At 38.9% G+C, this 72,089-nt stretch overlaps 1 protein-coding gene across 1 annotated transcript; it reads right to left on the bottom strand.

Annotated features, from left to right (window-relative positions):
- Positions 1 to 14,512: 14,512 nt before the first annotated feature.
- Positions 14,513 to 36,247, bottom strand: ZNF330 (zinc finger protein 330). Its single transcript, XM_035023018.1, has 10 exons — positions 36,064 to 36,247; positions 33,845 to 33,977; positions 31,935 to 31,954; positions 31,760 to 31,830; positions 28,644 to 28,723; positions 22,856 to 22,982; positions 22,463 to 22,567; positions 18,013 to 18,059; positions 16,833 to 16,950; positions 14,513 to 15,480 (listed from the first exon to the last, which is right to left on the bottom strand). Exons 2-10 carry the CDS (start codon positions 33,962 to 33,964, stop codon positions 15,209 to 15,211), a joined length of 960 nt encoding a protein of 319 aa, XP_034878909.1. The 5' UTR covers positions 33,965 to 33,977; positions 36,064 to 36,247; the 3' UTR covers positions 14,513 to 15,208.
- Positions 36,248 to 72,089: the final 35,842 nt, after the last annotated feature.

The following is a 72,089-nucleotide window of genomic DNA, read 5'->3' on the forward strand; positions in this document are numbered from 1 at the left end:
TCCAAAATTGCTAGCTGTGTTTCTTCAAATACACCATCCTCCATTTTTTTTTAAGTAAGCTCCACACCCATCATGAAACCCAATGCGGGGCTTGAATTCATGACCCTGAGATCAAGTCAGATGCTTAACGAACTGAGCCACCCAGGTGCCCCTCCATTTCCTAATCCATAAAAGGGAGAAATGAGTACGTATATTTCAGGGTTCCTGTGAGAATAATAGAAACAAACCAACACAAAACAAAACATGTATAAAATAGGCAGCACTTAGTAGAGACTTAATAAATCATGGCTGTTAGTATTCGTTCAACAACTAATCTCAACATCTAATTGAGAATCAACAGGACTCAAGTCAATGTACGGACTATTACCAAAAAAAAAAAAAAAAAAAGGATTCTCATTTGGATATTTATATTTGACTCAAGGACATAACAGTTGTGTAAGAAATGAGAAGTTAAGTTTCTTCCAAATGAGAAATTTGATTTCTTTAAAGCAGATTTATTTAGTAAAAACCATACTAATGGTGAAACAATTATGGCAAGAATTGTTCATTCTGTCATGTTTGCTTGTGTTCATGAAGCAATAAGCTAAACACTTGTTCCCCTTGCACTATATATGTTTGCTTAATTCAAATTTCTATTAGGGTTCTTGTTGAGGAAGCATTGCCCTGAGGCTTCCAGAAAAAATTTACTCAGGAGCACAGCTCTGCAAGTTATAAGATAGCCTCTGAGATAACCCTGGGCTATGGTATTCATTAAATTCACTCTCAACTTGATAGCTTCTGACCTGCACAGTTTGGTAATGATGGTGAAGATAGCTGTCTGGGACATGGTGTTACTAAGTGCATTCATATTTTAAAAGTAGACAAAAATGAGGTGCAGGGGTGCCTGGGTGGCTCAGTCATTAAGCGTCTGCCTTCAGCTTGGGTTATGATCCCAGGGTCCTGGGATCGAGTCCCGCATCTGGCTCCCTGCTCAGCGGGGAGCCTGCTTCTCCCTCTCCCACTCCCCCTGCTTGTGTTCCCTCTCTTGCTGTGTCTCTCTCTGTCAAATAAATAAAATCTTTAAAAAAAAAAAATGAGGTGCAAATTTCCAACCAATTCTCAGTTAGCTAAAGTAATTTAGGGTAGAGGAAAGCAGTTTATCCCAATCCTTCTAACCCTATCCACTTGGGATAACAAACTGAGTACTCTTAGAACTTGGCTCTTTTTGGCCAGAAACAGTGACCATTCCAGTAGCAATAAGCATCTCTAGCACCTAAATTGTGGTTCCGAAATATCACTTCTCACCAGAAGGAGGTATTTTAGATGCAAGGCAGGAAATGTGCTAGAGAAGTCTGGAACATTCTATCATTCCACATAGCAAGAAAGCTATCAAAGAAAATGAGGGTCATATCCAAACAACTTGGGAGCCAAACTGAAGTGGTCCCTGCTGGCCAAAGATTGGTTACTTTGAGCTTCAACAAGAGTAAGTAATGCATAGATTAAAACCTGTAACATGTTTAAATCCAAAAGTTCACAATGATATTTTTTTTAAAAAAATTAATTGGTCGGTTTCAAAGCTTAATAGGAAATCAACTATTTGTTTTGAAAACTAGAAAATGAAGGGAAAGAATCAAGCATTTATTATGTATTTCTTACATGAACTGGATAGCCTATTGTAAAGGAGGGAAATGTCTCTTCATGAAACTATTACAGTAAGTTAAAAAAAGAAAAAAAAAGAATTGCAACATCTAATGAATTAATGGATCTAGGCCATGTGTATCAATCGTTGCTGACATGTCCAAAAGAAAGGCCACCAAAAATATGTGTTTCTTGGTGAGAGAACATAAAGCCACTTACAGTCTTGCCAAAGAGATCAAATATGAGTCTGATCAAGCCTTTGGATCCAGCTGCCAATTTCAGGAAACATCAAAGACACAAAAATACACAGAGCCTCACCAAGAATATGAAATCAGAAAAACCCAGATGGTATGAGACTCTACATGTCACATGGCCTTACTTCTTCAACAGATAAGTTACCAGCAAATAAAAAGGGTAGAAGAGGAGCCTAGAGATGAAAAGACGTTTAAAAGATATAACAAAGTTAAAAAAAAATGGCCAAAGCTAAAATACAGTATCTAGGTATGCATGCTGGGATAATAAAATTACTTCTTAAAACATAAGTGATTACCTAAATGATTAACCTCCTTTTGCGGGTGGGAGCAAATTGTGATTAGGATGGAATACATGGAAGGGTTTTCGGGGGTGACTAGAAAAATTGTACTTCTTGACGTGGTTGTTTGGTTTACAATAATCCATCAATCCACATATTTGATTTTTGTGGTTTTCTGAATCCATGTTGTGTTTTTTTAAAGTTTCTTTTTAAGGCCTTTTGAATGCATATGAATGATAAAGAAGAAAGTAGCTCCTACCTTTGGTCCTTGTGTTAAATGCTCTCAAGAAATACAAGTTTTCGGGTGCCTGGCTGCTTCCGTCGGTGGAGCGTGTGACTCTTGATCTCAGGGTTGTGAGTTCCAGCTGCACATTGGGTGTAGAGATTACTTAAAGTCTTAAAAAAAAAAAAAGAGGGGTGTGCCTGGGTGGCTCAGTCGTTAAGCGTCTGCCTTCGGCTCAGCTCATGATCCCGGGTTCCTGGGATCAAGCCCTGCATCGGACTCCAGCCCGGCATCTGGCTCCCTACTTGGCAGGGAGCCTGCTTCTCCCTCTCCCACTCCCCCTGCTTGTGTTCCCTCTCTCGCTGTCAAATAAATAAATAAATAAATAAATAAATAAATAAATAAATAAATAAATCTTAAAAAAAAAAAGAAAGAAAGAAAGAAAAGAAATACAAGTTTTCCCTCAGGATTTTGCAGACTATACATTGCTTGTTCAAATGAGAGATTAAGACCCAACTTGACACCGTAGCTGAAGATGAACTTTTTGAACTGTCAAGCAACAGTTAAAAATAATCCCTGGAAGAGGCTTGGTGACCAAACATAATCAACTTGAAAGATGGGCATCTTTTATTCTCTCACTCACTTATTTATTTATTTATTCACCTATTTTAAAAGTTTTTAGAATGCCTAATTTGTTCTATGCACTAGAGATGTAGAGATAAAAACTCAGTGAATTTGAAGAGACAACAAAACCATGAATTACAACACTGTAATTAATGCTAATATATATGTATATGCATAAGGGTACATGGAAGCTTAGAAAAATTGTAACTAATCCCAAATAAGGAATCAAGTCATGGAAGACATCTTAGAGAAAGTGTTGCTTGAGTTAAACTTTGAGAAATGAGTCCAATGTAGTGCAGTGGCTGAGGAAGGAGAGGAATTCTGGACGGAAGGAGAGGAATTCTGGACAGAAGGAACTTCTGGAGGAAAACCAAGATATGAGAGATCGTAGCATATTTGAGGAATTGGACATAGGTCAATCTACCCGAAGATAGGATGGTAGGGAGAGTAGGGGAATGAAAAAATTTAAGGATAAACAAGGTTTTACAGATAGAAATAGGAGAGAGAAAATGGAACACCCAGCAGCAAGTAGGAACTATCAGTTTGATGGATAGAGAATGGGTGGAAAATAAATGGATAGATGAAAATGCCATGCTAAGAAGTTTAAACTTCATCCTGAAGGTTACCTACAACTATGAAAAGATTTTAAGCATATGATATGAGCAGATTTGCATTTAAGAAAAATCACTTCGATAAATGTGTAGAATGCTAAGTGGGACTGAATAGTTGTGGAGAAGAACAAGAGTCCAAGTGAGAATGAGAAGGAGGGAATAAATTTGAGACCAATGATAAAATCAAGAGAGGTGATATGGGGAAGGTGGATGAAAAGGTAGGCTTATTTTCATGTTTCTACCTTGGGGTGATATTAACGTGACCTTGAAATTGTAGAAGGAGAGCGAGAAAAAAAAATATTTAAAACAGACGCAGGATCCAATCAGATGACAATTAAATACTTTAGAAGGCAAAGAAAGAAACAATCCGATTTATTCAGAAAGGAAAATGAGCTGCAAATGTTGTGAGGGGGTTGCAAATTCATCACATGTGAGAACTACGTAATGTGTAAGTGAGTCCAAGGAAGAGACGTCAAGCCTGCCCCATCTGGAAGGCATTAACATCACCCCTCGAAGGCTTGGACTGACAGGTGGTGGCATAAAAAACCAAAAGTTCACCTTGCACATTTGCAGTGTCAGACCTCACTTCCAGCCCAGACTGCTTATTGGTATGCAACCTCAGCCGGCTAAGAAGTGAACCCTGAAAATCGCTTGGGGTGGAAATCTCAAAACTGTATGACATTACATAATTATATTCTCAACCCTGGGAAGAATTGACTTAAGTATCAAAATTATGAAGTAAATAAAATCTACATGTAATATTAACATTTTGGGGTGAAGGAAAACATCAGTGCATATTAGATATTTCAGGTTTAAGGGAATTTTTCTTCTTTGATTAATTTTGTAAGTCTAATAAAAATGTGTAAATGATAGTTGATGTAGATTTGGGGTTTTACATTACAATTTTACTAGTTTCATAAATAATACTGGAATGTTTACAAGAATGTGGAATCTTTTTTTTTTCTTTAAGATTTTATTTATTTATTTGACAAAGAAAGAGAGCAGAAGCAGGAGGAGCAGCAGAGGGAGAGGGAAAAGCAGGCTACCCAATGCAGGCTCAATCCCAGGACCCTGGGATCATGACCTGAGCCGAAAGCAGACGCTTAACCGACTGAGCCACCCCGGTGACCCAAGAATATGGAATCTTAATTAAGCTTATGTGTAAGTTTTATTTTGTAGACTTACAAGAATTTATTAAGTACCTGGGAAGGTTTTGTTTGTTAGTGAGTCAGATGAAGTACGTTTAAAAGAAATTTAATATAGATATTTAAATGTAGTTTGGAATACTTAAAGAAATGTAAGTAAATGGTTAAAATAAATGTAAGTGGTTAAAATTGCTATATTAATAAATATAATAATTAAATGTGTAGACTAGATCAAAAATAAAGTATTAAGAAAATGTAGCCTCTGAATAATCTTTTCTGGGCCCCCTAATCTATGAGGGCATCAAAAAAAAAATTGCATTGACAGGTGATTGATGGTCTTTATCACAGGGGCCACAGGAGAAAGCAGTTATGGGATTAAATGATGAAGTACCTAAGGGATACCCAACAGAGGTTGTCGATAGACATCTTGAGACCTGGATATATTCTGAATGTTTATTCTTTTAAAAATATGCACTGAAGGGCACCTGGGTGGCTCAGTCAGTTAAGCGTCTGCCTTCAGCTCAGGTCATGATCCAGGGTCCTGGGATCGAGCCTCTCAGTGGGCTCCCTGCTCCTCGGGGAGTCTGCTTCTCCCTCTGCCCCTCCCCCTCTGCTCATGTGTGCGCTCTCTCTTTCTCTCTGTAGGATAAATAAATAATTCTTAAAAAAAAAAACTGCATATGTGGTGATATAATGTGGTTGTAATGATTACGAAAATTTGAGCTATTTGAGTTGACAACTTAAAATCCATTAACTGAGTGATTTATATTTTGGGATTTGGAGTTTGCATTTTACTACATTATAGTATTAGAACATTTGAAACTTGAGTTTCATCATATGTATAAATTTGTTTTGTTAGATTTATGCAATTTTTTTAGTGCTTGGGAATGTTTGTCTTTTAAAGCCAGGTAATTAAAGTAGTACAAAATGAAATTAAATAGATTAAATTTATAAAGGCTGTTTAAAATATTTGAAGATGTTTTATTAACTATTAAGCTTATAAACAGAAACAAACATTTTTCAAAAACTCCTTAAAAGAAATTGTTAACATTTGCTATATTTATAAATAGAATGAAGAGATTTAAAAGCTGAACTTTAAGGAACAAAAGGCATTATAATATGATAATGCAATATATTAAATATCATATTTTTAAGCCAGAAATCAACACAATTTCTGTGCAAAATGACAACTAACAAATCTCAAGGACACCAAAAACTCAGATTAGCAGATAACTCTACTTGAAAATCAAAGTAATATTTAGGAAAATTGATCTTATGTCCAGGCACAAAGGACTTCAATTAATTCTAGTTTTATGTGCTGATGGAAGCCACCTTGCATAAAATGCAGGCCTTAGAAATAAAATGCAGATGTAATTATTACAGAAGGTAGGATCTCACAATTACAAGTGTTAGATATCCTTATAGGCAAACCTACTGCAATTATTTAAAGAATGATAGTGATTACATTGTGGAGATCATGACTAGGCATCTACAAGACAAATGAAGAAATTGCTGTGCTGATGTTGTGCAAATAATGTTGTACCAATGTCCCCAGTGGGATAATAACACTTCCAGTGATAGTATCATGCAAAATTCCAAAAGGGCTAAATCTTAAATGGTTGTATTCAGGGAAACTATATGCAAGGACTTGAACGGCTCTACTGAAAACAGAGACCGACATTGAAGGACACAAGTGAAGATTTTGCATAGAATTGTTTCCTGAAATGTGAGAATGGAAAAATTAGTATCTCTCCATTCATATATTATGCTAGTAATGTGTAATTGTTAATATGGGCAATCAAATTAACAAGTAAGCATATATTTAGCTAGTTCATCTATATCCCTTGAAATGTGTAGTTTTCAGTTGCTAAAATAAATTTTCAATACTTTTTCTTTTGATCTTCTCACTGGGGAGCAATGGCCAGGAATGGGGAATGGGGAAGGGATGGTCAGGGAGGCAAGAGGTAAACTGGAGGAGTGTGATATGGTGGAAACCAAAGGACAAATGTTTGAAGAAAATGACAGTAGCCATCAGTGTAAAATACTGAAGATAGGCTAAGGACACAAACAGAGAGCTGGTCCTTGGGGGCAGCGTTGGTGATCACTGGTACACTCATTCAAAGGAGTCTCTGAGAATTGGGCACAAGGGAAGGGTAAACGCCAGACCGGCATTAAGAAGAAGGGATGAGGGGGGTGACAGCACAGACTCTAATATTCTCTTTGGAGTATTTGCTCCCACTGCTAAAAGCTGCGTGTGTGGCTGCCACTCCACCAACTATTTTCTGCCATAGGCTTTAAGGTTCCCCCAGCAGCCCCCTTACTGGACCAGGGAGCCCTGGGGGATCCAGTTCTTCCTCTTCTCGTGGGTAGCGGGTCTTTCTCACTGCCTGCCGCAGTCATGTTAGTTTTCCTTATTTTCCCATAGCCTTAAGAACAACTCTTCAGTTATCCTTAAAATGATGTCTCTATGATGGAGTCTGCTAACACAGCAGTGTGCTCTGATGTCTATTTCTAGATTTAGCTCATGGTTGAAATATAAATGAAGGTCATCGGCAGTGTTGCATTCTGGCATTAAAAGACATCAGCAAGCTGAGGAGTCAGAAATTCTCGGAAGAACAGCCAAAATAAGTGCCTTTTTTAAAATGAAAAGTGAGTAAATGCCAAATGCCAGGGAGAAAAAAAAAATCTCTGATTTTATCATTGAATGCCGTATTATTCAAGAGGTAGTCTAAAGTGTTATGCAAATGCATTTACTTAAACTACACATGATTATATCCTTACTTATTAATGGCTCTCTTAGCAGCTAATACATTCCTTCAAATGGTGAGTTTTCAGCTGGAATAGGTTTCCTGCCAAGGCAGAAAGCCGATGGACGAGTTGTTTGATCTAAAATCAGAACAGTCATACTTCTACTTTATTTCCAAAAAATGAAGGCAACATCAGAGGCTTCCTACTAAAAGTTAATCCTTTAGTTGGAGAAGATCATTTACAACAAGGACCGGGATATCCTTGTTATTCCATGTAGACTCATGGGACACATTTTAATAAACGATATTTCTTTCCTTTATTGTTCTCTATTATGACCATTTGGTCCTATTTTGACTTTTCTTCACCCGCCCCGCCCTGTCCACACACCCTACTTTCATGGAAATGAGACACTGAGTGGGCATCTCAGGCCAGTAGTGCTTAGGAAAGAATTTTTCATGGGGTTCAGCCTAGGTCACTAGGGTTCTGCACAGAATCAAAGCAAAATCCCCACCTGACTAATAAGGTATAACTTTGCTTTTTTACTCTGTATATTTGTTTCATTCAATGAGGGGTAGCTATTATAAGGCTAGAATCTGGTATGGCTTGGTCATTTCACCGAGTAACATCATTTGGCAACAAGTTAGGTTTCCTTGTCCCAGTAAGAGAATAATTTTTTTTTTAATCCATGAATCACTTTTTATGTTTCTTATGTATCAACCACACAACTTGATTATATTATAGGATATGTGAGTTCATCTTTCAAAGCACATTAATTATTGCCATGCAGAAGGGCCTCAAGAATATTTGTTGAAGGGAATGAAATGTTTTTGTTTTTAAATGCCTCTAAGTGAAGAAGCTAAATCCAACACCTACTATTTACTATCACTTCCAAACCACTGTAGGAAGAATGAGCATTTTAATGAGCAATATTTTTGAAATGCCAACCTAGTGGAGTAGGCACTTAGGAGGACGTTCAAAGGTTAAACAAAAAAAGATTCGTACCTTACCCCCAAGAGCTTTTCATTTCTAAAACACACGGACAAGCACACATAAAACAAAACGGGGATTTCAAAGAAGGACATTTTGTCAAGTTGAAAGACAAAGAAGATCAAACGTTTTCTTTAGACTCAAGTTAAAAGCTGGGTTGAGAGGCCTGGGCAGCATACTAGACTGAAATTCTAGAGGAAAAAAGAATCTTTTCTTTAAACTTTTCTCTTATCCAACAAAAAGAGTTTCCAGGACAATAAAGCTTCAATAACACTATTTTTTAGTGATTGTCTAGCGGCATTAAGTACAACATTTCTTTTTAAAAATACAGATCCCATCACCAAAGCAGTATTATTCTATGAGCTCATCCAGTACATTGTGCACCCACGGGCTTAGATGACAGTTACACCACATCCTTAAAGGCCAAAACTATACAGACTATGTGAACCCTGCTTTCCCTGTGTTTCTAAAACACTTTTCTTCTCCCAGAGGTGAAGAAAAACTTGATATCAAAGATTAGAATCAAGTAAACAAAGAACCCTTTATACTAACTTTGTATAATATGTAATATATGAACTTACAAAGTTATTACACTACACGGGTAACATGTAAATCTCACATTTTCAAATAGCAACATGTGTGTGTGCACTCAGCATAATTATAATTTTGATTCTACTATATGGTAGTCATTTCTGGCATTAACTATGTAAAACTATTTTTCTCTGTACAGTTGCATGAGCTATTTAAAGAGTCTGTTGCTATTTTTACTGTCTTTTATATCTGTGCTTAGCTCATAGGTTTTGGACAAAAAGAGCTATGTCCTCCAACTTGTAGATCCATGGACTCGTGGGAGTCCACAATTACATTCTCAGGGCTGTGCGCATCTCAAATATGAAAACCAGTCACAGAGCATTTCTTCTCTCTCTGCACACTGTCTTATATTCACTCAAGTGTGATTCTCACATTATCAGCCCAGGGAAATTCTTAAGTAATGAAATCTTACTTCTCCAATGTTTAGAACGAGTTCCTAAGATTTCATTAATGACTTAGTCCTTAGTCTACAAAAAGCTCTTGGCAGTACTGAATAAAGAACTCCAGAAACCAAATATAACAGCCATGCTGACTGCCAATAGCAACGCTTTAACATTTCTTTGTATCGTGGCCTGGTACAGAATTCCAAAGAGTAGAGCATTCCATGAGTCAGTTTTAAGTTTCATGAATGTAAACGCTTGCGGAAGATGTGCTAATGTTGTGGAGGACTTCCTGCTTTCCACCCTCTGCTTTTTCTTTCTTTTTTTTTTTTAAGATTTTATTTATTTGAGAGAGAGAGAGAGATCACGAGCAGGGGGGAAGAGTAGAGGGAGAGGGAGAAGCAGGCTTCCCGCGGAGCAGGGAGCCCAATGCAGGGCTTGATCCCAGGACCCTGGGATCATGACCTGAGCCGAAGGCACACGCTGAACCGCCTGAGCCACCCAAGCGCCCCATCCTCTACTTTTTCTTTTTGAGGCGTTGTATTGCTATAAAATAGCAATAGAAATAGAAAATAGCAATAGAATTATACAACCATCATCCACACCCCTGAAAACCCAGTTATCCAAACGAAGATCAAAATGAAAAAGGCTGCAAGGAACTAATATGTAACACATCACCATAAACCACAAAAGCATTTGAAGATGATGAAATTTACGAAACAACTCCCAGTGTAGTTGTCTTTTTTTTTTTTTTGAGTGTAATTTTAAGACAGCTAGCTTATCTTACGGTTTTTATATTTTCTTGACTGAATGGCCCCATCAAATCTAATGGCATTTCAGATATTTTCTAATAGTTTTGTGATGGATAATTACTCTATATGCTTTATTTAAGAAAATCAGGCTCATAGTAAAAAATTATTTAGGGGGATCTTGGTAATTGACAGATTCTAAACACAGTTTCCTAGTGTTAGCCTTAACAACATACATAGCTCTTAACAACTAAGTTCAGGGTATTCAGATCTTGAACTAGATCTGCAAGTATAAATGCCCACTGCGATACTTGGAAACCTTAGGTAAACATTTCTTGGTAATGTGTGTGTGAGTATGGGTGGATAGGGAATAAACTCACATTTAAAGCCTTGGGTAAAAGAGAATCCCATCAATTGTTTTGGTATGATGATACTCCAATGATGGAGCTACGTTGTAGAAAAATGTTCTTTGAAATTTTCACCGGAAGCATTGTCTCCAGGAAATTGAGAGATCTGACAATGACTTGATAATTGTATTTCCTAAAAAATAGTATAATTATTAATACGGAAGACTGTACATGTAACTTGATCTAATTGCTAATTATTACATATTTATCTACCTTATAAATTTGTATCTGGTTCCACGTGTTCACATGTGTGTGAAAGCCCAAAATAAAGTCCTGAAGGGATAATTTTTGTTCTCTTTGGCTCTAGGTGGCTTCTTGCTTCCTCTCCAGAATCTAATTAGGGATGTTTCTGTTATTAGTTCTGTTTATTAAAACTTAATTTAGGTTAACAATCTTTTTTTTTTTTAATTCAAAATCAGAGATCAGGAACTCTGGCTTTAAGATAAGGGTAGTATGAAGCGGGATCCTTGGGAGTAGGATCATTGGTCACATTGTGTGAAGCCTGTGTTCAAGAATCAACTCAAATTACAACCGGGGACCTGACTGCATACCGGTCATTTAACCACATAGTCTGTTTTTACTAGATGAGGCCAAAATATTTTCCCTTATGTATAAGGGAAAGATGCTGGAGGACTTATGTTAAATTATTTGTGAAGGTAAAATCTCTGCTGTCAGAGTTTTTCACATTAAAATGATCTCTGAGGAAAAAAAACAACAAAGATCACTCATTGCCACGATTTCTCCTGACAAAAACATGGTCTTACGTTAAACCTGCAATGAATGTAATTTTTATAACTGATACCTCCTAAATGTAAAGTTAGTAGTAAGAATTATTCTTATTTTACAGATGGAAGACCACTGACAAGATTTTTTTAAGGCAAGATTAGTAATATAACTAAGTCAAGAGAGTTAGGAATAGATACACTACTACAACTAGATTTTGGTCATCCCTTCTTTCCTTGGCAGATTAAAAATACTAAGAATATTAAGAATCCTTCTAAACAGGGATGGAAAATAATACGTCAAAGAAGAAACAGCTCTGCAGAATTAGTTTTCCAACTGGAGTAACAGAAACCAGACTTACTCTCACCTGGAAAAAAAAGGGGGGGGGGTGGCAGGGAGGATAAAATACGTGAAATAGTAGTTTTTAAGACACAGGGCACCGAGGAATGAAGTCACTGCACAGGGAAGGAGACCCAGAAGAAGCCCCGCAGATGTCCTGAGTGGAGGAGAAAGAATTCAGTGTGGACAGACTTGTGGCTCGGCTTCTCAATGCAATTCAGGAAAATTAGCATATTGCAGTTAGCATACTATTTTGCCTTCCCACAAAGATTATCAGAAACACTCTGTGTTTTAACTCTGATTCCTTATTTTAAAATGCTTCAATATGTCTAATTTACTGATTCCATAAAATATGATTAAGGATTTAATATATTGTTTCATCCTTTGAGTTGTCCCCATTAGGAAAATAAGTAACCAGGAGCATCCTGTAAAGCACAGGTGTGCATGCCATATGGGCTACTCGCGTTCTGAACTGGAGTAATACATTCTGCATGAGCAGAAGCTTGTAGGTGACTCATAAAGGTCGCCCTCACACGCATGGTTACAATATCCCAGCAAAGAGTTTGCCAAGCTGTGATCAAAACGAAGAGGAGAAAAATGTATTTGCCCCATGTTAAGTGTCAGCTCCTAGATTCTGTACAGAAATACTAGCTTAATAGCTCTTTGTCATAGTTGGGCCAGATTGAGCCAAAATAGCCAAACCGGTTGCTCAGGCAACAGATGCGTGCTTTGCTCTGGGGAGGGCTTGATCCAGCCAAAGCAGCTGTGCAGCGGAACAAACCCTACGGGCTGCCTGCCTACTATTACCTCTGCTTGTCTCAGTGGCTTAACCCAGACCCCCATCCCCCCAGGGATCTAGTCATCAGGCCCTTCATAGGCTGGGGTGGTTATGGTCACAAGTGGGCAAAGGAACACCTAGAAAACCCAATTCCACTCATATTCCTGTCACCATTATGTAAAAACAGCCCTACATCCTCCTGATGAAAAGTCACTTATCTCTGCCCAAGTAGATCTCTTCTCACCTCTTGGTCTCTGGACATAAAAGGCCAAAAATGGTATACTATCCAAACCCATCACGCATGGATCGTCTATTGGGAACACAGTGGAATAGAAGTACCTTTGATTCAGTGAGTATCTGTAACTTGAAGGATGATATAAAGTCCTTGCAGAGTATTGCCTCTGAGCTGCTGGCTCAGTGTGTCTTCAGCACACCATGACAACATATCCCCAGGGAAGAAGTTTCTAGGTGGCAGAGTATGTGATACCCTTGGTCCCATGGTTACAGGCCTATTCCTACCCCTCCTTTGCTTGAAAGATGATCCCCCGACCTGACATCATGTTAGGTGGTGTCTCATCTCAGTAAACTGAACACTCCATAAGCTCTCAGGTACTGATGATGTTGGATGAGGCCCTGCAGAAGGAAGGGCAAACCCATTCCCAGAATGTGTGTCTATTCCACGGAGAATGAACCACTGGTCTTTCTAGAACAGCTGGTTTGACCTGCCTCATAAAGCAAGGATGCATTCATCTGTTGCTCACAGTGACATTTTGTTGTCGTGGTAACTACACCCACTTTGGTATGTTGGAGCCCATCTATCCATTCCAGCATATCCACTTCCTTCAACTTTTAATCCTTTCTTCCACACTCTGCCACAGTAATATGCTTGCATTTCAACTTTGCTTTTGCTCAGAATCAGTCATTGCTTTTTCCATGCTTCTAGGAGCCATCCTGGTAGAGTGAGTTCATACCAACTCCCAGGATCTCAACGAGGGTGTTAAATCCTATTAATTTAAGATAGCTCTTATCCTGCAACCCAAGGACCCAATGTGGGTGCTATTAAGTTCTTCCCTAGTTTATGATCGGACTCTCTTGATCTTCACCCTGATTCTGGCCTCATGTACTCCTCCAGCTCCTCCCAGTCCACGCTGGCCAATTCTTGCAGCTCCTTGGGGTAGACTCTGGTCTTCTCTGCAGGCCCAGCACCTCTCCCGCTGAGTTTTCCTTAACCCAAATTATAGCTATTTAATCCTAATTCAAAACCTAGTAGCCTGGAGATAGGACAAGTCCTAAAGGGGGGACTTGTTGCCTGGGGAGAGAGCTCTGCATTGTCACCCAGCTTGGAGGCAGGGCAGGAGTGTCTGCCCTTACCAGAGAGGGGTGGGCTGCGACTGCAGGCCCAGAAAGTTCAGGAGTCTGTGGAGTAAACATCTTCGGCGGCATCCATTCAGATGCCTCCACCTCACTTGTCAGGGTCCTGGGTTTTCTCAACAAGTGCCCTGACCGCTACGTAACAGACCTGCCTTGATTGGCAACTGTCTTGAAGTCTATCCATACAGACTATTAAGTCCTGTGCTTGGGCCTCAGCTTTCTCAGCCATCCTGCTGCAAGAGATGAAAACTAGTTCCCGTGCATCCAGAGGCCCTCTGGCTTTCACACCTGGCTTCCCACGGCCCATTATTGCCCTCAGCTGTTCATTATGTTTCTATAGAGTAAGAATGGCCTAGCAATAGCCATCCAACCCTTTTATCCTTACAGCTACAATTTTCTCCATCCTTCTCAAATGCCAGCCGGGGCACTAACACATTCCTCTCTAGCACACCATCCCAAGCCATCGCCAGGGTAAGGTGTACAACTGGAACCTGCGCCCACAACTTCCTGTTCTCCACCTACCATGAGTGATGGACTCTAGCCGCAAAAGTCTGCATCTACCACACCACTAATCTCTGCTACCTATTTTGCGTAGTAGATGAAAAATGAAGCAGTTTATAAAAAATATTGGAAATGCTTTCCAAAGTAAGTTTAAAAAGTTAAGAACAAGAAATTCAATATCAAAAGTACGTAAGTGAAATACTAGATTTATTCAAAGACAAATGCATAATGCATCTGTATAATAATACTGTCTCCGTGTCTCTGAAAACGAGCTACGTGGTCACCTTTGTCTATACATTTAGGCATTCATAACAGGTGCTGTTCAGGGCACACACTGTGAAGAAAAAAAATCAATGAGTAATTGCTAAAACATACATATCATGACTACTTAAGATAACATGAATATTTAATGAAAATTCAGCATTTAACGTCTGACTCTCATCCTGTGGACCTACAAGGAAAAATACAATAATTCGTTTTACCCATTACCATCTTACAAAATCAGAATGAATATAAGCAGTGTTTTTTAATAAAAACAGCAATTTAATTTCAATCAAATATATTACCATCCTATTCTTTTATCCTGTGTATGTATCTAATTGGCATAACCTACTGATTACTGAAATCAGTAAAACTCCAATCCACGATGCTTCAGTTGTTTGGATCAATACACATCTTATATTTGGAACTCATTTTTCTTATGCTATAAGCCTGATTATCAGTTCCTATAAAAATGCCATGCCCTACTCCTTGCCCCCGTGAATGTGACTAGTCTTTTGCACAAGGCTAAGTGACAGTACTTCTGAACACCCACACCCAATTCATCAGGCACACATATTCCGGCTCCTCTCAGACACGGTCCCGCAGGGGCAAGCCGCTCTCCTAGTTGTCTTGTTCCTCATAGTGGGCATAGCCGCTGGCATAGGTCCTTCCTAAATTCAAATTGGTAAATAAATCGGATGACTCAGCATCTGAATCCTTTCCAACTTCATCTTCTTCCTCTTCATCATCCTCTGCTTCATCTTCATCTTCCTCTTCATCATGGTAGCTATCACCACACTTATCAGAAGAAAGGTTCTTCCAATAGGCGTCATAGCCAGAAGCTCCATCTCCCTCTTCACCCCCAGTCTGCCTGCCAAATTTCAGGGAGCGTGCTGCAAAAGACAGACATGTACATGGCACTTTGTTCCGATTCTTTATAGCTTCACTTTTCTCTACAATATGCAAAATTACATGAACTTGACTGGCTGCTTCTTACTCCCATTTTCCTAATTTCCTCACTTAACTGGAAAGAAAGGAGACCTGAGTAACAACAATCGGTTCTATCCTACTCAGAGTCTATACACATACCATATATAACAAATAATAAAGACAACAGTGTCATTTCACTAAATCTAGAAAAAGTTGGAAAACAAAATAAGGGGGCGCCTGGGTGGCTCAGCTGTTAAGCGTCTGCTTTCGGCTCAGGTCATGATCCCAGGGTCCTGGGATCGAGCCCCGCATCGGGCTCCCTGCTGCGCGGGAAGCCTGCTTCTCCCTCTCCCACTCCCCCTGCTTGTGTTCCCTCTCTCTCTATGTCTCTCTCTGTCAAAAAAATAAATAAAATCTTAAAAAAAAAAAAAAAGAACAATAGCACTCTCCAAACAGAATTCAAATAAGGCATGTTAAAAACTAAAATGCTCTTCATTTGACAGATTAAAATTTTATTTTCAAATCACAGAACTGTTGAATTCATGTCACTACACATTTTTCTTAAGAGAACTACTCTGTAATTCTGGTGTCCGACAAGACAAAGCCCTTCATTTCTTCTGCCTAAGTGGCAATACGGTTTAGTGCAAAAAATCAGCAAAATCATCAGTCTCACCTCATTGTACAACTACTTCTTTGATTAAACAAAAGTATTATCAGGGTCATTTAGAATTATGGTTCCATTCTGCTACGTTTGGTAAAGAGTCAAATTCTCTTTAACAAAATTGTAAGCTGCATTACTATAAGCATGTCTGTAGTAGTCTTACTCCTTCACAAAAAAGTTATGTAAAAACCACAAAACAATTTCCTATAGTAGTGATATATTACATAATAAGCATAGCTGCTCAAATACCACACAACTACAAAAAGCTTCAGAATGAATTCCAACTTCCAAGCACTGAAGATTACCAGCACTCGAATATTAAAGATTTATAGCTACTCAATTATTTAACAAGGAAAGCTTCAGCAAAGGCAGAAAAATCACTTTTTGGTCTTAAATTTCAGTATTCACTATGTCATTAACTGAGTCAAATGCCAAATATCAAAGTGAATGATGGTGTATTTCTTAAGTTAAATTGAGAAACTTCACCCACAAATTTTCCAAGGCTGTAAAATTCCATTTGCTTAAGAGAACACATTCATCTTTTCAAATACAAAGAAGAGGCAAAAACAAAAATAGAAAGAGAAAAAAAAGAGATAAATCTTATCTAAGCAAGAAAGCAAAATCACTCCATTGGTATTTTAAGAAGAGCCTTACTTGACATGCTGAGATCCTTAGTTTCCTGAGTTTCATGTCCACATTTGGGGCAGGGAGGCTGTTTTCCTTTTTCTTGCTTAAACACTTTGCTCCTTGTATGATCATCACAGAAACAAGCCTACATAGGAGAAGTAAAAATAAGCAAGTAAATAAATAATTCAAAAAAATATACAAAATTATCACTAAATATTTCCTGGAGATTTAAAGGCAGTTTTGTTAGGGTAGAGATTAAGACTTTTGTTGGGACTGGTCACACTCCTGATTTAAATTTCTTAAGGGAAATGGTCTTTGCCAGAACTCTTTGAACTATGACCTAACATAAAGCAGAAACTATACATAGGATATGAACAGTGTAGGCACACTGATTCATTCATAAATATATGAGCATTCACAAAGCCCCTGATGACATAATGGTGAATAGCCTATCCACCCTCACAGATACATAACCTAACTGGGGACACAAGACAAGTGGAAAGATAATTGTGAAACACTCTGCAATGAAAGGGAAGTGCAGCGGAGGGGCACTAAACAGGATATGGGATTCAGGAAAGGTTTACTGGAAAACATGATGTGTTGGCTGAGATCTGAAGGAGAACAAGGGTACAGTAGGATAAGCAAAATGGGAAGAGAGATCTAAGGCAGAGGAAACAGCATAGACAACACCTGAAAGCCATTTGGCCAAATTGGGGCAGATTTGAGAGAGAAACAAGAGACAGGGTTAGGACCAGAAGAACCGGAGAAATGTTTCTGATAGGAAGTGAATTCACTGCACCTGTTTAATGATTTTTGACAAACAGAAATGCTGGAGACAAGATCTAAGGAAATAGAACATTATGGAAATCTTCACTTTACTCAAACTCTCCTAAGCAAGTGAATTGTGATATTAATTAAAATATACTCTCAACATTTTGGTCAGAATATTCTCCATAAATGTAATGTGTAAAAACACTGAGCGAAGATTCAGGAGACATGTGCATTAGTGTCGACTCTAAGATAAGCCAACTGGATGACCTTTGGAAAGTCATTCAGCTTTCTCAATTCAATTTCACAATCTCCAAAATAAAAGAAGTAAACTACATAATGTTTAAAGACCCTTATAGATTAATAATAGCTATAAATAATTCAAGGTGGAGGAGTACTGGGATTAAAAACCAAATCTAAAAATAGCAAACAAGTATACCTTACAACGGAGACAGGAATGCTGACCAAGTCGATTGCATGAAACACCTATGGGCAAAAATACATAATGTCCAGATTCAAACTTCGAACGAAAACACTATTTTCCACAGATTTATACTTGATGTACTTAGATCAATTATTAACATTTTTTTTGGTCTCATAATATAACCTAGAGGGCACATAAAATGAGATGGAATCCCCAGCCAGAAGGAAGGAAACGAAGTGCACACACCCAGCATTCTTTCGCTAGTATGACACTAATTATTCTCCAATCTCCTTCCACTTCTCCCGTTCTAGGAGATGGCAAACTTCATTAATTATATTTAGAAAACTGAAATGGTGAGACATCCTTTTTTTCATGACACTGGCTGAAGTTCTTCCCTTTATCACATAATGCTTAAATCTCAAAAAGAGGAACACCTGGGTGACTCAGTTGGTTAAGCATCTGCCTTCAGCTCAGGTATGATCCCAGGGTCCTGGAATGGAGCCCCACATCAAGCTCCCTGCTCAGTAGGGAGTCTGCTTCTCCCTCTGCCCCTCGCCCTGCTCATGCTCTCTCTCTCACTCTCTCTCAAGTAAATAAATAAAATCTTTAAAAAATAAATAAATAAATCTTAAAAAGAATAATTTTCTCCATTAATATATAATCTCTCCTGATGACGCAGGCTATTGCCATTTTTTGCATAACTTCTGATAAGGGAATAGAATACTTCAGGTAGAAAGGGTAGTTATGAAGAGAAAATAATGTTTAAGTGGGCAGGAAAAGATGGGAAAAATCCCAAAATATTTTATTACTATTTTAGTCAGTAAGCCATGTTAATTTTGGTCATTACCTGTAATTACTGAGGAAAAACCTAAACTTAAGTGCAAATATATTAGAACAGCCAGAATGTCTGGCACATATTGACTGTGCCAGAAATGGAAGAAAAAAATAAGTACCAGAGGTATAGAAAGAGAAAATAAACTAAGCCTTACACTAATAAAGCCTGAATATAAACTATTAACTTTCAATTCACTTAAAGGTCTTGAAAAAATAAAAAGGAAAACAAGTAAAAGGAAGCCTGTCTTTGTAATGCAAATATTTGACCAGATGTTTCTAATTTGGGAATTCTTTTACTTAATTTTGCCTGGTTCATGGGTAGCCTTTTTTATGTGAACAGGCAAGTACTTTTTTTACACTCAGAAATGATGCTCTCAATTATATGTATTATTATTGCTTCTGTCCGAGTATCCTGCTTTCTTCCACCGTAATGCCAATAATTCAGTTGGATATGTATTATTTGTCCTATGTGTTAATAATAAAAGTTAAAAAATCAACTGAGTACTTACTATATACAGTTGACCCTTGAACAACATGGGTTTGAACTGTGCCAGTCTGCTTATGTGCAAATTTATTTCAATAAATACAGTGCAGTGCTTTAAATGTATCTTCTCTGCCTTATGATTTCCGTAGTAACGTTTTACTTTCTCTAGCTTACTTTATTGTAAGAATATATCATATAATACATACAAAATATGTGTTAATCAACCATTTATGTTATCAGTAAGGCTTCTGGTCAACAATAGGCTATTAGCAGTTAAGTTTTTGGGGAGTCAGAAGTTATATGCAGATTTTCAACTGTGCAGAGGGTTGGTGCCCCTAACCCTCATACTGTTCAAGGGTTAACTATATAAGGCATATATAAGTATACCAAAGTACTTCAGTAATAACCATATTATTTCATTCAGTCTGTGGGGACAAAAATCTGAAATCTCAATCATTTCCACCTGAAGATATGCCCAGGGAGTTTTTTGGTTCCTTCTTCATTCAGTCAAAAAAAAGAAAGAAAAAGAAAAAGGATATACTTAACCAAAATGTTATAAATCTCTTTCAAATACATAGCCAGAACACACACTGAAAGTACAAAGTTCCCAACCCAATCTCCCAGTGTACACCAGGCATCTTTTTTTTTTAATATTTTATTTATTTATTTTTGACAGAGAGAAAGAGCGATCACAAGTAGGCAAAGCAGCAGGCAGAGGGAGAAGCAGGCTTCCCGCTGAGCAGGGAGCCCCACCTGGAGCTCAATACCAGGACCCTGGGATCATGACATGAGCAGAAGGCAGATGCTTAACTGACTGAGCCACCAAGGAGCCCCAGGAATTTCTGATATAGAATCTTTTCCCATCCCCACTACTTGAGTCTTCTACGTGCCACAAAGACATGATCCCAAGAAATTAATTTTGTCTATCTTGCCCTCATCCTTACTTCTGGGAACTCAACCTAGGATGGAACATGGCTCTGCCATTCTTCTCTCCCTGATTACCTCAAGCCAACACATATGCACTCTGGTTCACTGCCCAGTTATTTCTCTCCCCAAGAGTTACAATTTTGGACTTATATAAACAATGCATTTCTCCCAGATTCTAAAAATAGTTTGACGGGGCGCCTGGGTGACTCAGTCGTTAAGCGTCTGCCTTCGGCTCAGGTCATGATCCCAGGGTTCTGGGATCGAGCCCCACATCTGGCTCCTTGCTCGGCGGGAAGCCTGCTTCTCCCTCTCCCACTCCCCCTGCTTGTGTTCCCTCTCTCGCTGTCTTGCTCTCTGTCAAAAAATAAATTAAAATCTTAAATAAATAAATAAATACATAAATACATAAATAAATATAAAAATAGTTTGACTTTCCTAGTTTTAAACTGGGGAATGGTTTCCATTTTAAATCTATTTCTATGTCTTCAGAGTATTTTAAAAGAGTAGGTTGGGATGCATCAAACTCTGCTGATAACAAGCCATTTTAAATTAGAAGTCCTGGAGCCATTTTAATTATTTAAAAAAATAGAGGCAGAGTCAACGTATTTGTTTTGTTTTTTCTTAAAACATCTTTCCCACTGATAATGCAGGTAAATAAGTATCTTAAAGAATTTCTATATCTCCCAATTCCTAAGTAAGGTCAAACCTATAAATGATGAGATATAACCAGTTAAGGGGGTGGAAACAAGCTATACCTTTGTGGCCTATGGGTATGATTAGGAAAATATTTCAGAAAAAAACAAGCATTGAATGGCAACTGGCAAAGAAAGAATGGCAAGAAAAAAACTAAAGCAATGAAAAAAAAGTAAAGAAGATAAACTACAGTAAACCAAAGATACCTAGGAACCTGCAATGAACATAACCTTAATATCAAGTATCAAAGACATGATGATAGATTTATCTTAAAATCCTGTCAACTATTCTGCTTTTGTATTTTTCCTTTTGTCTTTTACTGAATCACTAAAACTTCCTGATGAAATTATAGTCTTATCACTCACAACTGCCAGTCTTTGGGGTCAAATGCTACAAAATACTCAAAGTTCTCAGGCTCCAAATAAAGTAATTCAATTTTTATATTACAGATTTTGCAGAAGCCTAAGAATGGCTCAAAAATGCTATCTACTTTGAGATGTTCTTTAACCTTTGAGAATTTCTATATGAATATTGTAAGAATTACATATATATGCATCTATGTATATATTAAAACTGACAACTTATCAACTTTAAATTTGTAAGAGAATATAGAGATTAGCATTTCTTATCAAAAGAAAAACCAAATTCAAGCAAGTGAGTACCTGGGGAATTTCAGCCTTTTCTATAACGATATTTAATAAAGGCTTTCTAAGTAAAAGGTACCATAATAACACTTTATATGGATTCTCATTTTAATTAACTCTTTGAAAAAGAAATTAGCATCTTCTTTTAATAAATAAGGAAATTCAGCTTTAGAAAGATTTGGTGATTTGCCCAAAATCACATAACCAGGAGGTGTTTGACTCTAAATTTTGAGCTTTTGAGAATCAAAAATAATGCGGAAATAAAATGTAATCTGTAAAGATAATACCATTGAGAACGTTACACTGGTTCTCAAACTGAAAGATACATGACAATTACGTGTGTGGGTAAAATACATAGGCCTGCACCTACCACAGACTTCAAAGAATCTCAGGGATGAGGCCTGGGTGGCTGTATGTTTAAAAAACCTCCACAGGTGTTTCTGATGCATACTCTTGTCTAACAATCACCGAAACCAACTAGCAGGAACAAACCAGGGGTAGTATTACGTATCACTTACTTGAAGGCATTTGGAAATGTGTGTGGGTTTGGTGGGGGAGGGGGGCGGGGGGTGGCGGGTAGGGGTGGGAGTTGTTATAATAACTTGGAGGTGAAAATGGTACTTAGTACTCAGGACCAGGAAGGCTACAGTCCTATAATCAATTCCACATAACAAAGAACTGACCCAACCAAAATGCCAGTGGCATCCCTACTGAAAAGAACAGACTATGTGGTTCTGAATTTTTTTTAGAAACGGAAAATAGATATTAAGTTGAATTATAGTCCACAAGAGGCTGCATAAAAAACTAGATTCTTTTTTGAGTCTAACACTTAATACTATTAAGAATTCTGGGTATAAAGGACATCTAATTTATAAAAACTTACATTTGAATGTTTCCGCCTCTAAAACCTGGCAGCTGGCTTGATGTTCAAATTGATCATCTTCACAGAGAAAGTTATGACAAAAAGAACAACTGAATATTCTGCCTCCTATTGGATTAAAAAACAAAACCCACAAATGTAACCATGATAAATTTCAATTTAAAGAAGCCATAAATATCAATTTAAAGAAGTCAAGCGATTTACTTCAGAATTACACCAAAGTGACACAGTAGTTTTTGTTCTGGTAAAGGCTACAATGAAAACTGCCAAACTGAACCATAAAAAAGGGGACTCCCACAATCCCCTGGCTACTCATATAAAAAGAGCACCCAGAATGTTTCAAAGTCAGCCTTTACTTAATACAGTAAAGTTCACCACGTGCATGTAATCACTCACCGTGGTCCCAGACACCTCGTTCACACTCCACACACTCAGCATCAGTAAGAGGGCAGGCGCAGGCATGGGTACTAAGACATTTCCTACCATGGCAAACCCAGGCTTCACAGAAGTCACATATAGCACCCTGAAACCAAGGAACACAAAAAATCTTTGTCACTTGCCTGGCTGCAACCATTGTTTAGCCAAGGGCAACCATCAAAATTGTAGACATTTAGCAATTTATCAACCCTCAGCGATAGTGGGTGGCTTCATTAAAAAAAATTTCTGTTTAAGCCAAAATTAAAGAGGGTTCTCTGAAAATCAAACTACTTCACCAGCAGCTATTTACGATATAAAAAACTTGGCTATAAATCAAAAGAAAAAGAAGGGGGAAACTATACACTTAACCCCAGTACTGATCATTAAAGTAAGTCACGGAGCTAAAAGTGTTGCCTTCAAATTGAATTCTAATTTGAATGGTGTCCAGAGTCCACATTTAAGCATTCTTATCTATAACAATTACAGTAACTAAACTGAATTTTTTCAATTAGAAATATTTCTGACTTCTAATTGAACATAGTAATAATAAAAAAGGTACAAACCTCCAGTTACATATTAAATAAGTCATGGGGATGTAGTGTATAGCATGGAGACTATAGTCAATAATACTGTATTATTTATTTGAAAGTTGCGAGGAGAGTAGATCTTAAAAGTTCTCATCACAAGAAAAAAATTGTAACTATGTGAGGTGATAGATGTTAACTAGACTTATTGTGGTGATCATTTTGCAATATACACAAATATCAAATCATTATGTTGTGCACCTGTGATATTGTGATTTATAATAAATATATATTCCATCTTCCAAAAAAAAAAAGGAAGTATTTCTCACTTAAGAAAATTCCTTCCTGAATCATTTATAAAATAATTCACATAGCTGGGGCGCCTGGGTGGCTCAGTTGGTTAAGCGTCTGCCTTCAGCTCGGGTCATGGTCCCAGGGTCCTGGGATCGAGCCCCATGTCAGGCCCCCTGCTCGGCGGGAAGCCTGCTTCTCCCTCTCCCACTCCCCCTGCTTGTGTTCCCTCTCTCGCTGTGTCTCTCTCTGTCAAATCAATAAAATCTTTAAAAAAAATAAAAAATAAAAATAATTCACATAGCTTTTCTAGAATAACTGAGAAAAAATATTAAACTTCTGTCAGCATCTTTTTTCTGTTAAGGTGACTTGTGCTTTGAATCATTACATTTCTTTGTGGAAAAAAATTAAAATAAACTATACAGAATTAAATACCAGGATAAGACTCTCCAATTTTACATCAAGATAAGAGAGAAAGACTATACCTTTCAATAACACAATGACATCTATAGAATATTAATTGCTAGAAAGAATCTTAAGAAAATGAGACTAGGGACGCCTGGGTGGCTCCGTCGGTTAAGCATCTGCCTTGGGCTGAGGTCATGATCTCAGGGTCCTGGGATCAAGTCCCACATCAGGCTCCTTGCTCAGCGGGGAGCCTGCTTCTCCCTCTGCCTGCCACTCCCCCTGCTTGTGCATGCTCTCTCTCTCTGACAAATAAATAAATAAAATTTAAAAAAAAAGAAAATGGGACTAGACGGTCTTTCCTTTACAGGTGACAAATATGGGCCTAAGTCTTAAATCCAAATCCCAGAGCTACACGACAGTGGAGCTAGGATTTAAACCACGGTGTTCCGAATCTCAATTCAGTGTTCTAGTATTCAAGACTCTGTAACAGAATTAGTAAAGAACAAATAGAAAGGGTGTTTTTGCAGCTGCAAAAATGGATTATCACCGTGGATAGCAAATCCTCCAATACATCTCTTGGAACATTCAAGATTCTAACAACAAAAAGATGACACACTAAACTGGGTAATCCTGGAGAGTTTACAAGAGATGATTTACAAAGGACAGGGAAAGGCTTAGAAAAAACATAAGGGATGATGCAGTTACCACCTCTGAGCCTGAAACAAGGGGAGTGGAGAGAGTTATCAGAACCTTAAGAGAGAGCAGTGTAGAGAGGATTACCGGGCCATATAGAGAGGAACTGTGGCCAATTCATGTCCAAACTAGGATAACCTGGTAGAGAGATCTGAGAGAATAAACACCCAGATTGTACTGTCCTCCCATCTACATGTTTTCCTGCCAGGGTCTTCCATTGGCTGAACCCAAAGGGAAGCCAGAAGGTAAGAAAGCCATTGATCTAGTCCATACACACAGGTGAGGTTCCCAGGGCAAAGCAGGGTGGGGAAGAGGGAAGAGAAAGGGAATTTCAACAGGCAAATAGAAGATTCCCAAAAAATCACTTTTCTAGAATTTATAGCTAATGATACATGAGTCTACTGAAATGTTTTATGTAAGAGATCACTCACATTCATATAACTTAGTGAATTTTTTAAAAAGCATTTGATAAATCTGGACATAAGCAAGCTACCAAGGAAGACTACATTGATTTATGAATAAAGATAACAATGACAATCCTGTATTTAAAATGAAGAGGAATTCACAAGATACTGATGAATAAGTCTAGTTTCTTGCTTTTGTAAGATATGCACACATGAAATAAATCATATAAATCATGACAGAAAATTATGTTCTTGGCAAGTTGCTATAAATAAAATATCTACTTGACATAGAGGTACTATTACTTTCCTCATGGAATGAAATTTGGACCTGGGCATAAAATCACACAACAGAGGGGAGCCTGGGTGGCACAGTCTTTAAAGCATCCAACTCTTGGTTTGGGCTCAGGTTGTGATCTCAGGGATTTGAGAATGGCCCCACATCGGGCTCCGCACTCAGTGTGAAGTCTGCTTGGGTTTCTCTCTCCCTCTCCCTCTGTATCCCCTCCTCTTTCAAATAAATAAATAAATCTTTAAAAAAAAAATAAGTAAACCACACAACAGAATACAGTAAAATTGGTTAAAGAGATACTTTTTAGTGAAAAAGAGAGCAAAATGCATTACACAACTCTTTTTATTACAGCATACCTCATTTTGTTATGCTTCATTTTACTGCACTTCACAGCTAGTGTATTTTTTATAAATTGAAGGTATGTGGCTACCCTGCAATCATCAGTGCCATTTTTCCACCAGAATTTGCTCATTTCATGTCTCTGCATCACATTTCAGTAATTCTCACATTTCAAACTTTTTTATTATTATTATATTTGTTATGGTGATCTGTGCTCTTTGATATTACTATTAAAATTGTTTTGGAGTGCACAAACCATGCCCGTGTAAGACAGCAAATTTAATTGGTAAATGTTATATGTATTCTGACTGTTCTACCAACCAGCTGTTCGCCCACCTCTCTCCCTCTCCTCGGGCTTCCCTATTCCCTGAGACACAACATTATTGACATTAGGCCAATTGATAACCCTACAATGGCCTCTTAAGTGTTCAAGTAAAAGAGCTGTACATTTCTCACTTTTAAATCTAAAGCTAGGATTAAGCTTCGTGAGGAAGGCAGGCTGAAAGCTGAGAAAGGCCAAAAGTAAGCCTCTTGTGCCAAATACTCAGCCAAGTTGTGAATGCAAAAAAAAGGCTCTTGAAGGAAACTAACAATGCTATTCCAATGAACACACAAATGATAAAAAAGCAAAACAGCCTTATTGTTGATATGGAGAAAGTCTGAGTGGTCTGGATAGAAGATCAAATCAGCCACAACACTCTCTAAAGCCAAAGCCTAATTCAGAGCAAGGCCCTAACTCTCTTCAGTTCTATGAAAACTGAGAGAGGTGAGGAAGCTGCAGAAGAAAAGTTGGAAGCTGGCAGAGGTTGGGTCATGAGGCTTAAGGAAAGAAGCCGTCTCCAAAACATCAAAATGCAAGGTGAAGCAGAAAGCACTGATACAGAAGCTATAGCAAGTCATCCAGAAGATCCAGCTAAGATAATTCATGAAAGTGGTTACACTATGCCACAGATTTTCAATGTTGACAAAATAGCCTTAAATTTGAAGATGCCATCTAGGACTTTCATAGCTAGAGAAGAGAAGTCAGTGCCTGGCTTCAAAGCTTCAAAGGACAGGCTGACTCTCCTATTAGGGGCTAATAGAGCTGGTCGGTAACTTTAGGCTAAAGTTAATACTAACCTACCATTCTGAAAATCCTGGGGCCCTTAAGAATTATGCTAAATCTACTCTGCCTGTGCTCCCTAAGAAATGGAACAAGAAAGCCTGGATGACAGCACATCTATTTACAACACGGTTTGCTGAATACTTTAAACCCACTGTTGAGACCTACTGCTCAGAAAAAGGATTCTTTTCAAAATGCAGCTGGTACTCAAGAGCTCTGATGGGGAGATACAATGAAATTAATGTTTTCATGACTGCTAACACAGCATCCATTCTGCAACCCCTGCATCAACAAGTCATTTTGACTTTCAAGTCTTTTTATTTAGAAATATATTTCATAAGGTTATAGCTGCCATAGATAGTGATTCATCTAATGGATCTGGGCAAAGTAAACTGAAAACTTGGAAAGGATTCACGATCCTAGATGCCTTTAAGAACATTACTGATTCATGGGAACAGATCAAAATATCAACATTAACAGCAGTTAGGAAGAATTGATTCCAACTGTCATGGATAACTTTGAGGGGTTCGAGACTTCAGTGGAGAAAGTTAACTGCAAATGTGGTGGAAATACCAAAAGAATAAAAACGTGGAGCCTGAAGATGGGACTGAATTGCTGCGACCTCATGATAAAACAGATGAGGAGCTGCTTCTTATGCATGAACAAAGAAAGTGATTTCTTGAGATGGAATCTACTCCTGGTGAAGATGCTGCAAAGAATGCTGAAATGACAACCTAGGATTGAGAATATCACATAAACTTGGATTATAAAGCACCAGCAGGGGTTTGACAGGACTGACTTCAATTTTGAAAGAAGTTCTCCTGTGGGTAAGATGCTATCAAATAGCATCACATACTATGGAGAAATAGTTATTTTAAGAAATTGCAACAGCCACCCCAACCTTTAGTAACCACCACCCTGATCAGCAGCTGAGAACATCAAAGGAAGACTTTCCACCAGCAAAAGATTACGACTCACTGAAAGATCAGATCATGGTTAGCATTTTACAGCAATATTTTTAAATTAAGGTATTTAAAATGTTTCTTTAGATTAATGCTATTACACATTAAATAGACTACAGTACAGTAAATACTGTAAACATAACCTTTACATGCACTGGGAAACCAAAAAATTAATTTTGACTTGTTCTATTGCAATATTTGCTTTATTACAACTGTCTGTAGCCAACCTACAATATCTCTGAGGTATGCCTGTATTTAAAACAATGAATTTCCTTAGAAAATTCTACATGTAATGAGGAAATTATGCATAAGTCTATGTTAAATATGTATTCTTTTTTGAAATGTAAAGCTATAAAAAAGCTACTAATACTAGGTTCTTTTGAAACTAGGCTGCTTTTTAACCAAAAGCTTGAACCTTGCTTAAGCAGGGCTTTCAGTACAGTAAGTGACATCCTATGAAGTCTGATTAATATACTTTAGAAAGGTACCACTGACAAATGAATTTTTGTTTAAGTCAACTTTAAATAAGTTTCCATTTCTTGTATGTTTTCCAATAAGAAAAAAAGGAAGCAATCAAAAATAAGTGGATAGTATAGGAAAATCATACAAATAATATGCACAGATAATCCAGAAAACTCCAGACTGACTGAATCAAGGACAAAACAGTGCTATTTAGAAAAAATAACCACTGGTCAGAAAGCCTTTTCTTATCCTTGGAAACCTGCTCATCTAAGAAATGAAGACAAGAAACTTACCACCATTGCAAGGCCAGTACTATACACGCCAGCATGCTTTATGACACAGTCTGAAGACTTCATCATGCACTTTGTTTTCCCTGTAAGGAGACAAATTTGCACTAGTAGTCTTATGCAAAGTAGTACATGTAAATATTCACTAATGCCACTTTTTACCTAGCCTCAATTCCTACAGCAATAACTTGAAAATGGATAGAAATCAGTTTACTGCTCATATTACTAAAAATAAAAAGACCAGGGGCGCCTGGGTGGCTCAGATGGTTAAGCGTCTGCCTTCGGCTCAGGTCATGATCCCAGTGTCCTGGGATCGAGTCCCGCATCGGGCTCCCTGCTCCTTGGGAGCCTGCTTCTCCCTCTGCTTCTCTCTCTCTGTCTCTCATGAATAAATAAATAAAATCTTTAAAAAAATAAATAAATAAAAATAAAAAAAATAAAAATAAAAAGACTGATATAACAGAGATCTAACCTGAATCATATCTTTTAAGATTAGAAATTTACTAGTAAATCTATAAAAATGTATTGCATAATAAAATTAAATGTTAATTATTGTTTGTACTAAAATCAGAAATTGCAAGTTACAGTTGTAATCCAACAATCATCAAAGCAGTTTAAAATCTTGTGAATTTTCAGATGAATTAATACAGATTTTAAAAAGCTATGCTTTAAAATGAATTTTATAGTTTATAATAGCCTGGTTTGAAGTTATTGTTTATTTCTACTCAAAAAAACAATAAAAACAGCCTGGTTGGAAGCTATTGTTTATTTCTTTCCACAGAACATCTCAAACCAAACCAAACAATGATAAGGTAACTTACCTAGTTCTTTTTTTAAGTTTATCCATATGTAAAAATTGACAAACATAGCCCCCAAATAAACATTCTTCCCAAAGAATTTTGAAATAGTGCCCAAGTGAGTGGAAAAAACAGGAATACAGTAATAGAGCTAAAAATCACAATATAGCCACAAAAGCTCTGATCTAGCAGCAAATTACCAACATGAAACACTATCAGGAAATTCACTCATCATATTCTATGTCAAAATTAAGGTGACATATTAATCACCCATCTCAGACTCTGCAAAGTAGAAGATGAAACACAAAGAAGATGCACAATTTTCCATTATCTTGATTATCTGAGGAACAAAGCTAGGACAACAGGAAATGGGAAGAGAGACAGCAGCTACCCAACTGTTCCATGTCTAAGTATAAGAATCAGTAAGTGGGAAATAAATCCATGTACACAGCACTATATAACTGAAGCCCAGCCAACAATGAAAATATGGGATGGTCCTAGTAAGAACTCAATCTTCATAATCTATTTTCTCATTCTTTTTTTTTTTTTTTAATATTTCACTTATTTGAGAGAGAGAGAGCATGCGTGCGAGCACACGAGCTGGGGGAGGGGCAGAGGGAGAGGGACAAGCAGACCACCCCATCTCACCCAGCAGGGAGCCCAACGCAGGGCTGGATCCCAGGACCCTGAGATCATGACCTGAGCCTACGTCACCACACTTAACTGACTGAGCCACCCAGAAGCCCCTCTATTTTCTCATTCTATATTCATTTGTCTTCTATAAAATAAAGATATAAAAACTGGCAGACAAGTAGTCTCTCTAGGCCAGTATTTTTTTTTTTTTTTAAGTAGGCTCCATCCTGGGCCTGCTTAATGCTGTGCTTGAACTCATGACCATGGGAGCAAGACCTGAGCTGATAAACCTCAAAAGATGGCCTCTTAGAAAACTAGAACTACGCTAGAAATATTCAGGGATATAGCCCTAAACTTTCCTAATTTTCTACAATGTTATACATAAACACATTTATGTGAGTATACCCCAAATTGTGTTCCACCTGAAACTATCATCCCATAACCAAAGGGAGTATTTGTTCAAATCAAAGTTTGGGGAGTAAATCTGGTGTGAACAAAATTCATTAGGTTTCTTTACTGGAGGTCTTCAGAACCTTTAACATACAAATATGTAACAGAAATTTCCCAGACAGAAAGGCAGGGATGAAACAAGCAGCATTTCTCAAGTATATGTATTATTTTAAGAAATACCTATTAAGAGACGCCTGGGTGACTCAGTTGTTTAAGTGTCTGTCTGTTCAGCTCAGGTCCTGATCTCACTGTTGCGAGATTGAGCCCTGCATTAGGCTCTGCACTGGGCATGGAGCATGCTTGGGATTCTCTCTCTCCCTCTCCCTTTGCCCCTCCTTCTGTCTCTCCCTTTCTCTCAAAGAAAAGAAAGAAAGAAATACCTATTAATAGCTCAAGTATTCTATGGAAGGCTATTTGGGAAACACCAATCTTGTTCTATGAACTACCACTTAGTTTTACCATTTAGTTTACTTTGAATAATCATTTACTCTGAATAAATACCTGGGAACTGAATACAGAGCTTAGGAACTCTATTGCAATCACTTGGGAAAACATATGAGGAAACTCAAGAATCATATGCTAAAAAAAAAGAATCATATGCTAATGCCAAACAGAAAAAATTGGCATCAGTAAATGTGGAGTAAATCTATTCTCAACAGTCTAAGATACTGTGGGCAATATCAGCAGGAATCAAAACTTAGAAAAGTATACAAACAGATATCAACAAGACAAAGTTAGTATAACTAAAAATTCAGATCACCAAATGTTATTAGTCTGAAATCTGATCTTTTAATGTTTACAACATGGTGGTAACCTGTATCTAAACTGTACCTTAATTATTTTTCAACATTATATCAAAGAGACAAAATCAAGACTTGATAGTGTCAGACAGACCAAATAACAATTTGTTATTTCATTAATGGTAAGGTCTACAGTACTATAAAAAATGATAAACCAGTCAAACTGATTAACTGCAAAACAAATGGTTGATAAAAGAAAAGGTTTAAGGGCGCCTGGGTGGCTCAGTTGGTTAAGCGACTGCCTTCGGCTCAGGTCATGATCCTGGAGTCCCAGGATCAAGTCCCGCATCGGGCTCCCTGCTCGGCGGGGAGCCTGCTTCTCCCTCTGACCCTCCCCCCTCTCATGTGCTCTCTCTCTCATTCTCTCTGTCTCAAATAAATAAATAAAATCTTTAAAAAAAAAAAAAGAAAAGGTTTAAGTCCCCAGTTATCATATACTTACCACACTGTGCACAAATTGGTAACTTCTGTACAGAATTGCAAAAATAGCAAAACGCTCTATTCTTCTGCCGCCTTGTCATGTGAAATAAAATTTTAAAATTCAGTCAATATCAGATAAAAGGTGAGGGGATCTATTTATTACATATAGATAGAAAAAGAAATAAATAAAAATTTACCTCTGACACTTGTCACATTCCTGTAAAATGTAAACACATAACATTAATTTTCTGATTGAAAACTCCCAATTTACTTGCATTATAAAGAATACCCTGTTTTTCATGTTAAAATTTAAGTAACACTTCCCCAAAGCCTCCAACTTCACCCACATATACAAGCATCTATACACACCTTAATAACAAAGGTATGTTCCCGTACATACCACACCAAAGAAAGGAGTAGCATTTCCACAAGAGGCTATATAAATACAGCAGTGGTTTGTTTTGGGGTTGTGTTTTTTTGTTGATGTTGCTTTTTAATCAGATAAATATTACAGAATGGACACAAGAAATGGTAGAGAACACAATATGATGAAGCTCGCAGAAAATCTAGAATCTTAAACATGGTACTAAAAGTTCTCAACAATCTGGTCCCTAACCACTTTCAAACCTTGCTGGCCTATTCACTTTAGATTAAAGTCACTATTTGTCAGCCATTCATGAAATAGGTCTTATACTTTTTCCATGCCTTACTATTCTAATGATTTTCCCTGAAAAGTCTATCCTTACAATCTTTACCTGTTGAAAGTTCTGGTGATGAACCCACCTCCTCTATGAACTGTACCCCATCCACGCACTCAAGTTTATCCCTGCTTTGCCCAAATGTACCTTAGTCTTAACTGTACATTTATTACAACACTTATTAAATTCTAGTCTTCATTATGTGTATTTATGTATATGAGTCAATTCTTTTGTCTGTCCCATAACCCTCTTCTCTAGAAATGACCCTGAAGGGAGTCTCTACCATCTGTCCTATCTGTGTTATGTAATCCTGGTCCCTCCCATCCGCCCCCCCCCCCCATGCCAGTCATAAACGTTAGCAGGGCTATCTTCTTTCCCTCTCTGACAACATTATGGGATGTGAGACACACAAGCTACCAGTACCTACAAACCCAAACAAATGGGGTAAGACAATCTGAAAAAATGGAACTAATAAGGAAAAAGAAACACAAGCAAAAGATGGAACTGCACGGTTGTTCCAGGTTCCAGTTGTCCAAGTCCCAGCGTCCCTGCTACATCCTTGCCCTTCCCAACTACATGTTAGTAAATGTAGTAAACAGAAATAGAAATAATATAGAAATAGTAAACTCTTTTTCTCCCTAAAGTTACTTAAGTTGGATTTGTCACTTACAAACAAACAAATCTTAAGAAATACACAAGACAACTGATCTATAAACTTATCAAAACAAGGACTGTGTCATTCATTTTTGTATACCCCACAGTGCCTAAAATAGTACCTGGCACAAAACAGATGCAAAAGAAACATTCAGGGAATTAAGTCATATTAAGCATTTCATATGATCTTTAGGTGAAACAAAAGAAGAAGAAGAAAGAGGAGTAGCAGGAATAGAAAAAGTAGAGAGGACTGGAAATAGGAAATTATGGGACAACTCAGAGAAATATGGCCAAAAAAAGAAATGATCAGGACTAACCCACTGAGCACAGGAAAAGAAGGTAACAGGACAGTTAGCCAAAAGAGATGTCAAGAAAAGTGAAAAGTTTAGAAAAGAAAAATCAAATGAGTTAAGAACTGCCAAGAAAAATAATGAAAAGGCTCCAACTAATAGGACAACTTATGCATATAAGGTTAGAGAAGCTGGAAAACGTCACACAATCCCTAGTATGTATTCTTGTTTCATATCTATCACTAACAGCAGCCAAGGTAATACGCTAGGTTTATAAATAACATAAAATCAAACAAAATCATTGCTACTCTGCCTTAATGAAAACAATGGACATGACTCTAACACAGATTTGAAATTCAATAAAATATATGCAACTCTGTATTCACTAAAATTTTATTCAGGCATTTTTCAGATAAGTATTATACAGTTTTTCAACCACCAACAGGTATCCAAAAAAGCTGTTACCATTGACGCATTGCATGGGTGTTTAGCTAAATCTATGGTGCTTCTTGATGCTCTGAGCTGTTTTTCACGTTCCCGGCGGTTCTCTGCCTTCTTCCTCGCACCAGTCTTTTTTTTAGGCATTTTACCCCACTTTCTACACAAGAGAACAGAGAAGATACAATTGCCTGGTTGCATTTGCTTTTGTAAATAAACCAAGAAACAGTAGAATGAAGTGTTTTCACTCATTAAATTTTAAACTCAATCCTGTCATTTTGACTGGTAAGCACATTTTAAGCCTTTATGAAATATTAAATATACATTACCCCAAATAAAATAGATAACTTTTAAGATAAGGCACTTATTTGCACTACCAAACAATTCTAAAAAATGTAAACATCAAAACAATTTATCCTAGAAGCCAAACGTTTTCTTTTCCCAGTGAGAAAAAAGAGAAAAAGTTTCTCTCATGTTAAGTATTCTTTAAAAATTACTCTGTACATGGGGTGCCTAAGTGTCTGGGTACTGGAATCAAGCCCCCACCCCCCCACTCCACCTTGGGGTTCCACTCTCAGTGGGGAGTCTGCTTGAAGATTCTCTGTCCCTCTGCCCCTCCCCCACTTATGCTCCTGCTCTCTCAAATAAATCTTTAAAAAAATCAAAAATAAAAAATAAAAATTACTCTGTACTAAATTTTTTTAAAAATTAGGCATATATCATTAACAAGAAATAATTTAAAAGTATATTATATACTCAGTTTATATCATTTTTTGAGCTATACATTCAACTTGACGTTAAGATTTGAAGTATAAAGTCTTATTTCTCCTGTGTAATAGCTAAACAAAACATCTAACAAGTAAAGTCAAATGACAACATTAACTACAGAGCCAACCCCCTCTGAGAAGATATTAAAGGTACTGTAGTTGCTTTGACTCTGGAAGCTGCTCTTCTCTACATGTAAGTGAGCATATAATTTTAACAGAGTTCAAATTTATGTTTAAGAGTATGTATTATATAGGAGTATGTATGTAAAGCCCTGTATAAATAAGGACTTTAAAACGGGCTTTCATCTTTCATCACTTAGTTGAAAGAACTACCACACTGAGAAAAACAAGATTTTTACTAAATAACACATTTTTATTTGGCTATTCATCCAGTCTGCACACTACAAGTTCCTTGAGGATTTCAGCCCTGTCTTTCTTGACAATGTTTACCTCCCCGCCCTGCCTGGCATATATTAAGCAGTCAATAAATGAAGAGACACACTAATAAATGGGCCTATTATGTACTTGCTTCACAATATGAATCTCAAGTTTCTTTAACATTCTTCAAAATACGTATTTTTTAAGTCTTTTCTAAGAGTGATTCTCAAAAATCAACTGTAGAAATTCCTAAAAAATACAGATTTACACGTCTAGGCCCTGTTCAAGATCTACAAATTCTAAACTTCCAAGGACAGGATTAAGTTTCACTGGTGACTGTGACACAATCTCCCTGAAGGCACGAACATTCTCTTCAAAGAAACCAAAACACACCCATGATACATGAAGAGAATTCCCAAAAATCACTTTGAAGAAATTCACACTTCTCATTTAAAAGGCCCTATTACAACAGGGCGAAATCATGCACCAGCTAGCTCGTCTTACTAAGTTTTCCTACTTTGGGTTTCAACTCTTATGTTAAAATGTCCAAGCAAAAGCCAAGTGGTGGGAAGCTGCGACTTAAAAATATAGACAAATCAGGCCAGGAGGTTTAGTAGGTGGTCAGCTAAGTAACGTACAAGCCCACGAGATCATCCTTTCAGTATTTAAAACGACCAAATTCTACAGGGTGAAAAAAACTGTGTAGTCCCCTGCCAAAGGAACTCAGAAAACAATCCGGGGTGATCATCCCGGTGAATTTTTGCGTCCCCCAGGGGTGAATCGGCTCAGGCTGAGCCTCGATTTTTTTTCTCCCATTTGGTTTGGAAACTTAAAGGAGTGAAATTTTTCACGCCTTATATGGGTTTAAGTAAGCCCTTCTCCAGCAACGCTTCGACTTAAGACGTGGCCTGTCATCAAATGAGGAAAGAGGCACAGGGTCAGCGCTGCTTTGGAGGAAAAGCCTGCAATCGGAGGACCCAGCGGGGTGATGGGGGCGTCCAGAGGCAACAGCGGAGGTGCCATGCGGCTCGGGGAACTGACAACCATCACCCGCCCGCGGGACACCCTCCCTCACGCGCGCTCCGGGCCGACCTCGCTCACCCTTGCGGGGAGGCCGGGCTCACTCCGGGGGCAGAGGGCAGGGAATAGCGTGAGACCAGCCCGCGGCAGCAGCAACTCCAACTTGCGGGCCACGACTCCAGGGAAAGAGCTACTAAAACCGAAGGAGGGTGGGCAGAGCCAATTTCCGACACTAGGAGCCGGACCGGATGTCCTCTTACGTCAGCAGCGACCTTACGGCAGCACGTCGACAGGAAGGGGCCCGCCCACTTCTGTTTGCCCCGCCCCGGTCCCGCCCACTCCCGCGGGGGGCGGGACTCCCACTCCCGGATGAGGGATTTGACAGAGGAGGGAATAAGGAAAAATAGAACAGAAAGACAGGGGACAGGAAGGCCCGGTCAATTTTATTTTTTTTCGGAAAAGGAGAAATCTAAAGGAAGAGGGAAATGAACTCACAAACTTGACACTGCATTAACTGACTAAATTCTTGCCTAATTCTTTGGAAACTTTCTGCTACCTACATCGTTTGTGCCTCACATCCTACTTTTCATGTTTGCTGTGCAAACTATGAACTCCATTCTTTTGTGAACAAATTCTCCCACATTCTGGGCCTCTGGTGTGTGTTCTGCCTTGTCCTTAATTGAAACCTAACATCCTCTCCCTTGCAAAGACAACTGGCTTTAAACATCTATGAAGCGAACGGTGCTCATTTTTGCACTCTTCCTTCATCTCTTGGTTAGGAGGTAGAGGTCAGTCCCCTTGTTCCCTGTACCTCACTCAGATAATTAGTCGTCCTTTCTATATAGCCATGCCACTTTTTTTCCTTCGTCGTTGCTTTTTTTTACCCACTCCTTATTGGTGGGAAACTTTGGAACCTGACTTCCAACTTCTGCCATCACCCAGAATCACCCTAACATCCAAACCCATTCTCTTGGGTTCTTGATTTCATGTCCAGTAGTCATCACCTCCACTCCACTCCAGCCATCCACTCTCGTGACCACATGCCGGGTCTTGTCATCTACTTAACCACTGAAATCCAAAATTCAGACAAACTGTCTAACGTCCTACTCTACCAACTCTCTCACTCAATTTTCCCTCCTAATGAAGACTTCACATCTTTTAACTCTTCTATTTTCTCCCTATCGATTATCGCTCTGTTTCCTTCCCTCCCCTTTTTCTCCAGTTTATCAAATGCAGTTCATCCCATCAATCACAATTTGCCTTTTTTTCTTTCTGATCAAACCAACTGGAACATTCCCTATTCTGTTAATTCAACAGCTTGCCTTTTCTGTTCTACACTGGACTTAGTGTTGTTAAGGGGAAAAAAATTTATACAACCATGATTTTACTCTAAATACAAAGTTACTAACCTCCACAAGGCTCTCGAAATTGCCTTCGATCCTCCTATATTTTCCTAATCAGACCTATCATCCCCATCATCCACATGTTTTTATTCAGTCTTCTCCCCTTTCCTCAACTTTCCATCGCTTTTTCCATCAATTTTAGCAGATATTATATTTCACAGAGAAAATAGAATATCAGTAATGATTATATTTCATTTTATGTTGCTGACATTCTAATTGCTTCACATATATAGTACTAACTCCTAAGTTTACACATGAGGAAACAAGCAGAGAGACTGTGAAATGTGCCCCAAGATTACACAGATGGTTTGGCTTGTGGCATTGTCTGTTGCAGCAATTCTTAAACCTTTTGGTCTCAACACCCCTCCAAAACTTAAAAATTGAAGACTCTAACAACCTTTGTTTATGTGGGCTATATCTTTACCACACAAAAAATTAAAAGAGATAAAATTTATTAATTCATCAAAAGTAATGCATCTCTTACATCTTAGTATAAATATTTTTCAAAAAAAGTTGTATTTTCCCAAACCAAAAACATACAAGAGTGGCCCTGTTTGACAATCTAGCAAATGTCTTTAATGTAAAGCTTGATAGAAGGCAGGTAAATTCCTATATCTGCCATTACACTGAGAAATTTTTTTTATGTTCTCATTTTCCCAACATACGGTTAGCCAGGGAAATTGTAAAGAACCATCTGGGAAAGGACTGGGGGAACTATTACAATGTACCCCATTATGAGGTTTCAGGGTCTTCCTCCTGGGAATCTGGTCTTTTTTCTGTCAATGGTTTCCAGATCCCAAAACTGGCTCAGACTTCAAACCTGAGCAAAGAATCGTGACTCATTATTAGAGTATTGTTCTCAGGCTCCTGCTCATGCACTTCCTTGATATATTTTGATGGTATGCACTGAGCAGGATCCTTGTTTGCTGCCTGGGGATCCATTTTGCTCCTGGGGATACTATATTCTTTTATCCATCTCCCTGATCTTCTGAGGATCAAAGCGCTTTCCCTTTCTGCCACTCTGCCCTTGCCGGTGATTATAATAATTGTGCCAGGGGGTGCCTGGGTGGCTCAGTCAGTTAAGCGTGTGACTCTTTATTTTGGCTCAGGTCATGATCTCAAGGTTGTGAGATGAAGCCCAGCATCTGGCTGGATGTGGAGGCTGCTTAAGAGTCCCTCTCTCCCTCTGCCCTTCCCCGCCCCACCTCTCTCTCTCTCTCTTCTCTTACCCTGGGAGAGAGGCTGGGGACAGTTCCTGAAGGGAGTACTAGTTGTACTATGAGGAGAAGGCTCTGCATGGTATTTAAGCAAGGTGTGTTTGGTGGGGACACTACCCATTAATCAGGAATATGGACCATGTTCAGAAACAAAGGGTTCAGGAGAATCTGGGAATTCAAGATTTTCAGGTGTCACAACCCAGCCCACTTCCTCAGAGTTTCTTTCTTTACAATCCAGCATTCTGACCTTGGCATAGCCGACCTAGCTGAGCTGCATGGTTGTTAATCTCCTTTGGAGCTCTGCCACACTTATGATTTAGTGCTGGGCCTGTTCCTCAGCTTTTTCTGCCCTCCCACTGCAGAAGATAAAAGCCTCTTTATTTGCTACCAAAGAAGCTTTGTGAATTTTACTCTTAGATTTTTAATAGCTACTACCCATCTCAGTGTTTGGCTTTTTCCGAAGAATCAATTTTGCTTAGCAACAGCCAATTCCTCTGTCCTTAAGATGACAGTTTCCCTCATATTTCTTAAATGTACCCACTAGTCTATTATCTTTCATTAGAATACATCCAGGTTCACTAATGATGAAAGTTTTACCTATTACTCTGCTACCTTGTGCTAAGGTATGTCTGTCCTATATTTATCAGCAATGAGAAGGTCCCCACTAATAGTCAGGTGGCCAATGATTCAAGTCAAAATCTCATATTAGCTTCAACTTTCTTGAATCATCCCTAACATCAACTATCTTAGATTGGTTTCTCTGAAAGCATACTCCGAGTCAGGGATAATTATAGAGAGTACATGGGGGAATGTTTTAGGAACAGCAACTGAGGAATGGATGGTAGCAGGACTGGACAGAGGAAAGAGTTGGCCTATACCAGAGTCTCAGTGAAGACCTCAACGTTGAATCTGGGATGTCCCTTCAGACTTGAGGCAAGTGGGCTCAGCCTTTATATGCCTGTGACTGTCATTAGATACAAGCTGGCAAGAAAAACGAGTATAACCCTGGGCTAGACTACTACTGAAGAGGGCCAACAGCTCAAATTTGTTAGCTTACTGAACTCCCGGCAGCTCAGGAAATAAATCCTTCGTTTCTGAAGAGAAATATGGGTGGTGCCTTCCAGTATTCACTACAAAAAGTGATGTTGGCAAAATAAAGAAATACTCAGACAAAGACAAAGAATCTTTACCATTTGAAGACCCTCATGGAAAGAATTCCAAAGAGTCTACTTCGGGAAGATAAAAATGGAATTCAGAAAGGAGGGGGAGGCAAAAAGCAATAGTGTGTAATCAATTCATTTAACATACAGGGTAAATCTAAAACATCTGCACAGGGCGCCTGGGTGGCTCAGTCATTAAGCGTCTGCCTTCGGCTCAGGTCATGATCCCAGGGTCCTGGGATCGAGTCCCACATCGGGCTCCCTGCTCCACAGGAAGCCTGCTTCTCCCTCTCCCACTCCCCCTGCTTGTGTTCCTGCTCTCGCTATCTCTCTCTCTGTCAAATAAATAAATAAAATCTTTAAAAAAAAACATCTGTACAAAACAACAGAACTGTAATAAACAATTTTGGATATGAAAACTACAAGGAACTGAAACTGTCTCTAAATTCAATGCAATTCAGAGCCTGGGTGGCTCAGTCGGTTAAGCATCCCACTCTTGATTTTGGCTCAGGTCATGATCTCAGGGTCCTGATATGGAGCCCTGAGTTGGGCTTCCTGCTCATCGGAAAGTCTGCTTGAGGATTCTCTCTCTCCTCTCTGTCTGCCCCTCTGCCTGCTCACAAGCATTCTCTCTCTCTCTCTCTCTAAAATAAATAAATCTAGGGGCACCTGGGTGGCTCAGTCCATTGGGCATCTGCCTTGGGCTCAGGTCATGATCCCAGGGTCCTGGGATCGAGCCCCGCATCAGGCTCCCTGCTCAGCTGAGAGCCTGCTTCTCCCTCTCCCTCAGCTGCTCCCCCTGCTTGTGCTCTCTCTCTGTCTCTCTCCCTGTCAAATAAATAAATAAAAATAAAATAAATAAATTAAATAAATAAATCTAAAAAAATTAAAAATAAAAATAAATTCAATGCAATTCAAATCAAATCCGGCAGGGACTTTTTCGTGGAATTTGATTAATTGATCCTAAAATTCATATGGATGAGTAAAGAACCATGAACATCCCAGACCATTTCAAACACCAGCAAAAGAAGGATACCTTTATTATTATAAAGCTCTAGTCATTAAAACAGTGTTGTATAGAGTCAGATGTTGAAAACTAGACAAATGTTACTGAACAGAAATCCCAGATAGAGACTCACATATATTTGGATACTTGATAAATGGTATAGTTTCATTAGTATCAGTGAGAAGTGTATTATTCAATAAATGGGGTGGAGACTATTGGCTATCCATATGGAGGAAGCCAAATTAGATCCCTATTTAACAGTGTACATACAAATAAGTTCCAGGTGGATTAAAGACCTACATATACAAAGCAAAAAATGTAAAACTCTTATAAGTGTAGGAGAAAGCCTTTATGATATTGAGGTATATATGATTTCTTAAATAAGATGCAAAAAAGCCAAAAATTAAAGAAAATAAATAATGGATGTAACTAAATTAAAGATTAAAACTTCAGCATGAATAAAGTCACCAAAATGAAAAGGCAAACCAAAAATTAAAGAAATAAGTTTGGCACCCATGTAACTAACAAAAGATTTGTATGTAGAATAAATTAAGAACCACCATTCAGTGAAAAAAAAACAAGAAAAAAATACCACAAACAACCCAAAAGAATTATAAGCAAAAGATATAAACAGGAGATTTTATAGAAGAGGAGATCTAAATAGCATTGCAAATATCTAAATCAATACCACAATGGAATACCATTTCACACCCATCAGATGGGCCAAAATTAAAGATCCTGGCAATTCTAAAAATTGAAGAGAGGTGGAGAAGCAGATTTCAAGCAATTCTGGTGGTAGCATAAATTGTTAAACCTGTAGCAGGTTTTAATAACAATTTTAATAGCAAAAAAATTTAAACTACCTATCTTATATTAGGGAAAGCAATAAATTATATGCTGTTTATATAGTAATTAAAATTCATGGAACTTAATCTATAAGCATCAACATGGGTCATCCCAAAACATTATGTTAAAGAGAAATTTAATTGAAATATTAATAAAATTGATAAAAACAAAAAACCAATTGTATACATTATTTATGGAGGAATATATACCTAGTAAAAGTATCAAAACATCCACAGAAATGATATTAACTTCAGATCCTGATTATCTCTGGTGAGAAAAAGGGAACAGATGGATATGAGGCATTAGCAATCCTTTCGTCAGAACAATACTAATAATCAAAAAACGTAAGTAATACTGTAAGCAGAAACAGTTAGGGGTCCCTGGAAAAAGAAAGATGAGACACAGGAAAAGTCATTTTAGGCCCCTGACTGGCACTACCTGCCCAAAGCACATGTCTTGCAGAACTTCCTGCGAAATGTTGAAGTTGCAGAAGGAAAGTCCGCAGTAGGTAATAACTTTAAAGGAACAAGAGAATGTAAGAGCCAACAGCCAGCATCAGGTCCGGAGATAGCCTAATCACACCAAGGACAATAAATCAGTGGTAAGGGCAATGGTCAGTCCCATTCCCCAGCCTTGGTTCTTGAGTTCGGCCAAGAAAGAATTCAGGGTCAAACTCTTAAGCAAGCGAGAGGTTTTGTTTTGTTTTGTTTTTTATTATTATGTTATGTTAGTCACCATACATTACATCATTAGTTTTTGATGTAGTGTTCCATGATTCATTGCTTGCGTATAACACCCAGTGCTCCATGCAGTATGTGCCCTCTTTAATACCCATCACCAGGTTAACCCATCCTCCCACCCGCTCCCCTCTAGAACCCTCAGTTTGTTTTTCAGGTCCATCATCTCTCATGGTTCATCTCCCCCTCCAACTTCCCCCCTTCATTCTTCCCCTCCTGCTATCTTCTTCCTTTTTTTTTTTTTTATATATCATGTATTATTTGTTTCAGAGGTACTGATCTGTGATTCAACAGACAGCAAGCAAGAGTTTAATAGCAGTTTGAACCAAAGTACACTCCTGAAATGGGAGAGTGGGCAGGCCAGAGGTGGCAACTGAACCAGGTGTCAGTCTTCTTTCTCTGTTTGGATAGGTCATAGCTAGGGCAGTGTCTAAGGTTGCGGCCAATCATCTAAAGGACTCCCCCTACCGGTTGTGGTGGGGAGTTTTTGGCCTTATATGTCCCTTGTCAGAAACTGTTATGGCAGACATTCCCTGGGGGAGGGGAGGCATATAAATAGATAATAAAGCTGTAGGTTACTGTAGGGCAGTGGTCATAGGGGAGAATACATACGCATCCCCGGGGGTCTGTCCAGGCTGTTTGGAACTTGGCCTCAGACCTTTTTTTATTTAATTTTATTTTTAAGTAATCTCTACACCCAATGTGGGGCTCAAACCTACTGCCCCAGGATCAAGAGTCACATGCTCTACCAACTAAGCCAGCCATCTAAAGCCCTTTGAACACTCAGGTTCCGGACCAACTAAAGCCAGAAAATTAATGCTGACCCTTGCCAACTAGGCTGTTGTGACTTCGACCTGGATTCTGTCACCTTAAGATTACTTTTACCCCAATTTCATGCTGAATTCCCCACTGGGCAAGCCCCTTTGTGAATACATATGTACCGTTAGTTTAAAACTTCCCCAATTTTGTTGTTCGAGGAGACACAACTTTGAGAAATATTCCTATTGTTCTCCTTTACTAGTTGCAAATAAAACCCTTCCTTTTCCTATTCTTTGGCTTGGTTGTGTCTTTTGGCTCAACACCCACCAAGAGGAAAGACCAGTTTCTGGTAACAATACCACATTTACCAGAATGACTAAAATTAAAAAGACTGACAACACCAAGTGCAGATAAAAATGTGGAGCAACAGGAGGAGCCTGGATGGTTCAGTCGGTTAAGTGTATGACTCTTGATCTCAGCTCAGGTCTTGATCTCAGAGTCATGAGTTCAAGCTCCATGTTGGGCTCCACACGGGGCATAGGGCCTAGTTTAAAAAGGAAAAAAGAAAATTCTAAAAAAAAAAAAAATTGTGGAGCAACCAGAACTCTCATTCGGTTTGGGAGAGTATGAATTTAGACCACCTCTTTGTAAATTATTTAACATCATATATTAAGTGCATACCTGTATTTATTAAATACTAAAATAAGGATGTTTATTGCAGCACTATTTGTAATTAACCCTAAAACTAGAAAAAAACCCAGTTATCTTTCAACAGCATAATGGATAAATGAATCATGACTTATTCATACAACAAAATACTGTACACTAACAAGAATGGATGAACTAGGGGCACCTGGGTGGCTCAGTCAGTTAAGCATCTGCCTTGGGTTCAGGTCCTGATCTTAGGGTCCTCAGATCGAGCCCCCATGGGGCTCCCTGCTCAGCAGGGAGTCTGCTTCTCCCTCTCCTTCTCCTCATCAAACCACCCCCTCCCCCTGCTCATGCGCTCTGTCTCTCAAATAAACAAATAAAATCTCTAGAAAAAAATGAACAAACTACAACTTCACATAACGATATGGATAAATCTCACAAAAATAATTTTGGGAGGGAGGCTGGGAGTAGATCCTGAGGGGAGTACCAGTTGTACGAGCAAATGAAGCTAGCAAAGAAAAAGAAGTCAGCAGTGAAAAAAGAATTACACTATAATTCTGTTTATATAAAGAATAGTCTAAACTTGTATGGTTAGAAGTCTGTATAGTGGTTACCTTTTTCACAGAACAAAAATTCAACTGAGTAAATATAGAGATCAGATCAGCTTTATTCAGTGATTCATGAATACGGCAGCTTCCAGCTAACAGAAGGGTGCTCTGAGGAGTCATACAAAATGGGAGGCTTTATAGGCAGAAATGGCTGAACAAGGAAGTTATTAGCAAAAGAAGAGCGGATTGTTTCAGGCAAGGTCACCTTGGGGGGAGGGGGAAACTTCCAGACTGATTGATTTAAAACTCTACTCCTGGCAGTGGCTGAAACTACAGTTAGGTTAGGTTATTAAGTTATCGTGGGACATAACATAAGTGACTTCATTCGGGGCCTGTTGTTTCTTTTTAACACCTTCGGGAAAAGGTAGTGACTGGAAAGGGTCATAAATGGGAGTACTGGAAATATTCTATTTACAACTACGTTCCAACTGTGAATAGTCATCAATCCGTAAATTTATGATTCATGCCGTATACATGCAATGTTTTGTTACAAGGGTTTTAAAGGAATACCAGTTAAAAAAAGCGGCAGAAAATCTGGATGAAAATTTTAAAAGAAGCCATCTACAGCAGTTCTTCCCAAACATTTCCTTGCTGTGGCATAAATAGAAAGTAACACTTTAGGGCACACAAGGGCAAACAGGACAGGTCTATTTGTTGCCAGAGGTAACTCCTGTAGGGGCTACGGGCAGGCAGCCCCAAAATAGGCCACTTCGGCATGTTGATGATTTTAAATAAAAGTTACTTAAGAGACTGCCTATGCAGGGACACCCAGACCCTCCTCTGTCTCACTGAAAGCAGGAGGAAAAAACTCCCTCGTAAAAGGTAACCTCCCTGTAGTAGGGGGTAAAGAGACATCCTTACGACCACAGATGGGAAATTTAGCGCAGAGAAGGCTTTATAAACAACCCTTGTTACTTTTTACTAATTTACTAATTTCTAATTTACTATCCCAGCCCAAATTCTGTTTAGAATTCCTTACTAATCAAAGCTCCCAAAGTTACGTTTTCTCTGCTGTGTCAATTCCTTGAAGATCTAGTGTGTCTTGTCTAAAAAATGTAAGTGCCTTGGTTATTTCTTTAAGTCTCAATTTCATAATTGGGCATCCATGGACACGTAATAAAGCTTTGGCTTTCTCTCCTATTAATCTGTCTTATGTAAATTTAATTCTTAGTCAAGCTGGAAGACCCTGATGGGTAGAGAAGACTTTTTCCTTCCCTTCACTTTGTGTGTGTGTGTGAGAGACTTTACCTCCCCCCACCTCTTTTTAGTGCAAAGGTAAAATCTCTATTCGTTTATCTTCCTGAAAGAAATATTCTTTGCATTTTCATAATGATACCTCTTATACTCATTGTTTCTAGAAGTAGAAGGACTTTTTTTGTTTCTGGCCCCAACTCAAGGGCCCAGGTTAAGGCACACTTACAACTCATTTGCAGCCTACAAGTGTGCTGGGGTAGATAGTTTGGGGACCTCTGAACCACAAGAGTTCTTACCCTACCCATTGAAGGGTTTTTCAGTTTTGCTTCCTTTAATTTTAATTCTGCAAACAAAAATACATTTTCTAGCTCAGAAAATCACTTTCCAAATCCAGACAACTAATGTCGTCTGTCTTTTGTGTATTTCACTATAATTAAGAATCAGAAGGCAAATAATGGTGGTTCACAAAATAAGTGCCTGACCAATTCCCTCTCAGTTCTTTATCACATTCTTTAGTTAGGCTAATAAATGATCCTTAACAAATGGTTTGTGTGTTTTGGGGAAGACTTATAGTGTTCCGAATGAGTTAGCAACTCATTTCTCCTTTTTTCACCGGTTATCACACCCTATTATCCACTGGCCCAATTTTTTTTTTTTTATAAGGGAGGCTCTAAGTATCTCCTTTATCTGACCAGTTAGCTTTGTGGAGAGAGGCAGGGTTTCTAAGTATCTGATGCCCGTATAGCCCCTTACAGTTTATTAAGATTTTCACATTCATTATTATATTTAATACCCATAAAAACTCTGTTGTGAGGCAGGTATTATCTCCACTTTATAAATAAGAAAGCTGTAAATTAGTTGTATCAGTCGTGATAAATGATACCTGTTCAAAATTGAATTCACCATCTTTCCACAAAAACTGATACCTCCTTCTTAGAGTCCTAACTCAGTGAACACAGGACACTAATCCAACTGTTTAAGCCCGAAATCTGAGAGTCAACCCAAACACTCTCATCTCTCCTAACCATCACTCTTATAATTAAGCCTGAGTAGTGTGACCTCCAAATTATCTGTCAAGCTCATTCTCTCAATAAGGTCGAGATATCTATTTCTGGCAAGATGTCTGGAGAAACTCTAAGAACAGAGCACACAAAATTCTGAATAAAACAAAACAAAAGCAAACAAACAAACAAAAACCACTTTTTCCAGGGTGTGGCTAAACTGACAGTAAAGTAGTAAAAGTTCATGGGAACTCAGAGGAGCAAGAAAGTGGGAATCCAAACAGTATGCAAGCTTCTGAGTTGACATTTGGCTGAGACCATCTGAAAACCCAGTGACCTAGAACTTGGATGCTAGTGAGTACCATGTGCACTGAGACAAGCCCTGTGGCCTGAAAGAGTAGGATGTTATATAAAGACTCTGACATAAAGCTGGGACTACAAACGACAACACCGAGTGCAAAAACAAGGTTAAAAAAAAAAAAAAAAAACCTCTTGTCACATAGAAGAAGGTGATGGGGGTAATTCCCCGTGTCACCTTTGTCTCTTAGTAGAGTGGGAAAAAAATAAAAATAAAAAGCACCACAAGAGAATTCCTTATGACAAGCCCACTTTCAAGCATTTGTTAGTTTGATTTTAAGACTTTTTCCACTATATTCTATAGTGAAATAAAGATAGCAAACACAAGGAAGTTAGAGGCTCCAGAACATTCACAAGTTATGACATCCCTGGTCTGCAGTAACAAAGCCCCTTCCACACAGGCAAACTGGAAGGGAGTAAGTGCATGCTCGGTGTGAAACTCATATCGCAGTGACTGGCACATGAGAAATAGTATGAAGTTCCTTCTTCCTTGGGGACCTGGCTCTAAGGGACCCACAGCCCCTGCTCATTATTTAGCCCCAGCTCATCTATTAGTCCTGTCCCATGCTGTTTTAGACAACAGGCCTCCAGTGGTCCTTACAGGGTCATCCAGAGTATTCAGTAAAATATTGTCTTTGTAGCAGTTGGGACTCTGGGAGCACTGACGTGAAACATTTAAGTCAGACAGGGTAGTCCGAAGAATATGCAAACACTAATCCAAAAAGATATATGCACCCCTATGTCTATTGCAGCTTTATTTACAATAGCTAAAACATGGAAGCAGCCCTGCGTCCATTGTTAGATGACTGGATAAAGAAGAGGTGGTACACACACACACACACACACACACACAGAGGGATATTACTAAGCCATAAAAAAGAATGAAATCTTGCCATTTGCAACATGGATGTATCTACAGAGTATAATGCTAAGTGCAGTAAGTCAGTTCAGAAAAAGACAAATACTGTATGATTTCACTCATATATGGAATTTAAGAAACAAAACAAATGAACAAGGAGAAAGAGATTAAAAAAAACAGACCCTTAACTATAGAGAACAAACTGGTGGTTATCAAAGGAGAGGTGGGTGGGGGGATGGGTGAAACAAGTGAAGGGGATTAAGAATACATTTATCATGATGAGCACTGAGTAATGCATAGAATTGTCAAATCACTATACTGTACAACTAAAACTAGTATTAGTATAATACTGTACATTAATTGCACAAGAATTAAATAAATAAACAAATAAAGGGGAAAAGAAAACAAAAAAATCTGACAAGGTAGTCAAAGGTTATAATATAAAGACTCAACTCAAAATGGGCAAAGCATTCACTTTTTTGTCCTAGTTTCCTACTAATTTCTTCCCTTCACTTTAAGAATGATCATGATTATGACTCTGCCTGAGTGGGGAGCTTCAGATGGAATAAACTTTTAAAAATTGATCAAAATATCGGCAATAAAGATTATACAGCAAAGTGAAACTCCTATCTTCCAAATCAGAGAAGTCAATTACTATTAATTTTGAACATAGATGTGATTTTTATCCAGTACAGTCATCTGAATGACAATAGTTACCACATGTCCAAAAAAAAATTGATACATTAAAATAAATGAAAATAGCTAAAAGGATACTTGATTCTATTACTTCTCTACTTGGGAATTAGTGAAAGAACAATGTATAGATAACCTTCAAGGCCTTTAAAACAGACTCCATATGATCAAAGTTGAAGTACAGTAAGTTAAGTACCTGGAGGAAATAGCAAGACATTATAATAACGGAATCAGATGATTTCCCAACTAAGAGTGGACAGCATGTTAATCATGATAGATATCTAACATCAGATAGTATTGACTTAAATTATAGTTTCATTTTTCTTTGACTAAGATCAAATTATAACTTCAATAAGGATTTCTTAAAATAACAAGCATAGATACATCTACTCTCCAGCTGCCTCCATAATTAAGCATGATAAAGCAAAACACTTTAAATTACCAAACATCTATAAAAAATGTGATTTGTTACTGTGATTTTTTTTAAAAGTCTGCTATTTAAAGATGTTAAGACAACAATTAAAAATTACATCAAAATTAGATATGAAATACATCATTTGGGAACTGTATTCAGCTGCATGTAGCTGAAAACTCAAATAATAGTAAATTCAACACGGTAGGTATTTTTTTTTCTCTCCTGTTACAGGAAGTCCAGAACTGATACAGTGTCTGAAGAACTTTACTGCCAAAGTCTTTGGGGTTCTTTTGGCCAAGCTCTCCAGGGTAATCACCATCAAGGAACGGGTTAGGCAGAAAAATTGAAGACGGGGAAAAAGACAAAAGGACCCATAACAGCTGAGCCAACCCCTGTCAGTGGCTTTCCTGAAAGCCCAACCAAATGACCCTGGATTTGGATAATTGACCAGAAGTGAATCACACGAACATGCCTAGCTGCCAGAAAGCCCAGCAGTTTTTTCATCTGGACACATCGCAACCTGAAATAAAATTGAGGTTCTGTTATTAAGAGGAAAAACAGATAATAGATATTAAGTAGGAAACTAGCAGTTTTAGCCACAACTTGATATTTGATATTATTCCACAAGATAGGAAATTTGAAAACTATAAGGATGGATTGGGGAAAAAAAAAAAGTGGGATGGAATGGTTTCAACATGGAAAACAATGTTATTTAAAAATCCCTTTCAATACAAAACAACTAGATCCTGGGCGCCTGGGTGGCTCAGTTGGTTAAGTGACTGCTTTCGGCTCAGGTCATGATCCTGGAGTCCCGGGATCGAGTCCCGCATCGGGCTCCCTGCTCGGCGGGGAGTCTGCTTCTCCCTCTGACCCTCCTCCCTCTCATGCTCTCTCTATCTCATTCTCTCTCTCAAATAAATAAATAAATAAATAAATAAATAAATAAATAAATAAATAAATAAATAAATAAAATCTTTAAAAAAAAAAAACAACAACTAGATCCCTCATGCAGCATAATTCTGAATGTATTTTTGAACTCATGGGAAGTAAGGGAAGTCTCCAACACAAACAGCACAGTTTCCCTACAAAACAAAAGCTGGAACTGCAGCCAGGTGTTAAACAGTCAACTAATATGGAAGGGGTATTCGTCTCAGGGCCAAAACCAACATTGGCACAGCACACGTGAAACTCAGCCTCTTGCCAGCAACAAGTTCAAGGAGCTCAGATCACAGTCTCAGGTTCTGTCCTGGGTTCTTGAAGGCAGCTGAAATGGTCAGTGGTGTCCCCGTCTTCAACAAGAAGCAAACATAAAATACTAGCTGTAGGAAAGAATTGCCAATTTAGGCCTCCAGATTGTCCAGAGATTAAAATCAACCAAGCATGAGATCACAACAGAAGACAAACAAATACACACAGAAGTGGCCTAATGGCCACACACACACACACACACAATCTACAAATGATTCATCCCATTAACCGCTTAAAGACAAAAAGTACATTGTCATCTCATTATTTGTAGAAGAACATTTCACTCCTCATTCATTTGAGATTCTAAACATACCCATACAACCTATAAATTCTCTGGCCATGTCTAATAACTTTTCTGTGAATAATTTTGGCTTTTATAAGACATTACATAACCTATGATCAGTGACCTTTTTCTTTCTACCATTCCAGCACCTTATATCTTTTATTTCCTTTTCTTGCCTTAGTGAGCTGGGGAGAACGTCCAATACGATGTTAAATGGAAGCCATGACAGAAGCTTCTTACCTGGTTTCTGATTTTAAAGAGAATGCTTTTATCATATTGCCATTAAAATGATGTTTGAAATTATAGGTTTTAATAGATAATCTTTAAAAAAAAGTCTGGCAGCAGGGGGCAGAGTAAGAATGTTCCTTTCTATTGCTAAGAGATTTTGTAGTAACCATGGACCAGGGATGAAATCGTGAACTCTTAAAAATAAATTTAAAAAGACAAGCGACCCAATAGAAAAGTGGGTAGAAGATATGAACTGGGAATTCACAGACAGGAAAACACAAACTGTGAATAAATGTATGCAGTTATTTCTAGCCTCATTAATAATCAGGTAATTTCACATCTAATCAAATACTCTAAAGAAACTTCTGCACCTATGTACCAGGAAATGTATGCAAAAATATTAATTGTGGCATAATAGCAAAATATTGCAGACCAGCTCAAATGTTTATCAACAGGAGAACAGATCTGTAAATTGTTACATATTCACTCAATGCAATGTTTTATGGTAGTGAAAATGAACAAATTATAATAATATACAGAATCACGGATAATTTCAGAAATAATGCTTACATATATATATACATATTTTTTGCATGTTGCAAATATAATGTATTTTAAATCATAAGTGTGAATAATTGCTTGTGTATCCTCTCAGTACTTCCTACTGAGTGGAGAGGAGGCAGTGGACCCTCAGCTGTGCATTTTTTTCTGGTATGCCAAGAATGCAAGGCCCTTTAGCAGGGCCATTTCTCGGAGTTAATGTTTGCAATGAGCAACCTTGAGGATTGAAGTAACATGTTTCACTGGACAATGAGCAGACTTGCTTCCACATGCTAAAGAAGGCATTAAATTCCTCAAGCCCGGTGTTCTTTGGCTATGATGCAAAACTGCTATGTGCATAGCATCCATGTGGCCCCTCAGCATCACTTTTATGAGATTTGAGAGTCAAGAGGAATCAATATGATGACCATGCTTACACTCTGACCCCTGTGGTGCCATGAATACTAAAGTCTTTGGTCTCTGACCCGAGAGTCTTGTGTCTTCTGCCAATATCCACAGTAACAGACTCTCCTATTAGTCTGTAAGTTGGGTAAAATCCCAGACGCTTCATGGACCATGACATAAGTTGAGAGACTAGAAAGACTTCAAAAGACCCTGACCCTGTTTAGTCATTAACTAGCTCTCTTGACATGGACTTTTCAGCAACCTCTACAGCCTTCTTGTTCCTCTTATGTAAAAAGAAAAAATTGAAGTAAATGATCTCTAATAGCCCATGATTCTATGTTGTGTGAGTACAGGAAAAATACCCTGAGGTCTGGAGGGGAAGGCATTCATCCAGATAAAATGAAGCTTGCAAGGAAGACTAGAGGCTCTTTTACTGTTTCACTTTGTAAGCATCTGAATCTTATATCATTAAGTGCTTTGGTGGACGGTGCTCCTTTCCTCTTCCCGCCCTCCTTTCTTTTCCTACAGGTGGTATTGATACAATGGAAACAATGAAATACGGCAATGTGCCCGCCATTCAGAGTCATTTTCATTTTGTGCTCTTCTCTGGATTGCCCGAGTAGAAGCCTGGCTTCTGAGTAGATTCCACCAGCGAGAGGCAGTCACGTGAGGTTTGAAAGGAGAAGAGAGGCAAAAGTCATTATTATTCCTCCAGCGGAGCAAGGCATAGAGCTGTAGCAAACAATAGAAATGAAGTCTTGCCAACCTCTTTCAGTCATTCTTCTGAGAAGTACTCACAGATAAATGAGATCGTCAGCGGCGGGTTCTTGTGGTTCCTTCAATTTCCATATTTCATGAGACATGGTTTTCCTCACTTTCGCTCCCTCGACCATGTTTTTGGTTTTTGGTTTTAAAATGCTTAATAGCCTTCCTGCTGGAAATACCTGCAGTGGTTTCCCTTGTCCTGACTGAACCCTGCCTGATAAAAGAAGGTACATTTTGGGAAAAGCTATTCTAAATCGGTTTAGTACCCCCCCTTCATTGTCAAAACTTTAACAGTAATAATAGAACTAAAGATTCTATTAAAATCTACATCCCTGTATGTTACTTGCTGCCATAACAAATTACCACAACTTAGTTATTTAAAACAACACATTTTTAAAAAATCTTACAGCTTCTGTAGGTCCGAAGTCTAGATGGGGTTAAGTGGGCACTGTGCTTAGTGTTTCACCAGGCCAAAATTAGAATGTCAGCAGGGTTGTGTTTCTTGGTAGAGGCTGTGGGGAAGAAACTTTCTCAAGTGTATTCGGCTTGTTGGCTTGCTTCAGTTCCTTGTGGCTGTAGGACTAAGGTCCTCCGGTCCATGGTGGCCATCATGATGGGGTGGGGGGGCTGGTGTCTACACCTTGAGACTGCCCATGTTCACCCTCATGCGTTCCACGTGACCTTCTCTAATGACAGACTTAAGGAGTTGTCTTTCCCACGTTTCTCATCTTCCTAACTTCTCTATCTCTCTGATTCCAATCAGAGAAAATTCTCTGCTACACCCACCCAGATCATCCAGGATAAACTCCTTAGCTCAATTTATCTTTAATTAGACCTGCAAAGCCCCCTTCACCAGGTCATATCACATATTCACAGGTTCCCGGGATTAGGGTATGATCACCTCTTGGGGTAGGGAGGGGTATTCTGTCTGCCTGCCTCACCATCTAATAATTTGAATGTTCTTTGTTATAGCTGCTCCTCTTGACATTATCACATGAAACTTTATGATCTGCCTTGATGACAGCAATCTCCTTTAGCTTGGTATTTTGGTTTCGAGACACTCCTTTAGGTAGGAGTAAGACAGAGAGAGGTGGAAAGGAACTACCGACGTAGGAGAGTAACAATAACAAAGCAGACCCCAGGGGACTTTTGAGAGCAAGAACTCCAAGAGTGATTATGAATGGACCTGGAAAAAAGAGTGCATCCACTTATAAAGGTATCACTTTAATGATTTCATTTTTAAAAATTAAGATTCAAGACCCGCTTCTTCCTTTCTCCAGCAATTACACATTAATTCTTTTTAATTGAGCAGCCTCCCTTCGAGCACACACACGCCCTGAAAGTAGCCAAAATTGGAAAACACAGTAATTTCGTAAAATCAGTTTTTGTCAAAAGCCTGATCTGAGCTAATGGGGAATTTGGAGTTGCTCCTTGAGGCCGAGAAATTAAGAGGTCAATCTGTGGGATGTGAGGACACAACCAATTTTCTTGTCCAATAAACCAAATATGTGTCTAGCTTTACTGTGATATGAAATATATTCCCTGCTGTTTGGCTCCCAAGAAGAAATATTTCTCATAAGGATACCCCCTCACACATAAACCCTGAAACATATTTGTGCTTTGATGTGGAACAAAAATATTCATTAGAAGAATGACTGAATCTTTTGTCCTCCCTTTATAAATTCATCATCTTTCTCAAGAATAGAAACTATTTCTCCTCTCTAATTTTGTCCTCCCAGGCCCAATTCTCATTGTTTTCGTTTCCTTTATTACCTATGAAGCATAGTCCAGAAAGGAAAAAAAATGAAATATGCAGAGATAAATAAGAACTTGAAAGAAATTTCTGTTTTATCATCTCAGATCTTTTGGTCTCAGAGCATTATAAGAAAACATGGGATATGAAAAACATTTTATAAGCATTATAAGTGAATAGCCTGTATACCTTTATTAGTCACCTAGGGTATGGCAGGGACTACAGAAAAGTCAAAATGATTTCTTAATACTTGAAATTTATATTATACAATAAATGCAGTGAATTTTAATTCCACTTACTGTTAAAGAAAAAATACATCAAATTTAGCCTCTGGTTAATATTCTCGTCCTGTGTCAAGTGACCTTAAAAACATGTCAATATTTATTTGATGTAAGATCATTATAAGAATGTTTATCCCAAATGGGTTAACTATGTTCGGAAAAGACCTCGCGGCATTCATTTATAGGAATATATCAGAAAGGGCATCTGGGTGGCTCAGTCGGCTAAGCGACTGCCTTCGGCTCAGGTCATGATCCCGGGGTCCTGGGATCGAGTCCCGTGTCGGGCTCCCCGCTCTGCAGGGAGCCTGCTTCTCCCTCTCCCACTCCCCCTGCTTGTGTTCCCTCTCTCGCTGTGTCTCTCTGTCAAATAAAAAAAAAAAAATCTTTAAAAACAAAAAGGAATATATCAGATGGCCTTGCCAGAATTCTACACTCAAAAATACCCCTGGGTTTTGCTTATCTGAAAAAGGTCCTTTAATATAATAAATGGTCTTAGCTTGTGGTTACACTGAGATTAGAACATTCATATCTCTGACCCTAAAAACATGTATTAATATTCTACCAAAGACTGAGGACCTCAGCAAGTATACAATGTGCAAAAAGAACATAATCATAATCTTTATATTTCTATTACAATTTAAAGTTTATTGAGAATTCCACCTCAGTTATCTTATTTGGACAAGACAAGTGTCAATTTTGTCACTGTGAGTCCCAAGAAAGATTTCAGTAACCTCAGTTTATTTCCCTTAAAATCTCTCTCTACCTTCAGGGGGGAATATAGATCAATTTAAATGGCACGTATTCATAGAACAGGGAGGAGACGGGATGGAGAATATTTGTATTTATTAAGTGTCTACCATATATTAAGTACTAAAGATGCAAAAGTGAATAGATAAGGAATTTTGCCTTTTTGTCTAAAAACAGGAAGCTAATGAAGACATTTTAAACAAGATGAATAGCTGATCATAATTACTTTTTGCAGAGATCATTCTGGGTTCTGCAGGAAGGTCACCCCCCTTTCAGCCCTCACATCCAATAAATCATAAGTTGTCAGTAATAGCTCCTACGTGTCACCTCCCTTTTCCCCTCCTCACCGCTCCTACATATATACCCAGGGCTTTCACCTGCTCTCACCCAGGAGATTCCTGGTGGATGGAGTCCCTGCTTCCAATCCCATCTGCCTGCATCCGACCTCTAGAGGCAGCAAGACCCAGGCTTCCGAACTGCACCCTGCTCAGATGGCTTCTCTATTTCAAATGGACCTCAAGGGTTACAGAGCGAAGTCCAAATTCGTTCACAAACTGGGTTCAGTTCCCGAATGTTTACGTTTTCCATGGTATCACCTTGGCTTGGAGTTCTCTCCCCACCCTCCCCTGCCTCCTACCAAGCCCCACTCCTCCTTCCAAAATTCTTAACAGAAATGTTACCCCTCTGAGAACGGCTAGAGAAGAGCTCTTTCTTTCTTCACCGTGCTTGGGGAGAGCATGTGTCTGTTACTCTCGTGATTAGACTCCAGGAAGACCTGTGCTGACTTGTGGCCATGTGGTCATGTGACCGTGTGGCAGTTGACGGGCTCAAAGCCACAGATGTCCTTTCAATCAGCCTTTTCTCTGTCCACCTCAGACCCCAGCAGCACTGTTGGCAAAAGCAAAAACAAAACATACAAAGCAAAATCTCCCCTGAAGGTGCTCCCGAGCTAACTTGCAAAGGTACAAGGAAAAGACCTTGAAAGCTTCAGGAGGGCTGAGAATAACCTTTCCAGACCTGGTGCCTTTGGGTCTGAAGTAAATTAGACAGAAGGGATCCTTGTTGATCCAAGGGCTGGCGTCAGGGGAAACGGTGACTAGGACATAATTAGTTCTCAGTCAATCACACAGAATGATCAGAGTCCACACTTTTCATTATAATCACATATTTTTGTTGGCATAAATGTGCCATGATCCTCTTTAATAAAACAAACAAACAAACAAAAACTGCTGAAGACACATTCAGCTGAGTGGTCATATAGTCAAAATGTATATTATGAAACAAAATTGGAAATAAATCCTTTGGCTTTTCCAAAGAAAACATGAACTCTATTTTTAAATGTATGCCAAACAGCATACTCTTGTTTTAAGGATTTATTGCCACTATATTCTCTACAGCCATTCCACTTTATGGAATAGTTTACAGTTGGCAGAGTGAAATATTATTGTTTGTTAATTTGGAAGTGGTCTGACCTCTAAGGACTTATGAAAATATTTTTCTGTCCACTTAATAACTTCCAGAGTTTTCCCTAAGACAAACACTAATGATAAAACATTTCACTGCAGACAATAAAATTTAATATGTTGTTATAAAGTAATGAGAATAATTTTCTGTGTACATCATAAACTGATTTTGAAATCATTTTCATAAAGAATTCCAAATATCTGGGGCACCTGGGTGGTTCGGTCGGTTGGGTGTCCAACTCTCGATTTTGGCTGAACTCCTGATTTCAGCTCAGGTCGTGATCTCAGGGTAGTGGGATTGAGCCCCAGTTGGGCTCCCTGCTCGGCGGGGAGCCTGCTTCTCCCTCTCCCTCTGCCTGCCTCTCTGCCTACTTGTTCTCTCTCTCTATCTCTCTGTCAAAAAAAATAAATAAATAAAATCTTAAAAAAAAAAAAATCCAAAAATCTTTTACATATTTGCAGGATGTTTTAAATAACCCCCAAAAAAACCAATTTGAAAAATAATCATTTGATATGAATTTCTGTGATATTTTAAACAAAAGTTTTACTTTATTTTTTAAGGTTTTTTTTTTAAGATTTATTTATTTATTTGAGAGAGAGTGCAAGAGGGGGGAGGAGCGGAGGGACAGAATTTCAAGCAGACTCCCTGCTGAGCATGGAGCTGAATGTGGGGCTTGATCCCATGACCCATGAGATCGTGACCTGAAATCACAAGTTGGATGCTTAACTGACTGAGCCACCCAGGCACAGCTAAACAAAAGTTTTACTTTAAAAGCACACCTAATAAACATGGACAAAAATATCTTTAAGAGCATATTTATTATTAAAATACTATGATTCTGACTAAACTCTGTTCTGTTTAAGACAAAAACGATTCAGACAATTTAGTGGGCTATTATTTTTATCTACTCAGGAAATTTTCTCATATCTCTTTGTAAATAACAGGACGTGCTCCCCTGATTCCACTTGATCCAGGACTTAAATTCCCTAACAGTGAGATGCCCAAACAGGGACCATCAAGGTTTTCCCTGGGATACTGAGTGAAACAAACAATCAAAATAACTCTTCCTACTGGGGTCTCTAACATCTTTGTTAGAGATGGCGGCCATCTTCCAGATGATAAGGAGAGAATCTATCTGCAGAATGAGCCAAGCAGAGACTGAGGAAGACAGCAAATGAGGAAGAGAAAAAGAAAAAACTCTTGATGAGGTTGAGTCCCTAACTTATGAAGTGTTCAAGGTTTTGGTTTCAAGAAGAAAATAAGAGCAGGGCTGTACCCATCCTCTCGCTTTCAGGCGGGCATTGAGGCAGTGGCATCTCCAGAGAAGAAATGAGAAAGGCGATCTGGTCAAAGGTCCTTGTAAACACCTGAATGACTGACCTTCTGGAAAACACTCCAGTAATATTTACAAGGAGGAGAATCTTCATCTACGTAATGTCTTGAGAAGGATGTTCCCGGTCTATGTGGAATCACTTATAGTAAGCAAATCTGGAATCCATAAGTTTATGGGGCATGACTCCCCAGAAAATCTCATGCAAGCTATGTAACTATTTGGGTACAAAACATTCCTAAATCAAACAACATTCTTTTGTGTGAGTAATATTGCCTCATGCATTAGGACTCATATGTAATCTGGGCCAGAGTGCATCCAGATGTGATAACAAAAGATGTGTAACCCTGCACTGGGAGGGGGGAGGGGGGGGAGGGGCTCCCAAACATTTCCCCGCTTCATCTGTGCATCACAATTATTTGTATCTTTGAAATTACTGGTAAAGCTTCATAGAGTGTCAAATTCATGTGAGTTTGGTGTGATAATCTGTCCCTTTTGTGGTATTCTCATTTTGTATGCCTTTTTCTTTCATCTCCTGGGTTCTGTGGGCCAGCAAGCTATCCTTCTATTTAATGCAGTTGCGGTTAGGTCTCTGTCGTTTGCCACCTGTTGAGTCCTGACTAGCAGAGCCACTAAAATACTTGATAGATCTGATCTGTTGAGAGTTCCCAATGGACACAGTACGAGAACTTTTAGGTCCCTCTTCTTCTTCAACAATTTCACGGGCAGGGGTAAGCCAGAACTAAAAACAAAAGTGCTCCCGTAAAACCAAATGCCAAGATTTGCTCTCTCACTGTTCATGGATATTTCTTGATGGTGCCCTTGTACCTTTACACAGGTTACCCTTACTCTATTTTTCTGGATTTTTACATAACAGCCTTATCAGAAATTGATGGTTTTTAAATTAATTTTCTCTGTGCATCCTTTTATACTTGAAATAGTTGATACACATCTATAGATTTAGCACTTTGAGTATCAAGATCTATGTGTACACCTATATAACTGAATAGTCTATACTCTGAATAGACTGAATAGAACTGAAGGCATTATACTAAAAGTTGAATTTATTTTTATCTCCTTATTTATAGTTTTGAGCAAGAGACTAGGAAGTAAAAACCCTGCTTTTTTCATTTTTTAAAATTTATATATAGTAAAATTCATTCTTTGTGGTGTACAGTTTATGGCTTTGACAAAAACATAATCATATTTGCCACCACAATCATGGAATAGAACCATTCCATCATCCTGAAAATTCCGTTCATGCTTTTCTTTTGTAGTCAACTATCCACCAATCCCAACCCCTGGCAACCGTTGATTTATTACTCTCTGTCCCAAAAGTTTTGTCTTTCTAGAATGTCATATAAATGAAAGTATACATTCTGTGTCCTTTTGGGGCTGACTGCTTTCGATTAGTAAAGTGCACTTGTGATTCATCCACATTATTGAGTATATTAGTAGTGTGTTTCCATTGCTGAGTAGTGACCCATTATATGAAGGTATCACAGTTGGTTTATGCATTCATGGGTAGAAGGACATTTGAATAGTCTCCAGTTTTTGGCAATTAATAATCAATTCTATAAACTTACATGTAAAAGCTTTTATGTAAATATAAGTTCTCATTCTTTTGGCTAAAAAGTAGATTGCTGGGTCGTATGTTAAGTATGTTTGACTGCATGAGAAACTGACAAACTGTTTTCCAGAGTGGTTATAAAATGTTGTAATCCCACCAGCAGTGTATAAAAGTTCTAATTGCTCTGTATCCTCACAAGCACTTGGTGTTGTTGGCAGGGTGAAGGTGGGTGGTATTAGCCATCCTAATGGTTATATCATTAGTGGTATATCATTGAGTTTTAATTTGCATTTCTCTAAATAAATAATGATGTTGAATATCTTTTCATGTGTTTATTTGCCATCCATACTTCTTCTTTGGTGAAGTATCTGCTCAAATCCTTTGCCCATATTTTTTTTATTGAGATGTTTTGTTTCTTTTCTTTTCATCTCTCTTCTTTTCCTTTTTATTTGAAGTAGGTTCCAATCCAGCGCTGGAGCACAATGTAGGGCTTGAACTCATGACCCTGAGATCAAGACCTAAGCTGAGATCAAGATCTGAACTAAGATCAAGAGTCCAACACTTAGCCCGGTGATGGGTATTAAGGAGGGCACGTACTGCATGGAGCACTGGGTGTTACACAAAAACAATGGATCGTGGATCACTACATCAAAAACTAATGATGTATTGTATGGTGACTAGCATAACATAATAAAATTTAAAAAATAAAAATAAAAAAAGAGGAGGGCGTATTGCATGGAGCACTGGGTGTTATACGCAATGAATCATGGAACACTACATCAAAAACTAACGATGTACTGCATGGTGACTAACATAATAAAGATTATTATTTTAATTATAAATTTTAAAAAAAAGAGTCCAACACTTAACCAAATGAGTGACCCAGGTGCTCCCCACAGGATATTTCTTTCCTTACTTTTGAGTTTTGAAAGTTCCCTGTGAGGGAACCCACTATGAGAATCTCTGTAAGATACGTGATTTGCAAGTATTTTCTCCCAGTCTGCAACTTGTCTTTCATTCTCCTTTTGCACAGAAAAACTTTTTAATTATGATGAAGTCTAATTTATCTCTTTTTACTTTTATGGATTATGCTTTTGGTGTTGTAAAACCCTACTTTCATTAAGCTACCTAATTGCTCTACTTTCGGCTTAACTGATAAAATTTCTTTTGAAGGTAGAGAGTATGCTTGGGATGTTCTTAGCACCAAACAGAGCAAGGAAATTTTTATTGATTTTTTTTAACACAGATCTGAAATTTCGGAGCTCATCTTCTGTGAATCCTTTCCTAACCCCAGATGCCTTACAGATGTACATCTATTTCCATTTGTTCATGACCCTCTGAATATACCACTGACCACACTAACCACATTTTGCTCTTATTATCTCTTTACTCTTTCCTTCAAACTCCTGGAAGTAAGGGATGATGCACTGAATTTCTGTGTAAGCCTGAAGCCCAACACATTATTGATGCTCAACAAAACTTTATGTAATGAATGGGTCTCACCTCATGTGAACACTTCAGGTGAGCAGAGAGCATTTCTGTATGAACACGGTGGAAACAGACATAACTGATAAACCTATGAGTTAATCCCTCATGATATGTGAAAAGGGACAGATGAAGAAGTGTAGTTTAATACCCTGTAAGATAGTTTGTAATGAATAAAAAAAATCAAATCAAATTGTCTTGTTCACTTATTCAATAAATATTTAATTAAGCATTTACTGTGTGTTGGGCACTCTGCTTGTTTTGACTATTTCTTAATATTTGATCACTTAACTTATGCAAATTCAAATACAAATACAAATTCAAAAAGATTTGATAAAGGTATATTTAGAGAGAAAATACAAGAAATTTTAGATTAACTTTATTATTCTAAAAATGGGTTGTACTACAATATAAGTTGCTGATACAAAATTTAAAAAATTTTTTAATAATACATTGAGTATATTTTATTCTTTGTCTTTTCTTAAATTATGTATTAAAATGTTACGATGATAAAATTGCAGAAAAGGAGAGAAATGGAAACACTCAAAAATCAAGAAAATATATATCTAACATACAAAATTAAATTTATTATCGATAAATGCTTCAAACCAACACTGATATGTATTCAAATTAAATTTTGGCAAAAAACAAATGACATCCAAAATTGGATTGCAATTGTGAATTCACTAATATTTTGAGATGAATAATTTTTCATAAAATAAAAATTTTAGCATGGCATTTGTATGGTAAACAAAAGTTGCAACTCAGATAAAAGGAAATGACACAAAAGGGTAAAAGAAAAATTATTAAAACACTGTCTTTGGAACAAAACTTAATCCAGCTCTTGATTCAGCCACCGATCAGAGCAAGATAGGTTCATGCTAATGTTTTGAAAACTGGATATTAATGAAACAAAATTCATTTGGGGACATAGTGAAGATGAGGGATCATCTTTTAATTGATCAGGAGATTTTGGAGGAGCCAGCCCCCTCCCTGGTCCTCCTCCCTGTGAAGCAGATTCTGGGAGAAGGGGAGTGGAAGGACTCCATCACTTGGGCTGACAAAAAATGCCAATTCTTTCTAACCTTTCTGATAAACCAATCATTTCTACCTAAAATCCTTCCAGCTGATGAGGAATGTTGTGGAAGTGTAGGAAACAGTTCTCAGAATCAAGGCAGATGTGAAGAGCAGGTCCTGCAGAGGGCAGAAGCTGGGCAGCTGTGGATGTGCAGAGCAGGAACCGATTACTGCTAAATGGGACCGGTCTGATCCAACAGTGCTTTGGTGCTTGGATCACTCCTCCTACGAAGCAAAGTCCTAAAAGAGGGGAGTCTGACAGATCCAATTTGGGTCTGTGCCCTCCCCTCTCTGCTATAGGAAGACTTGACCAACGGGTACACCGCATCTCCCCAAATGGGGGGATGTAAATGCCCTCCAGTGGGGTCAAGGTTCTGTTAGCAGAAGAAAGAGAAGGATTGCTACAAGATAAAAAAAACGCCTGCCCAAACCATTGCACTTCTTTATTTTGTATTCATCAAAATAATTTCTGTTTTGAGGCCCACTCATCCAGACAGGAAACTGCACCTGTCATTTCTTGGGGTTTCTCTACCCATAGGCATTTTGCTACTGTTCCGGAGCTTTCTCCATCACCAAGACATAGGGAAGGGGCACTCTGAATTTTGGTCTACTGTCCACATAGACTACTTAGAGAATCCCATAATCTTTGTCCTCATGTCTTCTGACTGCCAGCTCTTCATCGCTTCCAATCTGAGCTTTGCATGTGGAAATCTTTAACGAGGTGTCTGTGGTCCCAGCTTCCCCGTGTACTGTGCAGCCAATCCTGGAGTCACATCACAGGTTTGAAATTTTGGCAGGGAATAATGTTCAGATCCCTTTTACTGGTAAAACAGTCCGATTGCAAACCCTATCACAATCCAATAGAACCTCAAAAAATTGCAGGAAATCATTCTCCCCTTATGTTTCTTCTAGACATTTCTACCCCCACAAATTCACTTAACCTTTCTACCAACTTTAGGGACCCTCTAGTTATCAGATGTGCTTAGATTTTGCAAAGAAAGTCAGGACGCTTTGCAGACTACTAGTGCTTTTGATCCTAACCACATCGCCTAACTTCGCCCCCACCTCCACCAGTTACTGAAGCAAGCGGAGCCGAGTCAAAGGTCAGCTTGAATGGGGGCAGAGGAGAAAGAGAGAGCAAAGTTGTCAGGGGCATTGTAAAGGAAAAGATGCAGGAAGAAAACCACATAAATTAATATCTGAAAAGATTATCTAATCATGCCAAGATCAAGGATTACCACTACTGGCAGATGGAAAATGACTTGGAATTTATCCAGGAATAGAGCTTAGAGGCCTTGCAGGGGGACCTTTTACAGAATCTCAGCTCAGGTTTAGAAGGGCAGGCTGGGTTCATTTAAAGGGGCAGATGCTACATCCGGATCCCTGCTCTCCTCCAAATTAGTGTTCCTGATAGCCTGTGAAGGAATCTCTTCTCTTATTTTCATGAGGGGGTTTATGTGTCTGCCAATGTGCATGTGTCCAGAAAGGTCCGGAAAGGAGACTTGCAGAAGGGAAGGGTAGAAAAATACTTATTAATGCTCTATTTTATATTTTCTTTTTGAGTATGTGTGCTTATCTTACCTACTAGTAGCTAATAGTATTGCCTTTCCCACGTGCCAGGCATCATTCTAAATGCCTTCACATGTTTTAACTAACTCATGCAATCCTCACCACCACCCTCAGATAACAGAATCTGTTATCCTCATTTTATAAAGCACGGCCCTGAGGCACAGGGTCAAGCAGCAGACTTGGGATTTGAACCCAGGCAGTCTTGCTCCAAAATCCATGCTTCTTGCTACCTTCCACGTGAATTGTGTTTCTCAAAGCCAACCGGTTTATATGCCATCTCTTTGATCAGTGCAACCCATACTGAATACCTCCTGCAGGTGGGGCTCTCCTTGGTGTTCTAGAACCATCTGAGAATAAAGAAGCATGAATAGGATTCTGTCCCTACCTGAAGGGGCTCACAATTATAATACTGTGATAGGTAGTGTGGTAGCAGTCTTTTGTAAAAACAGGCCTACAAATGGTCTGTGAATCTCTATTTATAATTATACAAAAATTCGATGATATTATTTAAAAAAAACACCTGGCATTCATGAGATAAGAATCTTATGTGGTCCAACCTAAAATGTGAAAATGATATTAGCTATTAAGATTCATTTTTGTATGAAAACACTGTACATTCATTAGAATGTAATGTCTAAATAACTAAATACCATATATATGTTTCTCAGCCTTTTTTATCAGCTGTAATATGCCAATAAAAATTGATTCTCCCCAGGAAACTTTAAGCTATTTTTTAATATTTTGAACATGTATAATACTCTATTTCCAATTTCTTTCATTGTAATTATTGCAATACATCAAAACCCCCTTTACAAAGGCATTAGTGGCAGCCATGGGGACCTGTCAGATTTTCCGGTTAACTTTCTATAGGCATTTGCCACATTGGAAGTGTGCAGTCTGGAGTGTACAATACGTGTATTTCAAATGGCATGTCCAAATGTGAGCAATTAACTTTTGTAAAACCATGCGCTTGTGGGAATCGGAATGACAACGCTCCATTGCTTTTTACGGCCTACACAGATGTAGCCATTCTTCCCGAGTGGCCGTTCTAATTTATCTAAGAACAAATTTAGAATAAAAGGATCTTCCTTGTCAGGTGATGAGGAAGTTTAACAGTCGTGGGCCATTGGATGGCCAATTTGTATTTACCCACAACGAGGGACTTGACTTCACCGCTGCCTCCCAGCTGGATAATTCCTGGCAAGTGCAAAGGTCCTGAGGTAGTAACCAAGGGGTTACTTCCCCAGACATCTCTGCATCCCTCTGCAAGCTTTGCATCAGACAGGCCCATCTCTCATTTCTTGCTCCTACATCCTGCTCCATTCTGCCACATCTGGTGACTTGGGTAGTGGTCGCCTTGCCAGGCTACCCGCCGCTACTGCAGCTCTCTGGCAGGTGGAGGCAGAAGAGAGTCAGACGGATGCTTATGTCACAAGACAGAATCTCTGGGGGAAATTTTTGCTTAAAATCTAAGCTCCACAGAGGCAGGGATATTGTTTTCCTGGTCACCACACCTCCAGTGCCCAGGATAGTGCCTGGTACATAGTAGGTGCTCCACAAATAATCATTCAAGGTGTGAAGGAAGGAACACCAGCTAAAAATGCAGGTGTCAGGTTGTCAGGGAATCTAGATATAGCAAAGAGACTGAGACGAGACAGACTTGGTTAAGAGGATCATAGAGGCTGCAGGGACTGAGGGCAGAGCAAACTCCATGAGGCAGGGAAGAAAACAAACCAAAAGTTCATCGAAAATGAACAGGTGTGTCAACCACCTGTTTATTCATTCAACAAACATTTATTGGATGCTTACTATGTGCCAGGCACTATTCTAATTGCTAAGATACAATAGCGAATAAAACTGACAAAAATCCCTACCCTCACAGCTTACGTTACATTACATGGGGGAAAGACAATCGATAAGACAGATGGATAAAACATATGGTTCATTAGATAATGAGAAGAAAAATAAAAGCAAGAAAGAGTGACATAAAATGTCAGAGCAGGAGGAACTGACATTTTTAGATAAGGTGGCCAAGGCAAGTGTTATGGACAGGTTGCCTTTTGAGTAAAAGCTGGGAGAACATGAGAAGTGATCCCTGCCACTGCCCGGCAGAAGAGCCTTCAGCTAGAGAAAATGGCAAGTGCAAAGGTCCTGAGGTAGGAACTTGCCTGGTGTGCTTGATGTACAGCAAGGGGGTAAGTGTGGCTATTCCAGAAGGAATGAAGAGGAAAGGAGGGGTAGATGAGGTCAGAGAGATAAGGGGAGACCATAGCATTGGTTTAGATAATGGGGTCATTCATACATGGCAGAGTGTTGTAGGTGATAGGAGGACTTCGGCTTCTGCGCTGAGGGAGATGGGAAGGAAGCAATTGCTGGCTTTCTCTCATGCCTCTCCCCTTAGAGCCATCCCTCATGTTGCTCCCTCCACCTGGAGCGCTTTCCCCTCTGCACTGTACCTGACCATCATCTACTCAGCCTCAGGTCTCTGTTGCTTTTCTATAGGGCCTTCCCTGATGCCCCCTTCTAACCTATGCCTCTTACCACTGTCAACCCCAGGCATTTTCTCTCCTACCAGTTGTTTTCCTTCAAACCACTGCCCACAAACTAGCATTATATGCTTATTTGTATAATATCTGTCTCTCTCACCAGGCTATAGCTCCAAGAAGCAGAGATTGTTCCATTTAATTCCCTGTGTTCACTTGGTGCACTTAAGTAATAACCTTACGAATATTAGCCTGTTTTCCTCTCCCGCATTTCTGTGTACACAGCTGTCTCCCCAGCCCTCTAGCTGGCCAGAGGTGCACAGCTGCTTGCTGCAAGTGGAGAGAGGACACCAAGGTTATTACATTAGGAATAGAGAGAATTAAAGAATTAATTTCATTTTCATTTTCTAATATTCAAAATAGGGTTTTTGCAGTGAGGCAATGGACTTGAAGGGAGTTAGTATTTTCTAAATCCTTTAGCAAACCAAGCCCTGAGCATTTAGGATTCAGATCGCAGCTGCCGTGGGACAGGAAGCAGTGGTGATTCTGAGGAAATCTGGACTAAAAAAAGAAGAAACAGCCCAATTCAGGCTCCATCTGGTTAATGGGGATCTGGGAATAGGGAGTGGGAGGCAATGGAAGCAGGATTGTCTACAAAGCCAGGGAGAACCAAAGTGGGGCCAAAGCCTCAGGAAAGATGGCTAGGCCTGACCAAGGCTAAGAAAACAGGCCAGGACACATTGGCCTTCGGCCTCTGGAGCGCACACTGGAGAGCACCCAGAGATGGCACCATTGGCCCTCAGTGGGCCCAAGGCCATGGAACAGCCCTTGCTAAGATGCTCTTTAAGAGCTTTATAAACAGCATAAAGAATTGTATGTGTGGGCGGGGGTATGGACAGAGAGAGAGATTGTGTATCAGTATATTATATAAAGTGTTATATATGTGTGTATTATAAGTGCTGTGTTTCTTTTTATAAAGCACCATACGGATCCAAGCATGCTGTCTCCCCTCCATCATCAAGCTATACCACCCCTCCAATCACACAGATGCTCTCTTGGACAGCAGCTATGTGGAAATAGGAGGAAATGTGCATTTTTACAGAAAGATATGGAGTATTATCTAAAAGGGCTGTTTGAATGATTGCATAGCACAAAATTCAGGCTTATGAGTGGAAGCAGACCACTTACCAACAAATTAAAAAGCTACATTTTCTTTCCACATCAAAGGAAACAAATCTGCAAGTTTGCTGCATGAAGAAGCCCATTTGGGATCGTTAAGAACCTGTGAGAAGTACAATATCTTTGCTGCTGACAGGTAACAAACACCCAGATGAGAATTTGAGAGTTGAATAATCTTGATGCCAAGGCAATGAATAAAAATTATTTATAGAGGCAACTATAGACAATTAGCAGATTAAAGAAAGGAAGGGGTGGGGAAAAGGAAAATAAGACTATTTCTCTTTGAAATGACTGAGCCTCATTCAGCAGGGTGAAGCCTTCCTTATGCCAACAACTCAGGCCCAGGACATATTTCAAAAATTATGCCTTGGGGAAAGAGATCAGGCTCCAGATGTAGATTTAGGCCAGAAAGCATCACCATAGCTGATAGACACGAAGCAAAGTTTGACATGAGAAATTCACAAACATAGAAAGCGAAGGCATTCTGGTCTTAAGACATGACCTCTGCTATCATCGTTTTTCCCTTCTGGGTCACAGAGCCATGGCCAAAGAGAACATGGAGGTGAATTTGGGTTTGGAGGTGGCATCTCCTATAGCCTGCTATCTTTAAGTAAAGGAAACAAGTCATTCCTAGCTAATCGAGATCCCCTGAGACTTACCTTTGCTCAAGGGAGGCTCCACCTGCACACCTGGCCTGGGTCTCTGAATGGCCAGTATTGGAAATCTCTAGCTTTCTTGGATCTAAAATGTGTCGACAAACACAGGAGCAGACCAGTCTCCAGGTTTACCCAGCCATCCTCAGAGGACCTGGGGGCTGAGGTGAGTCAGAAAGCAAATTCAAGGCAGAAATTTAGCTCTTGCCCTTTGGGAAAAGGAAGAAGTGACCCCTTAAATAGGAGTAAATATCTCCTGAGATTGGGGAATTTTTATCACGCAGGCATTGTAATTGGGTGTACTATTTTTAAAATACCCTCCAGTTTAGACTTATTGGCCAACCTGTCTTTGTCTACCACTTCCCATCCTCCATTATGGCTGAGGAATTAGGGAGCACAAAGCCCTCCCTTCCTGGCCCAAATGTACTCAGGGTGTTCCTGGAAGAATAGGAAGGATAAGTAAAAATAAGCTTCTTCTACCAAAAAGGGATTGTAATAAAGAAGGAATCTGAGGGAGGAGAAGCAGGGATGAGATATGTGTGTCTAAATCTGTCTCTTCAGGCTTTTTCTAAGTTGGCAGAAATGTGATAAATAAGTCTACGGAAACACTGATGGAAGGGAGCATTGCTCTTCTTCACATGTAGGATTTTGGAAGAAGAGTGCCTTGCAGCTTTTCAGCAATGTAGACATACCAAAAGAAATTCACTAGCATCTTGTGATCTAGCAAAGGTCTCAGGGAGGATGAGACCCAGAAGTTTCCACATGCCTTTTGGAGATAGGGGAAGACGTGGTTAAATGTTGAGTTAGAACCAGAGGTTCTGCTATTGGACCTACAAGGGCAAAGGGTTGAGATGGAACATCCAAACCAGAGACAAATGGAAGGGGTTCAGAGGGAGTCAGTGAGGCTGTGTCAGCCAGGGCGTACCTGAGGCTCAGAACAAGTAAGAGAGATACAAGCCTGGTGTATCGCGGCCACACACCTGCAGCAAACACCAGCAGAATGGTCAGTGATGGAGCCAGTCCCAGCTCAGCGGTCACTACCCAGAGAGGAGCCCAGGCCAACCCTTTCACAGCCACGACCAGTAAGGGACCAGAGGTCACTGCACGGATCTCCCTTCTACCACCATGAGAATGCAGAAAGGCAGTAAGTTCTCAGTGGAACCAAGATGCCAACTTGGGAAGTAGGGGAACAGGGATGGGATGTTGAAATGTTTCTGGTGGAGCTAGACTTCAGATTGACTAAATATGTACATGAAACGAGAATGTTGAAAATTAGAAGGAACTGCAATCACTTTAATCGACAAGTTTAGAATTTTGCCTACCATACCAGAAAAATGAGTAATTAGGAGATCTACCACCATGATTACCTGGTTTGTGAAGTGTTTTCCACACCCCAACTGGTTATACATGGGCCTTTCAAGGTAAGGACGCAAACTGTATCTTCTCCACCCATGAGCGCAAAGGGCCATTGCCCAAGGGTTCTTATGCCCAGATAATGATATGTGGAAAACACTTCCTTTCCTACTTGTTTTATTGAGAGTTGTTGGATATTTTAGTCCTTTAATTGGTTTCTTTTCTTTCCAAAATAATCCCCATGGGATATCCACATTTACATGCTTAAGAAGCCCCGGTGTAAATTGACATGCTAGTCCATCTAAATCCTGGGAAAACCAATATAGGAGAGACCCTGAGTTGCTAGGTACCTTTCCTTAGTGTCTGATAGAACTGGGAGAAAACAGAGGCCTCTGGGTGGCTCAGTCAGTTAAGCATCCCTTGATTTATGCTCAGATCATGATCTCAAGATCATGAGATTGAGCCTCATGTTGGTCTCCACACTGGACATGAAGCCTGCTTAAGATTTTCTCTCTCTCTCTCTCTCTCTTTCTCCCTCTGCCCATCCCCCAACCCAATCATGCGCTCTCTCTATAAAAAAAAGAACTGGGAGAAAACAGGTAAACATTCAGTCTTCATATGGTTATTTCATAGGGGAGAAACTTCCCACAAACTACATTTCCATTCTCACTGCCCCCACTTTCATATTCTTCCCACTACAGATTATAAAAATGCTGAGTCTGTCTGTATAAATATATTCTCCATTGCTATGACATGAGTAGCTTACCATTTATGCCAAATTACCATGCAGCACAATAACAATTATACACATCATTAAATATGTGTCAGATTAATTCTCTATATATTTTATTTAAACACTGAACTCTGATGAGCACAGTCTTCATATTTGTATATCATGTCGCATGAATATTTGATGACAGCAAAAAAAAAATATTAGAGAGAACATTTGTATGCAAAAGATAAAGTGTCATTGAGTGAGTCAGTAAGAATTCTATGCACGAGTGATTGCCCATGCCCAATCAAAGAGGCAAACAAAAAGCAGAGCTGCAGGGTATTTTCAAAGAGGTCAAATCAAGACTATCAAATAAATGATTTTCAAAAAAAAAAATTGTTCAGCTTGCAGAATTCATTTATTATTAATTACACACAGATGAAAAAAACTGAATAGTTCAGGTCAATCAATTTTTGTAAGTAATCACAGTTATAGGAAGATTATACAGATTCTATTTTTTTTTGCTTTCAGGTAAAAAGGTAGCACATTAGGTAACTATAGCATTACATGCCGGACTATCAACAATTAGCAAGAACATTTGTCCATTTTTTCTTTCCATTCTTGGTGAAATGAAATGTGAATCCATTTGCCCCCAGGGACACCCAGTGACTTAAGATACCACAGGTAGAAGAAATTCAGCAAGAGATTTTGTGCTAATAATTTTGTGATGATTAAACCCAAGAGGCTGCAATTGAGTGGTGATACCAGTATGTGATAACACCTCTAGCATGGACAGATTTTGATTAAACTGTGTGCTTTAGAAAGGCTGGGGGTGAGGAGAGCATCTATCTCACATTACTTTTTCAAAAAATAATAAATTAGTGAAGTTCAGGGTAATGCTTCTGTGCATGATGCATCCCAAATGAGGAAATTACTGATCTCACTTCATGTGTACACTAAACTAAAAAAAACAAACTGGAATCTGGTGTCAACGCCTACATTTTTTACTCTAGGAATTGCAATGACCTGAGAAAAGCCCATAGAAAGAGGAAAACAATACCCTAGTGGGGGGCAGGGGAGAAAAACATTTTTTAAAAAATTTCTAAATAGTACACGTTCCGCTGATACGCTTAATCTACCATATAAATGTGTGATTTGCTGATTCAGAGCCAAATATTTTTTAAGGAAAGGTCAGATGGGAGGTGTGGCGCCAAACAGAGAAGGAGGAACATCTTAAGGTATAAGAATGTCACCACCAAGAACGCCGATTTGGTCCTATAATAAATGAGATTGCAAAGGGCTGAGCAGGGTCCCAGGTTAGGACCCCCTACAGACTCTTCTTCTCTATTCAAAAACCATTTCCAAGCCCCTTCTCCATTTTCCATTACCTACAATAAGGGTTGGACAACTCGTTACTCATTTTTTTCCAGCTGGAGCGGCCATGTAACCTAGTTCTGGACCATAAAGTGTAAGGGGGAGGGGGGGCGGAGAGGAAGCTGGGAAGCTTCTGAGGAAGGTTTCTATCTCCTGGCGAAGAGAGATGGGAGTGAGCAGTAAACCTTTGCCCCTAGCTGCCTCTGCTGCCTGCCCGTGAACCTGGATGTGTGAGCAGAGGCTGCTGAGAGCTGCGTCCTTCCTCTGACAGACATAAGAATCAGAGACACTAACCCAGGGTCCTGACTTTGTGAGCCACTGAGCAAACATCAGCAAGCACCAACATCCGGATCTCCTGTTAAGGGACAAATACCTCCTCCTGTTTAAACAACCGTCGCTCAGATAGCGTGTTCTTTAGAGCACAAGGCATTCTAAATGGATACTGAATTCCTGAGATCCTTATGAATAAGAGGGGAAAGGCAAATCGGATGGTCACCAGAGGTGACAGCAGAGCCGGTCAGGGTATGTTGCTTTGTCTATTCAGCTGTGTGTGGTTTCCCAGGAAAGAGTGTCGGTGCGTGCATCTGGATGGTGGAGCCCCACCTTTCTGACCGGTTGAGCAAACTGTGTGGTGGATTTTATTCTATTTTGTCGTATTAAGAGGAGATCTTCAGGCTCAAGAGCAATTAATACTCATTAATC

Source organism: Mirounga leonina, unplaced genomic scaffold (genome assembly GCF_011800145.1).
Source record: "Mirounga leonina isolate KUSES-001 unplaced genomic scaffold, KU_Mleo_1.0 Mir_176, whole genome shotgun sequence".
Taxonomy (NCBI): Eukaryota; Metazoa; Chordata; class Mammalia; order Carnivora; family Phocidae; genus Mirounga; species Mirounga leonina.

Excerpts from the sequence above, each read along its gene's own strand:
- ZNF330 (XM_035023018.1), bottom strand. The coding sequence starts at position 33,964 with ATGCCTAAAAAAAAGACTGGTGCGAGGAAGAAGGCAGAGAACCGCCGG. Across the intron at positions 31,831-31,934 it reads GAATGTGACAAGTGTCAGAG|GCGGCAGAAGAATAGAGCGT; the intron begins GTAAATTTTTAT and ends TCACATGACAAG. Across the intron at positions 22,983-28,643 it reads GTACTGGCCTTGCAATGGTG|GGTGCTATATGTGACTTCTG; the intron begins GTAAGTTTCTTG and ends CCTTGGTTTCAG.